This window comes from Protopterus annectens, chromosome 8.part1 (genome assembly GCF_019279795.1).
Source record: "Protopterus annectens isolate FY-2018-M chromosome 8.part1, PAN1.0, whole genome shotgun sequence".
NCBI classification, from domain to species: domain Eukaryota; kingdom Metazoa; phylum Chordata; order Ceratodontiformes; family Protopteridae; genus Protopterus; species Protopterus annectens.
The window spans coordinates 236,067,903-236,139,991 of record NC_056742.1 but is presented as its reverse complement, the minus strand read 5'-3'; positions in this window follow the sequence as shown (position 1 = coordinate 236,139,991).

Genomic DNA, 72,089 nt, shown 5'->3' with positions numbered 1-72,089 from the left:
TGCACTGCCCTTCATTTCTACAAGGTGCTGACCTGATCAAAGTTGCCCCACTCACCTACAGGAGAGTTGGAGTGGTTGTTTCCCAGTCACCCAGGAGTGCTTGCCCACCACCCCATAGCATGGACATTCCTGTCCTTTCTGTTTGGGTCATCAATCACAGAGTTTTTTTTCAAATTCAGGTCACCTGGACTGTATTCAAGGTTCTTCCTTTTAAGCTACTGGTGCTGATGAAAACAGTGAACACATTTTTGGAATGAATATGGAAGGTGTACAATCTCTGAAGGCATTCAAAAAAGTATGGGACAGATCGAATAAACAGAAGGGATGAAGGCATACATAGCTGCAGGGTCTGAATTACAACATCCACATAGACTTCTGCTGGCAAAAACTATGCATGTATTGTCACAATTTGAGTCTGTTGAGTCTATAAATGCTGTATAATATTTTGTGCAGTTGTGATATTGTAACATGTTGGTTATGAAAAATGTATATGTGCCTTTAAATGCATTCCTAATTTATGAGAATGTATAAAGTGTGGGAACTTTATCACACCAATTAAAATATGTAAAAGGAAGATCTGAATGCAGAGACTGAGACTCTGCTCAGATGGAGCTAATCTGTGTGTCATTTTTTTCATTATACCTCAGAGACGTGCCTCTTTTTGAGTTCAAAGTAGGGCCTGGGAGAGGCCTACAGCCTTGAAGCAAACCTGTGGCAGCAGCTGATCTTATTGCTGAAAGGTTGGCCTTGGTGAGCCCTGCAGCCTATTACTTTCTTTTTTGGTTACAAGACAGGCCTGTACCTAAGAAACACTATGTGGACTGGGCATGGTTATGAAAATAGTAATTGCTTTATTTTGAGACTGAAAGCCAAACAGGGTAACATTTAAATTTAATTTACTAAATAAACCTTTGTTTTTTGGAGGTCCTATCTCCTTTGTCTTCTTGGATCATCTAGAGTATATATGAAGTACTTGCCTACTAAGTCTGCCTGAGATAGTCAGTCCTCATGCCTTGCCCTGTCAGTCTAGAAGGACAACATCAGCTTTATGCAACCAACTCTCAATAATGCATCCCTTGAAGCCTTGTCTCCAGATGTCTCTACTTTCATTTTCTTCTCTATGTTTGCCTAACCTCTCCCTGCTCTGCCCGTAATCTTCTCCTGTGTCATAATGTCCCTCTCATTATTGTTTCACTTTTTCATGTATCCATCAATAGTCTTTTTTTAACTCAGACTGCTTGGCTTACAACCAATTGTAAACCATAAGGGATGACACTGTCCTTCATTTAATTCCATTCCAACATCTCTTTTGATTCCGATGCCAGATGATTCCCACATTGTAGCTATCACTGTCACATATGGCTTCCCTGCCAGCCTTCTTCTCAGTAGCTTTTCCATTTTAAAGCAGTCGTTCTCCTTATTCTTCCACTGTTGATATGTCTTCCATACCTCTCTGTGTGATGAACAGCACCATGAAATGGTCAGTCTCTGCCATGGGATCCATTACAATAACATTCTGCTTATGTTTCCCATTACATTGAACATTAGTTCAAATCATCTAATACCAAATGTATAATATTCCACCACTAGTAAGGTCTTACCTTTGTTCTGCATTCCTCTCCATGAACTACTTTCATCACCTGGACACATGCGTCTGGGGCGTTTATCTCTGGGCCTCCTCTGAAATTGGGCTGTCCCAGTCAAACTTTCCCAGTAAACAAATGTTAAATAAAAATAAATAAATAAATTGCTTGATATTCCGTGCAGACCCAGCACTGGTACAGTAGTTGCACCTTTGTTATTTTTTCCCTCCTTCCAAATTCTTGCCATCTACTTCAAGTCCTTACCGCCACAGGTGTTTTCTTTCTTTTACATAAACACTATTCTGTATACCTCATTCAACATCACGTTTTGCTCCATCTGCATCCATTAACATCACATGGTGTTTCGGTTTCCTTCATGGCCTTCTTGCTTCATTTCATAATTCATTTTTTCCTTATACTCCACCTCCTTGGTTCCTTCTGTCATGCACTTTGTTCTGTACCCGCCCTTCTCAGCTTTATTCTACCTTCCTTTGAACCCAGTTTCTCTCTGAACCTTTACTACCCCACTGCCCTCTCTTTTCTAGTTCCTGACCCCTTTTCTCCCCTTAACACCCAGACTCCTTTATGCAATGAGCCAGTTAAATCCCTCTTCCTTGTCATAATTAGCCAAATCATTTTCCTTTCTCTGTTCATTCTTCCACACCAAACTCCACACCAGTGAATGCTCATACCCTCTAAAATCTCTCAGCACCACCCTTTATTTGATTGTACCATGGAAGGCTGCTGGGATGAGCAGAGTAAAAAGGAAAGCATGACATCAGCAAATCAGTATAATGGGCCTGATGGGGAAGGGGCACGTGGGGAAGAGGTTAGGCAATAACGTATGCAGGCTTTGGGCATGCAGAATCATTCAGAGAACTGAGGGGGAAGGGGCTAGAGGGGTTGAATTAAGCTAAATATTTTTGGGACAAAATCAGGTGGCTATGACGAACATTGAAGAATATGTTTAGTGAATGGAAATAGAGCAGTTTAGAAAATGGCAAAATGTTAGTGTTCAGGGATACAGCAGGACTGAAAACTGCTAATGCATGTGGGAAACATGAATATCACAGAGAATCATGGGGGGTAAGGAACCACTGGAAATCGGTTAGATTTAATAATCACCCAAAACTGTAAAATGAGTCTTTAAAACAGAGTGGAAAGGAATGTAAGGGAAATGAATTATAGGTAGAAGGGCACCATGGGAGAGTCGCAGAGACACAGATGACAACAGTGCTTTTGGGGGCAGGAGTGGTTGTTAAGGCAAGTTTGACAGGAAGGAAATTTCAAAAAAAGTGGAATGGGAAGAACATATAAAATAACAGCACTAAATATGATTCCAGAAATGATGGGATACAAAGGACATGGACAGAAGTTCATAATGATAAAGGGAGTGAAGAGTGTGTTGATGGGACAGCTAGTGTACTCCATTAGGAAAACTGCATTAAAGATGTCATTAGGTGAGGGAGAAAGAGTTTCTTTTACTCAGAAAAAAAATACTAAAACCAACGACTAACAGCCGAACTGTGTTCAAAATAATAAAGAATAAACAGCAAATAAAACACAGTGCAGCAACCAGGGCAAACAGCATAAAAACAAAAAGGCTCCTTAAAAAACTCTATTTAATAAAACAGAATTGTAAAACGATAAAAAGCTTTCACATATCATGCTTCATCAGATCCTAACAGACAAAAAACAGAACAATCTATTTAAAAATAGGACAGCCAATCATAAAATTCAAACAATTAATGATGCAATGGTCAAGATTTCAAAGCAGGTTTTAAAGGTATAGTATAGTTTAAACCAGGTAACCCATGAGCCTGGAGTGTTGCTATCCATTGCATTTCTAATAACTCTGTTTTCTTGACGATAACGCCCCCCCCCAGCAGACTCACTAACAATCCCAATAACAGTAAACTCAAAAGAATGGCCTACACTGTCTCTAATGCGTTTATACAAAGCATTCAAAATACTCATTCTCCTAATATCACCCAAATGCTGCAACACGAGGTCTTTCAACCTCTGTTTAGTTTTACCTACATAGAACGAAATACAGTCCATGTAGGTTGCCAAGTAAACTAAATTAACTGACTTACAGTCAGCATGCACCTTAAACTTATATAGCCTAGACATAGATGGGTGAACAAAAGTATTACTGCATGACATAAAATCACATGCCTTGCACGATCTACAGGGAAAAGTACCAAATTTAGTTGAAACCTTACTAGATCTCCTAAAGGGTCTATAACAGAGCTCCCTTTTTAATGTCAGATTGTTCCTAAAAATATAGCTATGGACCTCACCAAGTATCCTCTGAATGCTGTCATCTGAATGTAGAATTGACCAATTATGTTTAACAACTTCACAGACAGAGTTAATATTACTACTATATTTCAGAGAAAAGCCACACCTAGGTCTATTGTAGACATTATTATGGAGGTATGCCGATCTCCTATATAGGAAAGGTCTACCTGCAGTTTGTCTAAGGTCATGGACCTCTTCTAGTTTCAGAGCTACATCAGCTTTATGATATCCCCTACCTGTCAACTCATCTGCTAAATGGCTCGTAGCCTGTAGGAAGTCACTGTCACATGTATGCAATCTGGACATAATGTAAGAACTGTCCCTACATGATGTTACTGAATATCCTAATAGGATGCATACTACTCCTAGCCAACAGGTTATTTTTCCTACATTCCTTTCTGTGTAGCCATGAGTCAATACTGCCATCAGAATTGATGACTATAGTTGGATTTAAAAAATCAATTCTTTCCCTGGACCATTGCATAGTAAATCTGAAACAGGAACTACTATGTTCCAAATAATCAACAAAATCAGACAACAAAGAGTTGTACCCGCCCATAAAATAAAAATATCATCAACAAAATGCCTATAATAAATAAGATTTTGCCTATATGCATGATCAGAAAAAACAACCTGTGATTCCCAGTCAGCTAAAGCCAAATTGGCATTACTATTAGCGCAGGGTGTGCCCATGGCAACACCCTGCAGCTGCAAATAGAAAATGCCATCAAAAACAAAAACATATTTCAAAATCAACTCTATCAAAGTACAAATCAATTCAATGTGCTGATGTGATAAGCCACTAAAACTATTAAGAAAATTCCTAATACACTCAACGCCATAGGTATTAGGTATGACGGTGAATAACATGTTAATGTCTAAGGTCACCAAAATAAAATTCCTTTCTTGAAAGTTCAAACAGCAGGCACTTTCACAAATAGTCCATAGAAATTCCTCTGTATCTTTCAATACTGCTGATGTTCATGCCAAAAAAGGTTTAAGTTCCTGCTCAACAAATATTGATAAGGGCTCTGTCGCTCAGCCCTTACCAGCCACAATCGGCCTTAACGGTGGTCTCTCCCTCCTTTTATGTATTTTAGGAAGACCATTAAAGGTGGGAATAACAAGATGTTCTACAAGCATAAAATCATAATTTTCCTTGGACAACATTTTAGACATTAACAAATCATATAAAAAACATGTAATTCCTGTACAAAACGGTTCATCTAATTTTTGGCCACAGGTAAATATGTATTGCTATCATTCAAGAGTTGCAACATACTTTCAACATATACACTTGTGTCCATCACAGCAATTGCACTGCCCTTATCAGCAGGGTGTATGCAGATGTCCATGTTGGCTTTAAGTTGTTCAAGTGCTATGAACTCATCTCTAGTTAAATTATAAAAAGTTTTACCACTAGGGTTGGTTAGAATGTTATACAAATCACTCCCACAAACACTGACAAATGCTTCAACCACAGCTGGCAACTGTGGCTTGAATAAACTAGGTTTCCTTAGGAGATGAGGCATTTGTCTATGTTTGTGAGAGTGATTTGTATAACATTCTAACCAACCCTAGTGGTAAAACTTTTTGTAATTTAACTAGAGATGGGATGGGAAATAGGAAATTCACCCCAGGAATCACCTCTGTCGTTCTGCTTGACAGGGGCACAGGAAAATAATTTTCTTGGGTGGCAAAAGCCAGGGTTCCTTTTTGGCTAGGCCAAAATATTGGCCCTCGGGCCAATAGCCTATTACCTACCTATGAACCTACAGGCTACGAGCCATTTAGCAGATGAGCTGACAGGTAGGGGATATCATAAAGCTGATGTAGCTCTGAAACTAGAAGAGGTCCATGACCTTAGACAAACTGCAGGTAGACCTTTCCTATATAGGAGATCGGCATACCCCGGTAATAATGTCAACAATAGACCTAGGTGTGTTTTTTCTCTGAAATATAGTAGTAATATTAACTCTATCTGTGAAGTTGTTAAACGTAATTTGTCAATTCTACGTTCAGATGACACCATTCAGGGGATAGTTGGTGAGGTCCCTAGCTTTATTTTTAGGAACAATCTGACATTAAAAAGGGAGCTCTGTTATAGACCTTTTAGTAGATCTAGCAAGGTTTCAACTAAATTTGGTACTTTTCCCTGTAGATCGTGCAAGGCATGTGATTTTATGTCAGGCAGTAATACTATTGTTCACCCATCTACGTCTAGGCTATATAAGTTTAAGGTGCATGCTGACTCTAAGTCAGTTAATTTAGTTTACTTGGCAACCTGCACGGATTGTATTTTGTTCTATGTAGGTAAGATTAACCAGAGGTTGAAAGACCGAGTGTTGCAGCACCTGGGTGATATTAGAAGAATGAGTTGTTTGAATGCTTTGTATAAACACATTAGAGACAATGTGGGCCATTCTTTTAAGTTTACTGTTATTGGCATTGTTAGTGAGTCTGCTGGGGGGGAATATCGTCAACAAAACAGAGGTATTGGAAATGCAATGGATAGCAACACTCCAGGCTCATTGGTTACCTGGTTTAAACTATACTATACCTTTAAAACCTGCTTTGAAATCTAGACCATTGCATCATTAATTGAATTTTATGATTGGCTGCCCTATTTCTAAATAGATTGTTCTATTTTTTTGTCTGTTAGGATCTGATGAAGTATGATATGTGAAAGCTTTTATCGTTTTACAATTCTGTTTTATTAAACAGAGTTTTTTACGGAGCCTCTTTGTTTTTATGCCATTTGCCCTGGTTGCTGCACTGTGTTTTATTTGCAGTTTGTTTTACTAAATTCTTTGCCATGATTCATACCTAGCAGAGTAAATAACTTCTGCTGAAAGTAGTCAGAAAACAGGTGTGGTAAACCTCAGATCACTGTGCATGCGGAGACCAGTTATACAGCTGACATGGCACAGAAGAGAGCAATGGAAAAGGAGAACCTTTACTGGGAAGTAAGCATAAGGATTAAAGGAAATTATTGATTTTGCTGAAAACTTCAGGGAGTGGTACGGTGAGCAGAAATGTAACTGGAAGTGATTGCAGATCTATTTCGGAAGCTCTGAAATATTTATTTATTTATTTTTGTTTTAGTCATTTGTTTATTGGTAAACCCACTAAGCAAAAGGCTGCTCCCAGGGTTGACACAGTAGCACTGCCTGTGTTAAGTGACTTGAAGTTGCACAGTAGGCAAATGGAAGCTGACAGAATGAAACCTTGGGCTACATGGTAAAACCTATTAGAAACTCTTTGCTTTAATCCCTTGCACTGAACTGGCAGAACCAGAGATTTGGGCCACTTTATCTATGTCTAGTTGGGAAGAATGTTCTTCAGTCTGGGCTAGAACAACATTAATTACAACCTAAGTACAGTTTGCAAATGTTTGTAGGGTAATTTTATTTTCTAAATGTAATGACAACAAATGTGTATGCATATATATTCTGCAGGGCCTTTTGTGTTCAATATGATTTTATGAACATAACCTTACCCCTCAAATGTCTAATATTTGCAGAAAATTTCAAGTTTTGCTCTGTAATAACTGAGTGCCACAGTATTCCAACTGGCCTCTTTAAGTCACATTTTTTTTCTGTTTGACCCACTACATTATCAGTCCATTGCCACAAACTCATATAGTCAAGCTGAGACTGCATGAGGCTGCAAACAATAAGTCAAGCTGAGTACTAAGATACAAGGGGGAGGGCTGCTGAAAAAAAAATAGTCTAGTCATTAGACTTTCTTGCTGGCACCCAGACACATACACTGTACACAGAGTGGAGAAAAATAATAGTTCGTTTTTTTTTTTTTTGCTAACCGTCAAGAGTCAAGTTACCAAAGGTCTGGCCAAGACAGAGTGACCCAGCAAAGCAACTGTAATGAGCAGGAAGTTGGGAGGAGGAAGATCATGTGCCCAAGTAAATGATCCAAGACCAAAGAAAAAGCGATTCTCTGTCCACTTGTATTAGTTACAGTCTAATAAACCAAATGTACAGAAAACTGCTTTTTTCTTTTTGTTTTTATAACAGTTTTATTAGGGGTCCAAGACCAAAACTGATGGGATATTTCTTCTTTCATAAGGCACTTTACAGAAAAGAAAAGCTACCAACCAAATAACACTATCTGTCATAAAGTAAGAATGGCAAAAAGCTGTATTACCAAGAAAAAAAACATTTGTTTTACTATATTAAGAGCTTTTACTCATAACAAACTCTTCATACTATTACAGATAAAAGTGCTTATTGTAGTAGAAATAAACACTTATTCTTGTTAATGCAGTGCTTACTGTCATAGACATAAACATTTATTTTTCGTAATACAGTTTTTATTTTATGATAAGACATTTCATATTACGTTTGCACTTACATGATTATTAATCAACATATTTCTACTAGATTAGGTATGCATTGTTTGATTGGTTACTACTTACACAATGTTGCATAATTTTTATCTGGACCATATCCTGGTTCAAAATTATCTTTATATCTTCTAAGTTCACTTAACATTTAATTAATTAGTTAATTAATTAATTGATTGATTAATTAATCAATAAGAAAGGAAATATCGAATAAATAATTAACATATCTATCGTATCCCAGACTTCTTGTTGCAGGGTGTTGCCTTGCTATTTTTTTTTCATTTATCACATTCTTCATGCCTTTTTTTCTTATTTTCTTAACCTGTATTCTAACACTGCTCCACTTCTTTACTTTTCTAAACAGTATGACCATACGATAGTACTTATGGTGCTAAGCCAAGACTACACCCACCTTTTCTGAGCATGTTTAAGTATTGTATTTGGTCCATTTTATTCATTTTGCTTTCATGTATTATTCATTAACCAAATAAGTGTGATGCCATTTGATCCCTTAGGTTCATAGGTTCATAGGTAGGTACTAGGCTATCGGCCCGAGGGCCTACGTAAGCCTAGCCAACAAGGTTCCCTGGCTTACGCCACCCAAGAAAGTTATTTTCCTGTGCCCCTGTTGAGCAGAGACACAGAAGTGATCCTCAGGGTGTATTTCCTATTTCCCATCCACTCATCAAGATTTTTCTTGAAGAGTGCTAATGAAGAACTTTGCTTGACATAGATGGGTAGCCTGTTCCAGAGTATGGGAAGTCTCTGGGACAGGAATCTATCCCTCCAGCATGTCCTGTTTATTGTGGTGACAAGGTTTATGTCCCTAGAGTGTGTAGCTTGGAGGGATTGGGATTTCTTTAGGTGTAGCATGTCCAACAGCTCTGGGTTTGACATAGCTTTATATGTTAGGCAGAGATCACCTCGGAGTAGACGATATGCTACAGAGTAAAGCTGGAGTTTTTTGAGGCGGTCAGTGTAGGGCATTTTTTTGAGGCCAGTAATCCTCTTTGTGAGGTACTTCTGTGGCCTTTCCAGCTGCTGCAGATGTCTTGTGAGGTACATTCCAAAAGGGGCGTTGTACTCTATAATGGGTCTAATGAGTGTTGAGTAGAGGTGAACAATGACCTCTTTTTTCCTGGATGAGAACTCTTTTATGATGAGGTGTGCCACGTAGAAGGACCTCCTGACTACTGTGGCGATGTGACTGTCAAAGGAGAGACTACTGTCCACCTGGGTCCCAAGGTCTCTTATCACACATTCGATGCTAAGTAGATTGTTGCCTATGTGGTAGTTCATGGGTTCAGGCTCAGACCAGAAGCATCAGTGATCGGATTGCTGTATGTACAAGTAAAATACTTACTGATTTGCAGTAGCATGTAAACGTCACCATATATCTATGTATGTATGTAACTGCCTCTCCTTTTCTGTTTCCCAAAACTTTAGTAGTCATTCTCAGGCAGCTAAGATTCTTCTGTTAACATATATTTCAGTATTTCTCCGGATAAAGCATTTTAACCATGCTTTGTCCTTCCAAAATAGTATGTTCTTATAACAGTCTTGAATTGTCCTTATTCCGGTTGTCATCTGTGAAAGCCCATCTTCTATTCATGTGTCTCTTCTCTTGGGCTCCACCCAGCACACTCAGTTTGATAATCCATTGTGTATATCTTATAGCTCTTCCTTCTCATCCATTATCTAGTATATAAATATCAGGGATTCTGCCTCATATCCATTTCTCATATTTTTCAGCATCATTTTGGTAAAACTGTATTACATGTATTGTACCATGGCAGTTACGTCCTTTGACATAGGATCTTTTTGTGATTTCTGCAGTGGAGGTTTAACTTCAAGAGTTCCATCTACCTTTAGGTATGCTGTGAGGCTTTGCAGCTTCCATTTCACATTGAATTGCATGATGCAGTCTAGTCTAGTTACAACACTCAGATTCATTCTCTCCTCTATCTTGTCTGAGATGAGCCTTGCCAGATGGTTTGTTTTCTGTGGTCATCCCAATAATGTATGTAACTTTGTAGTTCTCTTTGTTACAAGTCATCTCCTATGTACCTGTTTAATTTTACAAGTTATACCAAGTCTAGCCGTATAACCTGTTGTAAAATGTTAATATCAGTAAATTATAGTTGCCCTGCTGTTTACCAATGATTACCACATTGTTTTTAAATATTATATCGTGTCACTTTCTGCTTCTGTTCATTTCATTTTACATTTATTCCATTAAATGAAAATTGTTTATGATTTTATTTTTATACCATTTTACTTTTTTACTAATCAATCATATAGTCAAAGCTCAGTCTGAATAATACATGATTATATGGCAGTATTGTTACATCATATTCTTATAGTAAAGAAATTCTGCATTATTTTGGTACTCTCATTTTTAAGCTTGTGTTACTGAGTGGTGGTATCTCATAATCTTATTGGACACTGGAAGAGTTTTGCTATTCGGTATGCAAATTTTATGATAATTAGCTGTGCAGATTTATGGCCAGATCTACCTATTTTCCAAAAGCCAATGTCTAGATTCTTGATGTCAGCAGGTAGAGTTGTATGGCCATGACTGCAAAAACAAACAAGTCAAAAACTTTTTTTCTTCTTTTCTATGTCTAAGGAAGGCAGGCAGCAGTAAATTGAATAGAAAACTAACCACATCAGTTTTAGTAATGGCTAGTGAGGTACTTTTTCAATGAATGTTAGTTTTAAGGAAACGTGAGTTTGTTGTTGCTCAAGCTAAATCTGTTTTCAATATATGAGCTTTTTTGCTTTGCGTAACAAAGGGCATGCAATGTTTTTGCTTAAAATATTAAATAAAATCTTTAAGCTTAATCCAAATCTCTGTGATCATTGTAACTATAAAGAGGAAAACAATATGAACAGAGGAAGATTTGAACACTGATGGTAAGTGAGGAGAGGTGACCATGCAAGGGATATGCGTATGGTTGAGGGGCTCAGGTCCATTTCCCTGCCTATGGCCTCATTTGACCATTTGACCATGATCTAACTATGTCTGTGTGCGAGTGTGTGTGTGTGTGTGTGTGTGTGTGTGTGTGTGTGTGTGTGTGTGTGTGTGTGTGTGTGTGTGTGTGTGTTTTTGTATACATGCCTGAAACTTAGATGTAAGGTTTCATGGTCTGCCATGGGAGAAGTCCCTTCTTGAATGACACATTAGAAACAGTCTTCATTTAGGGGAAAAGAAAATACTCACTATTAATTCACACCATTTATTCTGACAATTATTTTCCAATTAAGCATCAGACTACCACATCTTTTTTTGTCCCCACTGGCTCCCCTTCATTCCCTCCTCTGAACTATCCATTCTTCAGTTATCATGTAAAACAGGCACCTTTCATTCCAGACAAGAGCTTATCCCCCATTTGTTCCTTGGCTGGATAGCCATTTGTTTCAGGAGAAGTCAGAGTTAGGGTCTAGGGAAAAGACCAGTCTGATTGACCCAGCAGACTCCCTTCATAATCTGCACAGCAACTCTATTAAGCACCACAGTTTCTGCCCACCATGGGATGCTTGTGTGTCACATGTCATCTCTAGCCAGTGCAAAATATCACTGGTCAACAAGTGCTCAACTGACCTGTTCTCCATGGGTGCAACATTTATTTTTCCCTGTAGGGGTCACCCAAGAGATGAACCAGTGCCTCCTCCCACCCCCAAGATTGGTGAACTGACAGTGTCTGCTCAATCCCATTCTTCTTAGGGTTACCACCTGTCCCACTTTGCGAGGGACAGTCCCTCTTTGGGCAATTGTGTCCTGACAAAAAAATATTAAAAATGGCAAATGTCCTGAGATTGTAGGACATAATTATGTCATATATTTTATGTATTTGTTACATAAAACAGTTATTCTGTATCTAAAATACCTAAATGTTATAAGAAACAGAATAAGCAACTAAAATGCTACAAGAATAAGCATTATTTAGGCAAAAAGTTAAGTTCTATCCTTTGTACTGACCGTGGGTATGTGTCGGCCTGTAAAATCTGATGTTTGTCCTGAAAATGTCCCAGTTTGGCCATTTGAAAAGGTGGTAACCCTAATTCTTCTTGGCCCAGCCGATCCATCGCCCATGCTGCTCACTGAACATAGCTTGTTTGGGTCACATTCAGGACTTCATCTCTCTGCCTGATCAGAGCAGACTCAAAGCTACTCCATCTTTAAGGATTTTGCAAGTGACAGCTAGGGTGCCCTGAGCAATTACCTTGCATCAGCCAAATGTGACTATATTAGGCCAGCCATAGCAACCTACTGATGAATCATTTGTGACCCTCTACAATACTTTAAAAAAATACATTGCTCAGTTGTCCCCCCATGAATCATAAATGAAACAGAAAATTACTCAACACATTATTAAGCCAAAAGAAATGAGTGTACAAAGTCTTCAAACTTTAATATAACTCACCACAATAAAGTTAATGTCAATTCCATCTAATCAGAACTCACTAGAACATTTATAAAAATCAAAGGTTTATTCAAGGTAAAGCTTGCCATCAGGATGGATGAAAATAATAAGGCCTTCAACAACCACATTTAAAAATGAAGAAACATGAATATAATGTGGTAGAACAAAATGGTCTCAGTATAACAGAATCAAAATATATAGCTAGCACATTAGCCTACAGATTTGGAGAAAATTTCAGCCTAGTTTTATTTGTTAGCTAAATAGACCCACTGGACTTGAGCACCTTTTTATGGGTGACCTGAGAGTACTGTCTGGTGAAGTGACTGGCAAATGGAGACCAAGGTATTCAAACCCTGGACTACAGATGGCAGCTCATTAATGGTTCATAGATTTAAGCCTCTGTGTTTATTCTTAATATTCCATATACAGGAATACAATTCACTGTTCTTCCTTGCAACATACTTCATTAAATGGTCATGTCTGCCCTCAATAATTTCAGAAACTCCAGTCTCATGGAACCAATCAGGAACCAGGAAACCTAATTTGTGTGGTTATAAATAGCCTAGACTCCCTTATGCATGTTCTCAGTACAGTATTAAATTCTGGCTATGTCCCTACTATATGGAAGGAGACTGTTGTAGTCTTAACTCACAAGGGAGGCCCTTCCATTGACCCTATTAATTTCAGACCAACGGCCCTTTTATTGACCCTAACAATTACAGACCAATCAGCTTTACAAGCACATTTTTCAAGGGGCTGGAGAGAATAATCAATAAACTTAGTCAGACACTGGAAACCTACTAATTCAGGCAGATATGGGAAATCTCTATCTCCATGACCTAAAATGATTTCAGTTTTGTTAACGGTAGGTGATGTATGTTTTACTTCATAAAGTTTTTGATATATTGAAGATTATCCTGAAGGAAGTCTTATCTGTCTGCTCAGTTTACTTTGATTTGGTTAAAGCCTGCAGTGCTACACCCTGTGATGGAATCATGCATAAACACATGCATCTAATGGTAAATGAAGCTACAATAAATTGGGTTCACAGCTGGCTACAACATCATGCACAACAAGCAAGAACAGGGAAAATAGAAGGGCTGCCATCTTCACTATCCCATATCACCAGTCCCTCAAGGCTCTCTCTTACAGCTCCACCTTTTAGGCATTTTTTTCCCTCAGATAGCACATCTGACTTCACTCTCTGGCTCACCAAGTATGCAGATGACTGCACACTTGGAGCATTTTTCTTATTTTCTCTGACCTTCACCTCCCTTTAACAGCACTTAACATCACACATGAATGCCTTTAGTTTCTAAAAAAACAAAAACAGTAGTATACTGGCCACTGAGTGATGGAGAAAAGCAACGTCATGCACTGTTAATTAGTAACAACTAGAAGTGGATAACACTGTATAAAACTTTCAAGTTCTTGTAGACAAAGACCTTTCATTTGATGCCCATGTCTGTGGATTATTCAGCATTGCCCAACTTATCCTCTGTTAAGTCAAAAGCTATGTCAGGGAGGTAACTATCCTTCTGTACATAGCTCTTATCAGAACAGTTATAAGATACTGCACTCTATTTTCTACCTTACTCACACTCCATCTTGTGCAACTGGAAAAGATACAAAGATTCCTTACAAAAAAAAGTCAAAGGCTGTCTGTCTTATCTTATTGCCACAGCCCACAGCAGCTCTGTCCTCTATATCTTATGCACTACTTAGAGGAGACTTATTTTTGATGTACAGAACATTAAATGACCCTTACTATTTAAAACTCTTTGCTTAGAGTATTTCTCAGGGGAGTGAATACAGGAGTACAATAGCACTCACTAAAAACTATTAGCAACCATATTGTGAAATGTGTCTGTCCCATCTGAAATATTTCCATACCTATGGCATAAACCCAGGGGCGGCTCGTGCCATAGGACTGCAGGACTGCAGCCCTCCCACCTAAAAAACAGAACAGAACCACAAAATCAATTCCCGGACATGCATGCATGCTCTCAGACTGCTTTCTCAGCAGTCTACATAGGGGGAAAGGCATCTCAGCCCCAAGATGCCCAGAAGTCTGTGCAGCGATGACATCACAAAATGGAGGCACTCCAGACTGCAGCAGTCACAGGCAGGACCAATCGCGGATTTGGACTGCAAGGATGGACCAATCGCACAAGGAATACAGGTAAAGAGGCTGTTCGGATATCGGCAGCAACCAAGCAGTTATTTAGGTCGTCGGTGGGGCTGAGGCTGTTCAGCGACAAGGTAAAAATGCAGAGTGTGTGTGGAAGCCATTATTTAGCTCATCCTGTTCAGCAACAAGGTGTGTGTGTGTGTGTGTGTGTGTGTGTGTAATGCCCCAGTTACTATATACTGGTGGCTAGAGCAAACTCATGGTGGTGTGGTAGGGAATACCTCAGGCTTGAACCCTGTACCTTGTATGCAGGTGTTAAGGGCCTGAATTCCCTACCCACCACCATTTGTAAAAAATTTGCAGATTTTTGCCTCATATTTGATCTGTTCTGTTCCTCATAATATCTGTGGTTTCTAAATATTTAAATGCTTGATGTTTGATGGTGCAGTGGTAGCATTGTTGTTTCACAGCTGTAGGTTCTCAGGTTTGATTCATGGCTGGGGTGTTTTCTGTGTGGGGTCTGCATCTTTTCCCTGTGTTTGTGTGGGTTTGCTTTTGTGTCCTCCCATGTTACAAAGACATGTCTGCATTATTTCTTCCTGGGCCTCTGCTGAAAATTGTTTTTTTGTTCCAAGTCAGACTGTCCTGGTTAACAAATAAGTCAATGTTGTTGTTGGTGGCAGTGGTGGTGGTGGTGTTGTTGGTGGCAGTGGTGGTGGTGGTGTTGTTGGTGGGTACAGAACAACAGGCAAATGAAGCATGTGCAATTCGTTTGTGCAGGAAGAAAAGTTAATTTTCCACCCAGGAGACTGGGAAACACATGACTGCCATTGTGGAAAATACACTTCCCTTTTTCTGTAAAAGTGGATGGGAAATCTGAAATTCATCACTAGTCTGACACAGACGTCTGTGATCGACAGAGGCAGCAGTTAAATCTTGTCCTAAGCAGCATACCTCTTAAAACAATTGCTAAGACAAATTAGCCCATGGGATAAGTTTGGGTTGCATGTAAGTATGCCAGGGGAGGGTGAACTGTGCACAGCTGGTTATGTTTATGGCATTAAACTTACCGAGTGATGGAAACTGGATAAGATGCTATGAACTATGCAGTGAGCAGAGGAATTGGAATTAGATTATGAACCAGAAATCTATATATCTGAGCTGAGGTAGTGGTTTTGGGTTATAGATGGAACTGCAACAGAGAAGGTTGCCCTAAAGGGGCCAAAGAGGATTGGCAAGAAGAAATGTTATTTGAAGGATAAGAAATAAGTGATGGTGCTTTGGGGGTATACTATCTCAGAAGGCGCTAATGACTTCTTATTGACAGTGATTGGTTTGATTATATAATGACATTGCATTTGAAATGTTAAATAAAAGTGACAGGCATTTGAATTTCAGACTTCAGGTTTCTGAATGTTTAATTCTTTACATATTTGATGGTGCAGTGGTAGCATTGTTGCCTCACAGCTATAGGTTTTCTGGTTTGATTCTTGGCTGGGGTGCCTTCTGTGTGGAGTCTGCATCTCCTCCCTGTGTTTGTATGAGTTTGCTCTGGTGTCCTGCCATTTTACAAAGACATGTGTCTGCAGTATTTCTCTCTGGGCCTCTGCTGAAAATTGTTTTTGTTCCATCAGAAGTAAAATTGACAGGCATTTGAATTTCATATTCTTCAGAAAATACATAGTAACACAACCTTTTATTCTAGCAATTTTCTAAGTTTATAAGATGAATATTTGAAATTTGTCCCTATTTTTGGGACTGTATTCCCCCATTATTGGCTTTGTCCAGGTTTTTTGTGCTAAGGTTGACAGCTATGGCAAGAACTGAATTCACTGAATATGTTTGAGGGCTGTATTCCCTCATTACTGGGTTTGTCCAGGTGTTTTGTACTAAGAGGTTGACAGCTATGGTGAGAACTGAATTCACTAAATGATAGCCATTTAAGTTTCAGTCTTCCTCTCTTTCACAAAGCAGCTGATTTGGTGTAGTGGTATGTTGCTCTGACTGTTTTGCACAGGGACCTTGTCAGTAAAATGTATGGTGGTAACACAGCATTTCTCTTTGACAAAGCAGCTGGTTTGGCGTAGTGGTATGTTGCTCTGACTGTTTTGCACAGAGACCTTGGCAGTAAAATGATGGTGGTAACACAGCATTTTATTCTAGCAACTTTCCAAGATTATACAAGCAAAGTTTAATGTGGCCCTGGTTTTTGGGATTTTGACCCCGTCCCAATAAATGTTAGCTTTTTCCAGATTTCTTGTGCTGCGAAGTTGAGATGCAGTTGAGTATTGAGTAGATTTTACAAGGAGCTGAGAGCTGCAGGGGAAGAGAAGTTTAGTGCTGCTTATGCTGAGTCGGCTTGCATTGTTAATAGCACAACAGGTTGTGTACTTGCTGTTGATGCAGAAGGCTGTGGGTTCCACTCTGACAAGGGGTGGATGCTGCTGTACTGAGAATGTCCTCCTTATTGAAGATACTAACTATGAGCCTGTTATCAGTTTGCCATCCATTTCCTCCTGCAATATTACTAGCTTATCATTTTTTTAATGTAATATAGGCAATTTATTCCTCATGGGCAACAGACACTATTTTTCGATGAAACCATGAAATATAAAGGTGTTTGCTAACAGCAACCTCTTCATTAGTTACAAATTCCTTTAATGTGGAATTATTTAGATGACTTTTACTTCAGAGTTTGTGCATATTTACTGATAATGGACTGTAGAATTGTGCATATTTACTGATAATGGTGGACTGTTGAATTGTGCATATTTACTGATAATGGTGGACTGTAGAAATCTGAGTAGACTTTTATGATGGAAATGTTCTGAACTGGGCAGTTTTGTCATTATGGGTGCATGCGTTTTGTTTCATTGCTTACTGGAAAAATGTTCAAAACAAATTTAAAACGCCCTCTAACAACTGTACTGTATTGTACAAGGAATATAATTTAGTACAATCAGGAAGTTGTATCAAAGAGCATATGTATGTTTCATATACAAGGGGCCTATGTTTTGAAAACAGCCCAAAATTAATCTTTATCTGCCACTGGAAAAATGTATTTTCTTTGAATGTGGGTTTCAATGCTATTTCAATGAATGTAAGTTTCAAGGGCAGAGAAGTTTTAATGCTAAGTCTGTTTTCATTGTGAGACTGCATTGCTTTGTTTAGCAGATGTCTTAGTGTTTCTGCTGTAAAATGCAAAATAAAACTTTCAAATGAAGCCCAAATCATCATAGAAGTAAAGCAGTATGCACATTAGTGTTTATGGTAAATGGAGTGAAATAGCCAAGTAATGGATCATTGGAATGGCTGCAGAGGCTCCATTTGATGATGATTTTGTGAGGGGGAAGGGCGGCAAACTCAGAGGCTCAGCTGAACTATACCTCCCAACTGTCCATATTTTCAAAGAATTAATACATTTTTGCTTCTTATTTTTGGTTTGTTCCTCATACAATGTGTAGTTTTCTGGCTAATCATTTAGGAATTAAGTCACTAAATAATGATACACTGAGTTTCAGACTTCATAACCTTCAGAAAAATGCATGCTAAAGTAAGACCTGTTATTCTATCAACTGTCTCAGTTTATACAAGAGCAATTTTTAGTACTGTTTATATGTTCCCCCAATATATTTGGCCTTGTCCAGATTTATTGCATTAACATGTTGAGAGGTACATGCAGATACATTGCTTTATAGAATTAGGCATAGCCAGCCTCTCAAGTGTCCCTGATTTTGGCTCAAAATGTTGCTCTTCCCCCTAATAATCCCTCCGCAAAATAGCAATGTTGGAAGAAAACATGGAGGGTTTACAATTAAGAAATAACTGTAATAATCAAAGTTATAGATTACTTGAAATACATGTAGATTCTTTTATTTTGTCAGCTGCTCAAGTTAGCAGTACTAATATTAAAGTGTCCCTTCTTTGACAGGTTCCCAGGTGAATTGTGTGGCTATTTTATATTTTTGCATCACATTTTTGGTCCATTTTTCATAAAATTGTGTTTTTGGAAAATTAGTGACAAATCATTAAAGACTGAAGTTAGAAAATAATGACAGACATTTGAGTTTCAGATTTCATACCCTTCAGAAAATTCACATTAATGCAAGACCTATTCTATTATCTTTCTAAGTTTATAAGAGCAATATTTAAAAATTGTCCTTATTTTTGGGCCTTTGTCCCACTTCTATGTATGGCTTTGTCCAGATTTCTTGCTCTGAGGTTGAGAGGTAGGACAAATGCGTCAGGGCCATCAGAGTCTGCCAGAGACTTTTCAAATTGTGACATACTTGTTGCACCTCACTCCCCCGTGTAGTGACTCTGGATGTGTCCAAGCAAGGCAAGGAGTAGTTATGCAGTGTAACATGTGCAGAGTGTCCCCCCATCCAGGGTAGACACAAGTACTACAGTGGCTTTTCATCTGTCCTTGATTTTGCAGAATGGTCTGGTTTCTGTCATATTTTTGTACTGTTGATTTATGCTTATTACTCAAAGTGCCTGTTGCTCTGTGTTTAAGTAGCAATGCTTTAATGACCATAAGATAAGCTTGTCTGAGATCGTAAGATGCAAGTAAGCTTTAATAAGCATACTGTTAAAGAATTGCCAACATTGAAAGCCTTTCTGTTGTTGCTATGCAGAGAATACTTAACTAGATAATGTATAAGCCTTGGGTATTGAAGGACAGTATTACATTATTTTAAAAAGCTCATTACACTTGTTGGAGACTTCCAGTCATCTCTACAGGCTTTACTCATAAACTAAACAGAATGCCAATCATGTGTGGTCCATAACCTGTACAGTAATCCTTTAAGCAATGTATCTTGAGCTTGTTTCTTGTTTGCTTTTCATTTTTTTACTTTGATCATGTTTTCCCCCATGAAACAAGTAGATAGTTGTCAGGCAGAAGGTCTTTTTTGGATAAGAAACATTTTTACAAGTGGGGGTATCGCAGAGATTGCTACTCTCAGTATGTTACTTGGTACTTTAATAAAGCTGAATATAAATTATAATTAGAACTGTAGTGCAAGGAGAAGTGGTTTGAATTGAGTGCTGCTTGTTTTTCTTATACTTGATTTTGACTGGAATTCCAGTAATGTATTTAAAAAGTAATTTATTTTTTCATGCCTCACAACCTTTTGTTTCCATCTAGATATTAAGTAAGCTGTCATGCAGCCAATGCATTGAAAGATTTTTATTCTTCTACACTTATTTTTGTCTTGATTGGACTCTCATAATGACGGTTTGGCACCCAGGGCAGCATATTTAATTAAAGTTAGTTTTTGTGGTTTTGAGCATAGCTCCTCCCCTTTCTAGTTGGCCGCACCCCTTCCCATTGACCCCACCCATTCAGCGGTCTCCTGCAGCTCCCCTTTGATTTGAAGTCACCAGCCGCCACTGCATAAACCTTTTTGGGCCGTTGCACTTGCCATACTTGTGAGGGCTCATTCTTTTCATTTTTTCATAAACTTTCCCTCTCCATTAAACTCAGCTCAGTGACCCATACCTTAAAGAAAGAACTGGATGACTACATGGATACCTATAAGTTCCAACATGGGGTTGTAGATATCAAGCTCCTTGGTGACAAATAGGCCTTGAGCTGGTTCATTAGCTCTGTGACCCCATGAACCTGTAAGACAAAGAGCAACACAGCACAATACTATAGATGTCTTATCTTATTAATTTGTTTACTTGATAAATGAACTGGTCCCTGTTAGGCCCTTTCCAGCCATAACCTGGGCCAAAATGGCAAGCATAAGTACTATATGGGCAGTTTGATACAACAAATCAGGTAAATGTTTCTGGGAGATGGGTGGAAACTGGAGTACTTGGAGAAAACCCATGCAGTCATGTCCTCACAGTACTGAAACCTGGACCCTGACATTGTAGGTCAAGGAGAATACAGGATTTCTACATCTGTACCATTGGTGTCATCCTGTCTGCTTCCAGCTAGTTGTGATGTCTACATGCTGTTGTATAGTTTTAATGGGCAGTGTATTATGCCATTAAATTAAATAAGATTCACATGCAATACTTGTTAGTTTAAGTACTGTGACATATACAGAAGACCTCCACAAAAAATATCTTCCATTCCAGAGGATCTTGCAGTGCAATGTAAAATAAACATCAACAGAATGCTGAACTACAAAACAGTGTAATTAAATTTAGGGCTCAGAGGATTTCATAAAGGTTTCCATAAGGTGTATATGAAGTTTACACCTCACTGTTACCTTTTTGAGTTCATAGACAGCCCTAACATAGTGCTTTTGCTTGAAGACTTGCTGTACAATGACAGGCTGTCTTCATGGCCATGCTGTATGCTAATGAAGCAGTGCAGATGGAGGTGCTAATTAGCTCTTTTGGAACCATTTCTTGGAAGGCATTCATGAAGTTGTTCAGCCATGTCAATTAGTGGCGGTCACTCATTGCACCTTGCAATTTTGGCTGTGCATAACCATCATGTTAGAGTTCAGTGCTGGGGAGAGTAATGTAGGTTTTATGTATTTGAGTGTATGTGAGCAGCTGTATGTAAATGTGAGTGTGTGTATCTACGTGGAGGTCACCAGGGAGTGTTAGTGAGGTGATTAGGTGTGTGTGTTTGTATGTGTGACTGCGTTCATGAATACGATCCTGTGGAGATGGGGTGTGTGTGTGTGTTTGTGTGTGTGTGTGTGTGTGTGTGTGTGTGTGTGTGTGTGTGTGTGTGTGTGTGTGTGTGTGTGTGTGTGTGTGTGTGTGTGTGTGTGTGTGTGTGTGTGTGTGTGTCTGTGCAGTGGAGGGTGAGGGTGGGGTTTGTCATACCTGCATATACCCTATGTGAACAAGCGACTACTGCGAGATATGTTAGGTTGGGGTGAACCATTGGCCCCCAGGGAAAACCCTGTACCTATGCCTGAGTGGCACTATACCAGTACAGAGATTGGGGGAGCAAAGAACGCTATAACCAGGGCTAAGGCTACATGATCATGCTTTAACAACACTTTATCAGTATGGGGATTGGGGGGGGGACACTAGACACCTGGGCTAACTCTGTGTGATTGTGTGTTAATGGCATTTTACCAGTATAGGGATCAGGTGTGGGGTAAAACTAAACATCAGGAAGAAATTTGCAGGATATCACATCAGACTCCAATGTCTGTCATAAAAATTGGACTGCATTGTATTGATTTACTAGGGCGGGTAATTGACACATGGGGAATGCATGTATGAGGCATGTGTTGTGTGTGTGCTGAAATGTGTGTAGTGTCTGTAGGAGAAGGCATGGGGGTGCCTCTGCATTTGTAATGCAGGAAACAGTGCAGTTAACTTCTACAGAAGTGTTGCTCTGCACTTAGTGGTAGTTAACTGAGATTCATTACCTGCAAATTAGCCCATAATGAGGTCTGCCCTGATTGTAGCTAATGTGTTTCTAAAGCACAAAATAAAGCATCCTAAATGCAGGGCCTTTTTAATGCAGGACTTACAGCCTGAGCTGGGGATGTTAATGAATGCTCAGGCATATCATTCCATAAAGAGTGAATTTTATAAAAAATAACCAGTTTAAAATGATTTTTCAGTGGTTAAATCAGTGAATTTGTGTAATTTATTATTTTGCATTCTAAAGCATTAAGAATGGGACTTAGCAATAGTTTAGCGAGGAAAGGCCAGTAATTATTAACAATAATATAAAGTATTAACTTATTCACACCTGGCAATTGTGGAATGTTAGATCCAGATAAACAAATTCCTGAATATTTTCTGAAAACTCAAGTTAAATACAATAAGACAAACAAATATAAATATCATTTGAACATTAAACAATATGAAAAATACAAATATGTTAAATTGGTACTGTAGGTGTGAATGAATTATGGCACTAAAAAGGTAGGATGCACTCTCATTAACTGGACAGCTCCTGTGTGACTGAAGATTAAGGCTATGGGCTATTAATCAGCTTCCTGATGTAGTGACAAGTTTGATTTCCTTAGTTCCAGTTTGCTTGATGTATGCTTCTTAACAAGTAACTTAACTAGGCAGTGTTCTTGAATCAGTCCTGAAAGGGGTCGCTTATGCCTAGTGAGTTTGACTGAATAACAAACAAAAACTAAAAAAGCAGTTAGCTCTTGCTAAGCATATGCAAATGAGTTGCCTTGGGAGAGCAGGAGATATGAACCTATAGTTACTGATCTGTAGGCATCTGAGACCTTGATGAGAGCCCCAAGGGCAAGGCTTAGTTAGTTGTTGGAAGTAGGATTGTCCCTGCTATTACCTTTCAGCATTAAGAAACCTGATTATTCTCTCTGCCCTTTTTCAACCCTGGGTTCACACTTTCACAAAATACAGTGTTTGTTATTTGAAATTCAATGAAGGTCCAATAAAATTCTCCTGAATTTGAATAGTTGAGTCACTGTTATATATTTGGGTCAGTTTTCAGTAGTGTAATGGAATCAGATATTTTGGGATTTTGAAGAGAAGAACCTGAGTTATTATAATAATCACTGCCAGTTTCTCATACTTAAATCAGCATCATTTTACTTTTAAAGAGGGAGAAAGTTAGAGGTCCAGAACTGAATCCTGGCGACAACTATTTAGCATAAATTATAGTATTTATATTATTATTATTATTATTATTATTATTATTATTATTATGTATTTTTATTTGTATTTTTATTGATTTAAATAAAACTGGTTATTTGGGTCTCGATACATGCTTTCTGGTTTGCCATTCACGTTCATTTCCTGGCCTGTTGCAGTTCTTAGTTTTATTTTTTATGGAATGGGCATCCATGCACCTGATATAGATCTGTGTATGTTTCTGCTGTTTATTTAGATCTTGTCAAAGCTTTTATCTGCATCCTGTATGCTGTAACATTGCAATGGCTCTTGAGACAAAAAAGTATGTACAAATGTAGATGAACTAAAAACTGGCTATTAGATCATAAACGGTAGTCTATCACAAGATTGAAGCCCACAGTCTTGAAATGCATAATCACAGTAACATAATACAGAAGACCAAAATGCTGAAGACCACAATGTCAATCTTTTGGATTTGCCTCACATCCAGGACCCATGTTAGCACTTGTTTCTGGATTTACACTGGTAGGGATATTCAGTATTCAAGATTTTTAGACATCGCTGTCTTCATTGTTTTGGTCTTCTATATTATGTTGTCATAATTATGTATTTCAAGATTGTGGCCTTCGACTTTGTGATGACAGCCATCATAAACAGTGGGTAATTATATAAGATCAGACTTCAAACTATACCGCAGTCTGTAGGGGGTACCCACAGGGCTCTGTTTTATTTAATATTGTACTTTCCTTTGTATTTGTATGTGATGTATATTTGCTATCAAAATGCGAAGATTATTTAAAATCTGGGTCCATCAGAACTAAGCAGGAAAACATAAAATCTTTGAATCTGAATAGCTGTGTAATGTAACAGCATGGTTAAAGAATAATGGTTTTAATCTTAATATTACCAAGTCTAAGGTAATTTATATTGGAGTTCACAATGTAAATAAATGTATTAAAATAAATAAAATAAATAAAGTGAGGTTAGGGAGACAATCAAAGATCTTAAGGCATACATCAATAACAGGATGTTTTAATGCCTTGGTGTTAAGGTTAAAGGCACTTAGTATCATGGGCTTCCTTTTTAAAACTATCACTGCAAGGTCTCCTGTGATCCTACTAGGAATGTACATTACCTAGATTAGACAGATTATTGAGTATAGCATCATGTCTAGCAGCTACACTAAGACTTAACTATTATCGCTTATGAGTATGCAAAGGAAGTAGACTAAAAGAATGCCATCATGTAAAAAGATTAGTTATTTTAACAAATTAAAAAAACTCTTTGACTCTATCCTGTAATGTACAACTATATTAATATAAATGTAAAGAATTACAGCATTATATCTATGTAGGGTGGCCACGGTGGTGCAGTGGTTAGCGTTGTCGCCTCACAGCAAGAGGTTCTCTGGTTTGATCCTTGGCTGGGGTGCCTTCTGTGCGGAGTCTGCATGTCCTCCCTGTGGTCGCGTGGGTTTCCTCTGGATGCTCCGGTTTCCTCCCACATCCAAAAGACATGCTGTAGGTGGACTGGACAGTCTAAATTGGTCTTAGGTATGAGTGTGTGCATGTGTGTGCCTTCTGTGGAAGGTTGGGCGCCGGGCTGGCAACTCGACACTGTAAAACTCCACTGCCAATCATGAGCGGACAGGTGATCTGCTGTGGCGACCCCTAACCGGGAAAAGCCGAAAGAAGAAGAAGAAGACAGCATTATATTTACGTATCCAAATATTATGCAATTCAGACCAGTCAATGCAATTGAGAAAAATTCATAGTCTTTGCAGAGTGAAACTGAACTTGCTGTTAATAATGTGAAATGATTTGACTGGTTTAAATGATGGCAGTGTAACACTGGATATTGTTTGTTAAGCATGTTACTTATAACATTTGTGCTGTGACATTGAAAAATATATGCTGTTATAATGTGGTCCAGCATGGAGAATTTACCTGTAATAAAAACTGGTCAAAGTAAAGCCCAAGATATTGTTTGAGGTTTATGAAGCTGCCTCAAAACCAATTTTAAATTTAGGTTGTCACACAAAATAAAGTTTGAACCTAAGGTTGTAGCTTATTAAATAGGTCTAATAGTAGTTGGTGGGGTTATATAAGCTGCATAAATAATTGGCTTATGCTGTTCACAACTCTAGATAAGCAGCGCTGTATTTTTAAGAAGCAATGCAACATCATAAACATGCAGTCCCAGCTTGCCACACCTAAAGGAGCTGCACCTAGAATACCTTTAATTTTGGAGTAGAGTCAGGCTTATATCACGACTCTGATGCTGCAAGGATATCTAGAATTTTCAGTTTTAAAGAGGCTTCAAGGCTATTAATCTTGTCCATTATGTTTTATACATAAATGTGGCAAGGTACTCATAGGGCAGTATGTTTTTTTTTTTTTTTTGGTTAAGGATAAGATTTCGTCTTCATATAGCACCAGCAATAATATTAGCAAGTGCATGTCTGAGTTAATAAATGAGTTTACCAGTTTTACTAAACAAAAAAATCCCCTAAAATGGTAATAACAGATTTTATGGCATAAAATATACTATGAAATTCATGATGTCAGGACTGTGTTGATGTACAGAAGCAAAAGGTCTTCTATTGTATAAAAATGCCAACATGCCTATAACCAGAATTTATATTTATGTTACAAAAGCCATTACACAAGTGGAGGTGATAATGAGATTTTTTTCTTATTTTGCTTTTGTTTTACTGAGTTTATCTGACTGGATTAGTTAAAACCCATTTTCAGTAGTTAATAGTGGGAATGGGAGGTGGGACTGAAAAAAACAGCAACTTCGAGCAGCAGCTGGTAAAAACACAATAGGCCTAAAGCATGTGCAGAACAGTGGCTGTCCTGTTTTGTAAAAAAAGAACATTGCATTTATAATTAGTCCAACAGGTTAGCAATAAACATTGAAGTTATATGTTTTCAGTTTAATTATAAAATGATTTTGATAGCTGTAGAAAATGCTTTTAAATTTAGATGCTAGTCTGCACTATAGATAAAAACCTTTTGTTTCATTTATAGGTCAGCAGGCAATTCACATATACTTCATAATAGTTGGCAAAAGAAACTGCTTTAACATAGATTCCAATTGAGTAGCAGTATTTCACAGTAATCAAAGTAAACAAAATGGATATTTCTGAGAAGTGACTCAAAGAGTTGGCTACACAGCATTTCAGTACTTGGGACTCAAACTGTGTCATAGTGGTACCCCTGTACTTAGAGCATACTGTGTTCTAGTGGTGCTTCATATGCAGAGCATACTGTGTCATAGTGGTACACCTATACTCAGAGCACACGGTGTCGTAGTGGTACCCCCATACACACAGCAAACTGTGTCATAGTAGTACCCCAGAAGTCATAGCATAGTGTGTCATAGTGGTGTCCCCATACACAGAGCAAACTGTGTCATAGTGGTACCCCTTTACTCAGAGCATACATTGTCATAGTGGTGCCCCCATACACATGGCATACTGTGTCATAGTGGTACCCCTTATGCAGAGCATACTGTGTTGTAGTGGTACCTCCATATGGAGAGCATACTGTGTCATAATGGTATCCCCGTACTCAGAGCATACTGTTTCCTAGTGGTGCTTCCATAAGCATAGCAATACATTGTCATAGTAGTGGTCCCATGCACAGAGCATAGTGTGTCATAGTGGTGACCCCATATGCAGAGCATACTGTGTTATAGCGGTGTCTCTATACTTAGAGCATACAGTGTCTTAGTGGTATCTCCATACGGAGAACAAACTGTTTCATAATGGTGCCCCATACACAGAGCATACTGTGTCATAATGGTGCTCCATAAGCAGAGCATACTGTGTCATAGTGGTGCTCCATAAGTATAACATACTGTGTCATAAGGGTGCCCCCATATGCAGAGCATACTGTGCCACAGTAGTGCCCCCATAAGCAAAACATATTGTGTATGACTGCCATCATGCATATTGAGCTTGTGTGGACACATGCCCAGACAAATTTTTCTTATGTATTCATTTATTTTGCTGACTGTTATAAGGTAAGCTGTACAAGCCTGTATGACTCCATTGCAATCCCCCCATACACAGATCATACTGTGTCACTGTAGTGCCCCTATACTTAGAGCATACTGTGTCATAGTGGTGTACCCATAAGCAGAGCATACTGTGTCATAGTGATGCTCCCATACTCAGAGCATACTGTGTCATGGTGGTACCCCTATACTCAGAGCATACTGTGTCATAGTGGTGCCCCCATAAGCAGAGCATATTGTGTATGACAGCGAACATGCATATTGCACTCAGGTGGACACATGCTCACACAAACTGTTATTATATATTCACTTATTGTACTGATTCCTATAAGGTATGCTGTACCAGCCTGTATGACTGCATCTTCTTCAATGTTTTCATAGTCAGAACGAATCAGTGACTTTTTCATGCACTGCCAGTGCCACTGTAAGTATCATGTTGAATCATTGTTGTTTTCATGCACTGCCAGTGACACTGTAAGTATTGTGTTGAATCAGTGTCGTTTTCATGCACTGCCAGTGTCACTGTAAGTATTGTGTTGAATCAGTGCTATTTTCATGCACTGTCATTGCCCCTGTAAGTATCGTGTTCTGTATGCTGCATCAGGCAGTGCACACCCTCAAAATGGGAAGCACCTAACCTAGTGGGCTATGCTGTTCCATCAGTGAAAGGACACTTATCTCATTTTTCAGATCTGGCACTAACTTCAAATGATGTATTAGAATAAGGAAGTCATTTGTGATGCAGCAATCTGCAAGAGAGGTTGCTGTTGTCACCATTTTACCACTCTGAAATGAGATATTTAGCAGGGTTAAGCTGCGGTGGTGCAGCGGTAGCATTGTCACCTCACAGCAAGAGGTACTCCCGTTTGATTCTCGGCTGGAGCGCCTTCTATGTGGAGTCTGCATGTCCTCCCCACGGTCGAGTAGCATTCAAAAGACATATGAATGGGCATGCCTTCGTTGAAGGTTGGGCATCGGGCTGGCAACTCGACACCATAAAAATCTGCTGCCAATCATTAGTGGACCGGAGTTCTGCTGTGGCAACCCCTAACTGGGAAAAGCCGAAAGAAGAACAGCAGGGAAAAATCAAATGACTGAAAGTCACACTGACTAACCTTCAGTCCCAGACAACCCCAAATAAAATGGGGGAGTGAGACTGGTTATTCCTTGTGTAAATTGGAAATTGAAAAAGCACGACTCTTTCTGACATCTAACTTCTTTTTTCCTTTGCTTTTCATTTCCTCAGTCGTTGAGATAGTATGGATGTAACAAAGTGGCATATATATAAACCTCAGGACTTAAACGTTTTAAGACAAGACTTGAATGTAAAATTTTTAGTATTATGTATCTGATGACCACACAAGACTAATTGGTGACAGTGAGTTTTCCTTCTTTAGTTGCATAGTTTGCCAGCTCTACTATCCTGCAAGAAGTAAATCTTAATGCTGGGTATTTGGGTGAGAAACAGAGATGTGATGCAGGATTGATATCATATCAGGGAATATGTATTAGATATTTGAAACAAAAGTACATAAATGATGAGCTGATTTACTGTACAGTAAGTGAGGTGGGGGGTGTATGAGTGCCTCTATGCTGGATTCTTGTGGGAAGTATTATACCATCACAGATGCTCATTAGAGACTCTTTTCTTCTGGCAGTTGGTGCTGTTCAGTTGTCTAACCATTGTGACTAGCAACGATTTTAGGACACATTAAAAATACACATCTATAATACTGATTTTTAACATTATGTCCAGATAATCCCTAGTTAATGCTTTGTGGTGTTATCTTAATGTTAATCATCTAAACAACATCTAATATTTTGTTAGAACTTCAAGTTCAGGTTTGTTTGTGTGCTTATTTCCTAAACATGTCTGCAAGCAAAACTCAAACATAATAATAATTTAATGACCAAATTCAAATAATGTTGAATAAAGAAGTATTATTTAATCCACGGTACTTGTTGGGAAAATTAATAATGAATAAAGCTGGGGCAAACATGGCATTTAGAGACTGAAAAGTTCATGAAATCAGACCATAACATTTGAGAATACAACACCAATTAATTTATGCTTCGTGGGCTTCAGAATAGTATAGTATATTCTTCAAAGAACCATCCATAATACAGGTGGAACACAGCCACAGCTCAGGAAACCAGGTAGTGACCACACCAGTTCTGACCATCCCAGCAACATTCAGCTCATACACTGCTGAAGTCCATCGGTTAACCCAAACCACTGCACAAACTCCAATCTACCTGCATAACAGTCAGATACAAAACACTGCCACCAACAACATGAAAAAAAATTACACAGGCCCAGTTAGTTCTTGCATTATCATCACCAAAATCCAAATGGAACAATTATACAATTACAAGCAATTACAAAATCAATAAACATGAAAATGTAATAACTTAGACAGAGAAGCCAACATAGCATCCATACACACAAACAACTTCTGTCATCTTCAGACATGAAGAATTATTTGTTGACAATATAATATTTTAAAATATTTTATAGCATTGCCTAAATTACAGTGATTATGCTACTACTGTACCATTTAATGAGACTTTTCAGAAAAGTAAAATAAGATGGATTGCTTCAGTTAGTTTCCATTCTACTGAATCAGTGAAATAAATATTCTGATTTCATCTGGCCCATAACTTATGCTATGAATTTCAGGTGATTCAAATAATGGTTGGATAACAGACAAACTTAATTTATATATATTTTGAGATAGTGACAAGAATTTTTGGCTTATGGCTTTATAACATTTAAAGACAGTATAAAGCATGCCTGTATATTCAAAGTATCAAAAGTGCATCAAGGCGTGAGATTACAGAACATTTGTAGGTAGGAATCTTCTTGGAAGTATGCATACTGGAGTATCAATTACTGAGGAAGAAATGGAAATTAAGTTTGTCATGTCTGACTTAAATGAAATGCTGATTTAATTTGAATATTGCTAGTTCAGCTTTTATCATCTGAAATTATGTGAACCTCAGTAAAAGAATCTATCACAAACTGAGAGTTATAACTTAAGTAACCACTGTAGATATTTCCACATGTTCTACTTTGTAGTAAGCAAATCATTTTATCCATGGTATGAGCTTCTACTTTGAAGCTACCAGTAAATGTTCACATTTTGAGATGCAATGCTAATGTTTGGGTAGTCTAAATTCTCACGGCAAATATTTTCACATTTTATTAAATTATTTTGTATTTTATGAAAGAAGATATTTTGATTGTGCTAAGAGTTTGTTGTTTAATACTATTGTCAAATGTTTCACATTTTGACACGCACTACTTATGCTCAGAAGAATAACATCTAACTTGTATTTTAGTAGTAGTCATCTAAATAAGACAATAAATGTGTGTGTTTTTTGTTTCACCCTCAGAAACATATTTATAGGATATCATTGGCAGTGTAATGTGGAGATTTTTATATTGGTAACCCCTCCCCATTTGTCCCCCTAGCAAATTATTTATTTCACTTCTGTGCTAGGAGGCAGCCCCTTCATTCCCTGAGCAGTGCAAAACAGCACAATGGCTCATTTGTTCCTTGTTTGGTGTAAGAGCTCATCACTGATTTTTATTCAATCGAGGTGAGTGTCGGGGGTTCATATATGATCATTTATGTAAGAAGATTCCTCATTCTCACACTCCATTGTGGCTAGTTGCTTTTGCTATAGCGCCACCACTATAGAGAAGTGCCTCATGCAAGTCCTTGCTAGTTGGGATGGTCTTCTCTTACCCAATGGCTTCTACCTGCAATTCTCCAGCACTCATGTTGGGGGTCAGTGGTGCACTGAACTGTACTGCTTCCACCCCCCCAATTGGTGAACTGACATCAGCTGCTCACCCCTATACTCCCTGCCATGTTTCTTCTAGTGCAGGTTCTGCCAGTTGAACCTAAGTCATTTTTGGCATAGTCAAAGCTTTATCCCTTTATACCACAGGTCTGCAACAAGAAAAAGGTGACTTTTAGATGTCTGAAGATATGCTGTTGGTCTAGGAGAAAAGTCATTGTGAAATGGCTGGTATTATGGAGTGTCATTCATTACTCGTCTAATTTACTCGTAAAGTGTAAAAGTACATTCATCACTGAAAGTTACAGTGTGCAAAAGTCAAAGCATTAGTACTGAGTGTTGCGCTGACCAGTGGTATACTCTTCTGTACATTATTATGTTACAGTGGCTAGTGGTTCTCACCTGTCACTGCCTCCTAGCAGCTGTACTGGATAGATATGTATAGTGACTCACTGATTGCTACATTCGTCTGCCCTCCCACTGATGACAAAGGCAATGCACAGCTGTCTAAATCACAAATGAAATACAGTGAAATCCTTGGGATGGAATGACATTATTGACTGTATTGTATACCCAATTAACTTATTATAATTCCCTGAAATTTGTGTTATAAACTGTTGTAAGGGAACTGTAATATAGATTCATATACAGGTAACAAATGTAGTGCTCCAGAGGACTTTTGATGGTAATGTCTGACAACATAGCAGGGAGAAGCCATTTAACCTCTTCTCAAAAGATAGGGTGAAACTAATGTCAACTGAAATCCAGAATACATATTAACTAAGTTCTCATTATGTCAGAAGTAACGGTCATACATTCCTCCATTTTTTTTCTTTCATCTGTAACATGTCATGGCTAAAAATGTCATGGTCAGAAGCAACTAAAGTAGAGAAGTCAAATCTAGAGCTGAGCTACACTAACATCCCTAAGAGTAGACTAGCAGTTTTATGTATATTCTATAACTGAACACCTTGTTACACCCCAAGAGTTCCATAATGAAATCTAAAAGTGAGGCTAAGATATAGCCTTCTATACAAAATGCATGGATTTATAAGTATTCACTGTTGCAGTATGATCATTGTATTATAGTTTGATTCCTTTGGAGACTTTATATTAAATTCTGTTTGTTCAATATACAGACACCATAATGGTCTACAACACATATAGTGTGGGTTGTCATTACATAACAAAGAAAACATAAAAATCCTAAGTATTTCTGCATACACACACACACACACACATTTTTGTAATGTGTGTTGACTAAAATGTAATAGTTTGAAGCAAGCAACTGGTGGGGTCAAATTCAGTATTCAGCTGCAGTGAAATTCTCTATGGCTCTTTGATAATCCAGAACTTGGGTGGACTGCAGAAATTAGTATTTGAGCTGGTTACTCAGCATGTTCTCCTAACTCTCAAAACTGATGATTTGTTATTATTATGCATATTGATTATTCTAGTGAGGCATAAGTTGCTTGTTGGTAAAAAGGTGCTAACTATAACCATAACTGATTTCTAAGATATATACGTAGCATGCATATTGATTTTTGTTAGTGAAAATCTCATAGATAGACTTTTAAAAAGCATTTAAAGTAACAGTGACTAATGTTCTCATTTTTACAAAGGAAATGTCACACCCTTGACAGAGACAGACAGAACGAAAGACTCAAATATGGGTGCAGATAACAGCTATAGTAAAAAAAGAATCAGCCTCTATGCACGTGTGCAAATAAAAAACACATTAAAAAACAGAAAAAATGCACCGAGAATTGTCACAGAAACTGTTTAAAATAAGATTAGATATAAGGCCCACAGTTTTAAATTATTAGCTGCAGGATGCTCAAGGAAAAGGAAAAGAAAACACCATCATATTATCTGGCATTTTAGACAGAGTAGGCATTGGCTATAAAATAAAATTATATCAAAATGGTTTTCTGTATCTCAGCATTCTGGAGTGGTATATACTGTCAAGCAGTGATTAATGCCAATTAGTAATCAATAAAAAATATATCTAGAAATTTTTTTTCCAGATTTTTTTCCAGCTTTAGTTATATTAAAAAAGTGTTTCACAAGTACAATTAGTTTTAAAAGAAGCAGCTCATCTTACACACAAAAATATAGCCTATGATTTGTTATGGTTTTTAGTAGGATCAAGAAAATCAATAAGAACAACAAAGCAAAGTAAAATTCTAAGGTTTATTTCAAATACTGCTAAAATAGCTGACATAAACAGTCTAGATAGGAGCAGCAGTACTCAAGTATACTCAATCTCCTGATGTCAGGATGATAGCAGCGGTACTCAGCCTCATGGTCTCAAAATAATATCAACAGTACTTAGCCTCCTGGTCATAGGATGATAGCAGCAGTACTCAGTATCCTGGTATCAGGATGATAGCAGCATTACTCAGCCTCTTGGTCTAGAATGGTATCAGCAATACTCAACCCTCCTGGTGTCAGGTTGATAGCTGCAGTACTCAGACTCCTGGTCTCAGAATAATATCAGCAGTACTCAGCCTCCTGGTCTCTGGATGATACCAGCAGTACTCAACCTCCTGCTCTCAGGATAATTTCAGCAGTACTCAGCTTCCTGGTCTCAGGATGATATCAGCAGTACTCAGCCTCCTGGTCTCAGAATGATATCAGAAGTATTCATCCTCCCAGTCTCAGAATGATATCAGAAGTGCTCAGCCTCCTGGTCTCAGGATGATATCAACAGTACTCAGCTTCTTCGTCTCAGGAAGATATCAGCAGTACTCAGCCTACTGGCCTCAGAATGATATCAGCAGTACTCAACCTCCTAGTGTCAGGATGATAGCAGCAGTGCTCTGCCTAATGCTGTCAGGATGATGTGAGCAGTACTCAGCCTCCTGATGTCAGGATGACAGCAACAGTACTCAGCCTCTTAGTCTCAGAATGATATCAGCAGTACTCATCCTCTTGGTCTCAGAATGATACCAGAAGTCCTAAGCCTTCTGGTCTGGGATGATATCAACAGTATTCAGCCTTTGGTCTTAGGATGACATCAAAAATACTCCATCTCATGGTCTCAGAAAGCTTTCAACAGTACTCAGCCTCCTGGTCTCAGGATGATGTCAGCAGTACTCAGCCTTCTGGTCTCAGGAGGATATCAGCAGTATTCAGCTTCCTGTTATCAGATGATAGTAGCAGTACTCAGCCTCCTGGTCTAGAATGATATCAGCAGTACTCACACTACTGGTCTCTGGATAATATCATTAGTACTCAGCTTCCTGGAGTAACGATGATATCAGCAGTACTCACCCTACTGGTCTTAGAATGCTATAAGAAGTACTCAGCCTCCTGGTGCCAGGATGATAGCAACAGAACTCTTCCTGTTGGTGTCAGGATGACAACAGCATTACAGAGCCTCCTGGTCTCAGGATGATATAAGCAGTACCTGGCCTGTTGGTCTCAGAATATCAGAAGTAGTCAGCTTCCTGGTCTCAGGATGATATCAGCAGTACTCAGCTTTCGTGTCTCAGAATGATATCAGCAGTACTCACCCTATTGGCCTCTGAATTATATAAGCAGTACTCAGCCTGCTGGTGTTAAATGATAGTATCAGTACTCTGCCTCCTGATGCCAGGATAATAGCAGCAGTACTCTGCCTAATGCTGTCAGGATGATAGGAGCTGTATTCAGCCTCCTGGTGTCAGGAGGATAGCAGGAGTACTGAGCCTCCTGGTGTCAGAATGTTAGATGCAGTACTCAGCTTCCTGGTGTTAGGTTATTAGCAGCAGTACTCAGCCTCCTGAAACAAGAATGCTAGCGGCAGTACTCAGCCTCCTGGTGTCAGGATGATAGCACCACTACTCAGCCTCTTAGTCTCAGAATGATAGCAGTACTTAGCCTCTTGGTTTCAAAATGGTATCAGAAGTACTCAGCCTCCTGTTTTAGGAGTACTCACCCTACTGGTGTCAGGATGATATCAAAAGTACTCAATTACTGGTCTCAGTTTGATATCACCAGTACTCGGCCTCCTGATGCAGGATGATATCAGCAGTACTCAGCCTCCTGGTCTCAGGATATTAGCAGTACTCAACTTCTCCTGGTGTCAACATGATAGCATCAGTATTAATCAACATCCTGGTCTCATAACAATATCAGCAGAATTCAGCCTCCTTTTCTCAGGATGAAATCAGCAGTACTCAGCCTGTTGGTCTCAGAATGATATTAGAAGTACTCAGCCTCCTGGTCTCAGGATGATAGCAGTACTCTGTTTCCTTGTCTCAGAATGATATCAGCAGTACTCACCCTATTGGCCTCTAAATGATATAAGCAGTACTCAGCCTACTGATGTCAGGATGATAGTATCAGTACTCTGCCTCCTGATGTCAGGATGATAGCAGCAGTACTCTGCCTGATGCTGTCAGGATGATAGAAGCTGTACTTAGCCTCCTGGTGTCAGGATGATAGCAGGAGTACTCAGCCTCCTGGTGTCAGAATGCTAGATGCAGTACTCAACTTCCTGGTGTCAGGTTATTAGCAGCAGTACTCAGCCTCCTGGTGCAAGAATGCTAGCAGCTGTACTCAGCCTCCTGGTGTCAGGATGATAGCACCATTACTCAGCCTCTTAGTCTCAGGATATCAGCAGTACTCATCCTCTTGATTTCAAAATGGTATCAGAAGTACTCCACCTCCTGTTTTAGGAGTACTTAGCCTGCTGGTCTCAGTATGATATCAAAAGTACTCAGCCTACTGGTGTCAGGATGATAGTAGGAGTACTCATCCTCCTGATCTAGGATGATATCAGCAGTACTCAGCCTCCTGGTCTCAGGATGATATCAGCAGTACTCAACCCCCCCCCCAATTGTCAAGATGATAGCAGCAGTATTACTCAGCATCTTGGTCTCAGAATAATATCAGCAGAATTCAGCCTTCTTTTCTCAGGATGATATAAGCAATGCTCAGCCTCTTGGTCTCAGAATGATAGCAGCAGTTCTCAGTGTCCTGGTCTCCAGATCATATTAGAAGTACTCAGCTTCTTGGTATCAGGAAGATATCAGAAGTACTCAGCTCACTGGTCTTAGAATTATATAAGCAGTACGCAACCTCCTGGTGCCAGGATGCTGGCAGCAGTACTCTGCCTGCTGGCCTCAGGATGATAGCAGTTTCAGACCCCTGTTCTTAGGATGATATAAGCAGTACTCACTCACTAGGTCAGAGATTGATACCAGCAGTACTAAGTCTCCTGGTCTCCGAATACTATCAGCAATACTCAGCCTCCTGCTTCCTGGATGACATTAGTAGAATTCAACCTCCTTTTCTCTGGATAATATCAGCAGTACTCAGCCTTCTGGTGCCAGGTAGACAGCAGCAGTACTCAGCCTCCTGGTCTCAAGAGGATATCAGCAGTACCCAGCTTCATGGTTTCAGGATATTAGCGGTACTCAGCCTACTGGACTTAGAATGGTATAAGCAATACTCAGCCTTCTGGTGACAGGATGATAGTATCAGTACTCTGCCTTCTTATGCCAGAATGATGGCAGCAGTACTCTTCCTGTTGCTGCCATGATGATAGGAGCAGTACTTATCCTCTTGGTGTCAGGACGATAACAGGAGTACTCAGCCTCCTGTTGTCAGAATGATAGCCACAGTACTCAGCTTCCTGGTGTCAGGTTATTATCAGCAGTACTCGGCCTTCCAGTACCAGAGTGGTAGCAACAATATTCAGCATCCTGGTGTCAGGATGATAGCAGAAGTACTCAGCCTGTTAGTCTCAGAATATCACCAGTACTTAGCCTCTTGGTCTCAGAACAATATCAGAAGTACTCAGCCTCCTGGTCTAGGATGTTATCAAAAGTACTCAGCCTTCTGGTCTAGGATGATATCAAAATAACTCAATCTTTTGTTCTCAGGATAATAGCAGCAGTACTCAGCTTCCTGGTCGCAGGATGATGTGAGCAGTACTAGGCTTTCTGGTCTCAGTATGATATCAGAAGTACTCAGACTCCTGGTCTCAGGATGATAGTTGCAGCACTCAGCTTCCTGGTCTAGTATGATATCAGCAGTACTCAACTCACCCAGTGTCAGAATGATAGCAGCAGTACTCAGCCTCCTGGTCTCAGAATAATATCAGCAGTAGTCATCTTTCTGGTCTGGATGATACTAGCAGTACTGAGCTTCCTGGTGCCACTTAGTCTTCTGGTCTTTGGATGATATCAGCAGTACTCAGCCTCCTTGTTTCAGGGTGATAACACCAGTAATCAGCCTCCTGGTTTCAGGATAATATAAGCAGTACTCAGCCTCTTGATCTCAGAACGATATCTGCAGCATTCAGCCTCCCAGTTTTTGGATGATATCAGCAGTATGCAGCTTCCTGGTCTCTGGGTGATATCAGCAGTACTCAGCCTACTGGTCTTAGAATGGTGTAAGTAGTACTCACCCTCCTAGTGCCAGGATGATAGCAGCAGTATTCTGCCTGCTACTGTCAGGATGATAGCAGCAGTATTCACCTTCCTGGTGTCAAGTTATAAGCAGCAGTACTTGGCCTCCTGGTGCCAGGCTAACAGCAACAGTACTCAGCATCCTAGTGTCAGGATGATAGCAACAGTACTCATACTCTTAGTCTCAGAATGAATCAGCAGTATTCAGCCTCTTGGTCTCAGATTCATATCAACAGTATTCAGCCACCTGGTCTCAGAATGATAACAGCAGTACTCAGCCTCCTAGTCTCAAGATGATATAAGCAGTACTCAGCCTTTTATTTTCAGAATGACAGCAGCAGTTCTCAGTGTCCTGGTCTCTGGATGATATTAGCAGTACTCAGCCTCCTGGTCCCAGAATGATAGCAGCAGTACTCAGCCTCCTGGTGACAGCATGACATCAGCAGTACTCAGCCTCCTGGTCTCAGGATGATATCAGCAGTACTCAGCCCCCTTGTCTCTGGATGATATCAGCAAGACTTGGCCTACTGGTGCCAGGCTTCCAGCTGCAGTACTCAGCCTCCTGATCTCTGGATGATATCAGCAGTACTCAGCCTCCTGGTCTAAAGATGATAACAGCAGTACTCAGCCTTCTGGTCTCAGGATGATATGAGCAGTATTCAGCCTACTGGTGTTAGAATGATATAAGCAGTACTCAACCTCCTGATACCAGGAAGAAGCAGTAGTACTTTAGCTGCTGGTCTCGGGATGATATAAGCAGTAGTTCAGAACAATATCAACAGTACTTAGCCTTCTGGTTTCAGGCTGATATAAGTAGTATTCAGCCTCTTGGTCTGAGAATAATATCAACAGTACTCAGCTTCCAGGTCTCAGAATATTATCAGCAGTAGTCAGCCCCCTGTTCTCAGGGTGATATCAGCAGTACTCAGCTTCCTGGTCTCAGGATGATAACAGCAGTACTCATCCTCCTAGTCTCAGGATGATACAAGCAGTACTCAGACTCTTGGTCTTAGAATGATATCAGCAGTATTCAGCCTCATGGTCTTAGAATGATATCAGAAGTACTGAGCTTCCTGGTCTCAGGGTCATATCAGCAGTACTCAGCCTACTTGCCTCAGAATGATATAAGCAGTACTCAGCCTCCTGATGTCATGATGATAGTATAAGTACTCTGCCTCCTGGTGCCAGGATGATAGCAGTAGTACTCTGCCTAATGCTGTCAGGATGACAGGAGCAGTACTCAGCCTTCTGATGTCCAGATGATAGCAGGAGTACTCAGCCTCCTGGTGTCAGAATGATAGCCACAGTACTCAGCTTCCTGGTGTCAGGTTATTAGCAGCAGTACTCAGCCTTCTAGTATCAGAATGCTAGCAGCAGAACTCAGCCTCCTAGTGTCAGGATGATAGCAGCAGTACTCAGCCTCCTGGTGTCAGGATGATAGAATCAGTACTTAGCCTGTTAGTCTCAGAATATCAAATCTAGAGCTGAGCTACACTAACATCCCTAAGAGCAGACTAGCATTTTTATGTATATTCTATAACTGAACACCTTGTTACACCCCAAGAGTTCCATAATGAAATCTCAAAGTGAGGTGAGATATAGCCTTCTATACAAAATGCAGGGATTCATAAGTATTTACTGTTGCAGTATGATCATTGTATTATAGTTTGATTCCTTTGGAGACTTTATATTAAATTATGTTTGTTCAATATGCAGAACACCATAATGGTCTACAACACATAGAGTGTGGGTTGTCATTACATAACAAGGAAAACATAAAAATCCTGGGTATTTCTGCACACACACATACACACACACACACACACACACACACACACACACACACACACACACACACACACACACACACACACACACACACACACACACACACACATATTTTTGTAATGTGTGTTGACTAAAATGTAATAGTTTGAAGCAAGCAACTGGTGGGGTCAAATTCAGTATTCAGCTGCAATGAAATTCTGTATGACTCTTTGATAATCCAGAACTTGGGTGGATTGCAGAAATTAGTATTTGAGTTGGTTACTCAACATGTTCTCCTAACTCTCAAAACTGATGATTTGTTATTATTATGCATATTGATTATTCTAGTGAGGCGTAAGTTGCTTGCTGGTAAGAAGGTGCTAACTATAACCATAACTGATTTCTAAGATATATATGTAGCATGCATATTGATTTTTGTTAGTGAAAATCTCATAGATAGACTTTTAAAAAGCATTTAAAGTAACAGTGACTAATGTTCTCATTTTTATAAAGAAAATGCCACACCCTTGAGACAGAGCGAAACACTCAAATATGGGTGCAGATAACAGCTATAGAAAAAGAAGAATCAGCCAATATGCACGTGTGCAAAAAAAAAACACCTTAAAAAACAGAAAAATGTACCGAGAATTGTCTCAGAAACTGTTTAAAATAAGATTAGATACAAGGCCCACAGTTTTAAATTATTAGCTGCAGGATGCTCAAGGAAAAGGAAAGGAAAACACCATCATATTATCTGGCATTTTAGGCAGAGTAGGCCTTGGCTATAAAATAAAATTATATCAAAATGGTTTTCTGTATCTCAGCATTCTGGAGTGGTATATACTGTCAAGCAGTGATTAATGCCCATTAGTAATCAATAAAAAATATATCTAGAAATCAGATTTTTCTCCAGCTTTAGTTATATTAAAAAAAGTGTTTCACAAGTACAATTAGTTTTAAAAGAAACAGCTCATCTTACGCACAAAAATATAGCCTATGATTTGTTATGGTTTTTAGTAGGATCAAGAAAATCAGTAAGAACAACAAAGCAAAGTAAAATTCTAAGGTTTATTTCAAATACTTCTAAAATGGCTGATATAAAAAATCTAGATGAGAGCAGCAGTACTCAAGTATACTCAATATCCTGATGTCAGGATGATAGCAGCAGTACTCAGCCTCATGGTCTCAAGATAATATCAGCAGTACTTAGCCTCCTGGTCTTAGGATGATAGCAGCAGTACTCAGCATCCTGGTATCAGGATGATAGCAGCATTACTCAGCCTCTTGGTCTAGAATGGTATCAGCAATACTCAACCCTCCTGGTGTCAGGATGATAGCTGCAGTACTCAGCCTCCTGGTCTCAGAATAATATCAGCAGCACTCAGCCTCCTGGTCTCTGGATGATATCAGCAGTACTCAACCTCCTGGTCTTAGGATGATTTCAGCAGTACTCAGCTTCCTGGTCTCAGGATGATATTAGCAGTACTCAGCCTCCTGGTCTCAGATTGATATCAGAAGTACTCATCCTCCCAGTCTCAGAATGATATCAGAAGTGCTCAGTCTCCTGGTCTCAGGATGATATCAACAGTACTCAGCTTCTTTGTCTCAGGATGATATCAGCAGTACTCAGCCTACTGGCTTCAGAATGATATCAGCAGTACTCAACCTCCTAGTGTCAGGATGATAGCAGCAGTACTCTGCCTAATGCTGTCAGGATGATGTGAGCAGTACTCAGCCTCCTGATGTCAGGATGATAGCAACAATACTCAGCCTCTTAGTCTCAGAATGATATCAGCAGTACTCATCCTCTTGGTCTCAGAATGATACCAGAAGTCCTTAGCCTTCTGGTCTGGGATGATATCAACAGTGTTCAGCCTTTGGTCTTAGGATGACATCAAAAATACTCCATCGCATGGTCTCAGGAAGCTTTCAGCAGTACTCAGCCTCCTGGTCTCAGGATGATGTCAGGAGTACTCAGCCTTCTGGTCTCAGGAGGATATCAGCAGTATTCAGCTTCCTGGTATCAGGATGATAGTAGCAGTATTCAGCCTCCCGGTCTAGAATGATATCAGCAGTACTCAGCCTCTTGGTCTCAGGATGATATCAGCAGTATTCAACTGCCCTGGTGTGAGGATGATTGTAGCAGTACTCACACTACCGGTCTCTGGATAATATCATTAATACTCAGCTTCCTGGAGTAAGGATGATATCAGCAGTACTCATCCTACTGGTCTTAGAATGCTATAAGAAGTACTCAGCCTCCTGGTGCCAGGATGATAGCAACAGTACTCTTCCTGTTGGTGTCAGGATGACAACAGCATTACTCAGCCTCCTGGTCTCAGGATGATATAAGCAGTACCCAGCCTGTTGGTCTCAGAATATCAGAAGTACTCAGCTTCCTGGTCTCATGATGATATCAGCAGTACTCAGCTTTCTTGTCTCAGAATGATATCAGCAGTACTCACCCTATTGGCCTCCAAATTATAGAAGCAGTACTCAGCCTGCTGGTGTTAAATGATAGTATCAGTACTCTGCCACCTGATGCCAGGATAATAGCAGCAGTACTCTGCCTAATGCTGTCAGGATGATAGGAGCTGTACTCAGCCTCCTGGTGTCAAGAGGATAGCAGGAGTACTCAGCCTCCTGGTGTCAGAATGTTAGATGCAGTACTCAGCTTCCTGGTGTCAGGTTATTAGCAGCAGTACTCAGCGTCCTGAAACAAGAATGTTAGCAGCAGTACTCAGCCTCCTGGTGTCAAGATGATAGCACCACTACTTAGCCTCTTAGTGTCAGAATGATAGCAGTACTTAGCCTCTTGGTTTCAAAATGGTATCAGAATTACTCAGCCTCCTGTTTTAGGAGTACTCAGCCTACTGGTGTCAGGATGATATCAAAAGTACTCAATTACTGGTCTAAGTTTGATATCACCAGTACTCGGCCTCCTGATTCAGGATGATATCAGCTGTACTCAGCCTCCTGGTCTCAGGATATTAGCAGTACTCAACTTCCCCTGGTGTCAAGATGATAGCATCAGTATTAATCAACATCCTGGTCTCATAATAATATCAGCAGAATTCAGCCTCCTTTTCTCTGGATGAAATCAGCAGTACTCAGCCTGTTGGTCTCAGAATGATATTAGAAGTACTCAGCCTCCTGGTCTCAGGATGATAGCAGTACTCCGTTTCCTTGTCTCAAAATGATATCAGCAGTACTCACTCTATTGGCCTCTAAATGATATAAGCAGTACTCAGCCTGCTGATGTCAGGATGATAGTATCAGTACTCTGCCTCCTGATGCCAGGATGATAGCAGCAGTACTCTGCCTGATGCTGCCAGGATGATAGGAGCTGCACTTAGCCTCCTGGTGTCAGGATGATAGCAAGAGTACTGAGCCTCCTGGTGTCAGAATGCTAGATGCAGTACTCAACTTCTGGTGTCAGGTTATTAGCAGCAGTACTCAGCCTCCTGGTGCAAGAATGCTAGCAGCAGTACTCAGCCTCCTGATGTCAGGATGATAGCACCATTACTCAGCCATTTAGTCTCAGGATATCAGCAGTACTCATCCTCTTGATTTCAAAATGGTATCAGAAGTACTCCACCTCCTGTTTTAGGAGTACTTAGCCTGCTGGACTCAGGATGATATCAAAAGTACTCAGCCTACTGGTGTCAGGATGATAGTAGGAGTACTCTCCCTCCTGATCTAGGATGATATCAGCAGTACTCAGCCTCCTGGTCTCAGGATGATATCAGCAGTACTCAACCCCCCTGTTGTCAAGATGATAACTCCAGTATTACTCAGCATCCTGGTCTCAGAATAATATCAGCAGAATTCAGCCTCCTTTTCTCAGGATGATATAAGCAATACTCAGCCTCTTGTTCTCAGAATGATAGCAGCAGTTCTCAGTGTCCTGGTCTCCAAATGATATTAGCAGTACTCAGCTTCTTGGCCCCGGGAAGATATCAGAAGTACTCAGCACACTGGTCTTAGAATGATATAAGCAGTACGCAACCTCCTGGCACCAGGATGCTAGCAGCAGTACTCTGCCTGCTGGCCACAGGATGATAGCAGTTCTCAGACCCCTGTTCTTAGGATAATATAAGCAGTACTCACTCACTTGGTCAGTGATTGATATCAGCAGTATTCAGTCTCCTGGTCTCTGAATACTATCAGCAATACTCAGCCTCCTGCTTCCTAGATGATATTAGTAGAATTCAGCCTCCTTTTCTCTGGATAATATCAGTAGTACTCAGCCTTCTGGTGCCAGGTAGACAGCAGCAGTACTCAGCCTCCTGTTCTCTGGATGATATCATTAGTACTCAGCCTCCTGGTCTCAGGATGATAACAGAAGTACTCAGCCTCCTAGACTCAGGATGATATAAGTAGTACTCAGCCTCTTGGTCTCAGAATGATATCTGTAGTACTCACCCTCCTGGTCTCAGAATCAGCAGTACTCAGCCTCCTGGTCTCAAGAGGATATCAGCGGTACCCAGCTTCCTGGTTTCAGGATATCAGCAGTGCTCAGCCTACTGGACTTAGAATGGTATAAGCAATACTCAGCCTTCTGGTGGCAGGATGATAGTATCAGTACTCTGCCTTCTTATGCCAGAATGATGGCAGCAGTACTCTTCCTGTTGCTGCCATGATGATAGGAGCAGTACTTATCCTCTTGGTGTCAGGACGATAACAGGAGTACTCAGCTCCTGTTGTCAGAATGATAGCCACAGTGCTCAGCTTCCTGGTGTCAGGTTATTATCAGCAGTACTCAGCCTTCCAGTACCAGAGTGGTAGCAACAATATTCAGCATCCTGGTGTCAGGATGATAGCAGAAGTACTCAGCCTGTTAGTCTCAGAATGATATCACCAGTACTTAGCCTCTTGGTCTCAGAACAATATCAGAAGTACTCAGCCTCCTGGTCTAGGATGCTATCAAAAGTACTCAGTCTTCTGGTTTAGGATGATATCAAAATAACTCAATCTTTTGTTCTCAGGATAATAGCAGCAGTACTCAGCTTCCTGGTCTCAGGATGATGTGAGGAGGACTAGGCCTTCTGGTCTCAGTATGATTTCAGAAGTACTCAGACCCCTGATGTCAGGATGATAGTTGCAGCACTCAGCTTCCTGGTCTAGTATGATATCAGCAGTACTCAACTCACCCAGTGTCAGAATGATAGCAGCAGTATTCAGCTTCCTGGTCTCAGAATAATATCAGCAGTACTCATCTTTCTGGTCTCTGGATGATACCAGCAGTACTGAGCTTCCTGGTGCCACTGAGCCTTCTGGTCTCTGGATGATATCAGCAGTACTCAGCCTCCTGGTTTCAGGGTGATAACACCAGTAATCAGCCTCCTGGTTTCAGGGTGATATAAGCAGTTTTCAGCCTCTTGGTCTCAGAATGATATCTGCAGCATTCAGCCTCTTAGTTTTTGGATGACATCAGCAGTATGCAGCTTCCTGGTCTCTGGATGATATTAACAGTACTCAGCCTACTGGTCTTAGAATGGTGTAAGTAGTACTCAGCTTCCTGGTGCCAGGCTGATAGCAGCAGAATTCTGCCTGCTACTGTCAGGACAATAGTAGCAGTATTCACCTTCCTAGTGTCAAATTATTAACAGCAGTACTTGGTCTCCTGGTGCCAGGCTAACAGCAACAGTACCCAGTGTCCTAGTGTCAGGATGATAGCAACAGTACTCATACTCTTAGTCTCAGAATGAATCAGCAGTACTCAGCCTCTTGGTCTCAGAATGATATCAACAGTACTCAGCTGTCTGGTCTCAGAATGATAACAGCAGTACTCAGCCTCCCAGTGTCAAGATGATATAAGCAGTACTCAGCCTCTTGGTCTCAAAATGACAGCAGCAGTTCTCAGTGTCGTGGTCTCTGGATGATTTTAGCAGTACTCAGCCTCCTGGTCCCAGAATGATAGCAGCAGTACTCAACCTCCTGGTGTCAGCATGACATCAGCAGTACTCAGCCTCCTGGTCTCAGGATGATATTAGCAAGACTCGGCCTACTGGTGCCAGGCTGACAGCTGCAGTACTCAGCCTCCTGATCTCTGGATAATATCAGCAGTACTCAACCTCCTGGTCTAAAGATGATAACAGCAGTACTCAGCCTCCTGGTCTCAGGATGATATGAGCAGTATTCAGCCAACTGGTGTCAGAATGTTATAAGGAGTACTCAACTTCCTGGTACCAGGAAGAAGCAGTAGTACTTTAGCTGCTGGTCTCAGGATGATATAAGCAGTAGTTCAGAACAATATTAACAGTACTTAGCCTTCTGGTCTCAGGCTGATATAAGCCGTACTCAGCCTCTTGGTCTGAGAATAATATCAGCAGTACTCAGCCTTCAGGTCTCAGAATATTATCAGCAGTAGTCAGCCTCCTGGTCTCAGTGTGATATCAGCAGTACTCAGACTACTTGTCTCAGAATGATATAAGCAGTACTCAGCCTCCTGATGTCATGATGATAGTATAAGTACTCTGCCTCCTGGTGCCAGGATGATAGCAGCAGTACTCTGCCTAATGCTGTCAGGATGATAGGAGCAGTACTCAGCCTTCTGATGTCCGGATGATAGCAGGAATACTCAGCCTCCTGGTGTCAGAATGATAGCCACAGTACTCAGCTTCCTGTTGTCAGGTTATTAGCAGCAGTACTCAGCCTTCTAGTACCAGAATGTTAGCAGCAGAACTCAGTCTCCTAGTGTCAGGATGATAGCAGCAGTACTCAGCCTCCTAGTGTCAGGATGACAGAATCAGTACTTAGCCTGTTAGTCTCAGAATATCAGCAGTACTTAGCCTCTTGGTCTCAGAATGATATCAGAAGTACTTAGCCTCCTGGTCTAAGATGATATCAGCCATACTCAGCCTTCTAGTCTCAGCATGATATCAAAAGTACTCAATCTTCTGGTTTCAGGATGATATCAACAGTATTCAGTCTTCTGGTCTCAGCATGATATCAAACGTATTCAATCTCCTGGTCTCAGGATGATATCAGCAGTACTCAGCCTCCTGGTGTCAGGATGATATCAGCAGTACCCTGCCTCCTGGTCTACGATGATATCAGAAGTACTCAGCTCCCCTGTTCTCAGGATGATAGCAGTTGTATTTAGCCTCCTGGTCTCAAAATAATAGCAGTACTCAGGCTTTTGGTCTCTTTAGGATGTCAACAGTACTGAGCCTACTGGTGCCAGACTGACAGCAGCAGTGCTCAACCTCCTGGTCTCTGAATGATGTAAGCAGTACTAAGCCTCTTGGTCTCAGAATGATATCAGCAGTATTCAGCCTCCTGTTCTCTGGCTGATATCAGCAGTATTCAGCTTCCTATCTCTGGCTGATATCAGCAGTACTCAGGCCTTAGAATGATACAAGCAGTATTCAGCTTCCTGGTGCTAGGATAGGAGCAGCTTGACTCTGCTTCCTGGTCTCAAGTTATTAGCAGCAGTACTCAGCCTTCTGGTTCCAGGCTTACAACAGCAGTACTTGGCTTCCTGATGTCAGAATGATAGCAACAGTACTCAGCCTCTTATTCTCAGAATGATATCAGCAGCACTTAGTCTGTTGGTCTGAGAATGATGTTAGAAGTAATCAGCCTTCTGGTCTCAGGATGATATCAGCAGTACTTACTCAGCATCCTGGTCTCAGGATGATATCAGCAGTACTCAGCTTCCTGGTCTCAGGATGATATAAGCAGTACTCAGCCTCCTGATGTCAGGATGATAGTATCAGTGCTCTGCCTGGTGGTGCCAGGATGATACCAGCAATACTCTGCCTGCTGCTATCAGGATGGTAACAGTAGTACTCAACCTCCTGATGCCAGGATGACAGCAGCAGTACTCAGCCTCCTGATGTCAGGATGATAGCGGCAGTACTCAGACTCCTGGTCTCAGACTGCTAGCAGTAGTACTCAGCTTCTTGGTCTCAGAATGATATTATCAGTGCTCAGCCTTATGGTCTCAGGATGATATCAAAAGTACTCAATCTCCTTGACTCAGGATGATGTCAGCAGCACTGAGCATCCTGGTAACAGGATGATAGCAACAACACTCATTTTCCTGGTGTCAGAATGATAACAGCAGTATTCAGCCTTCAGGTGCCAGGATGATAGCAGCAGTACTCAGTCTCCTGGTGTCATGTTGATAGCAGCAGTATTTAGCCAGTTGGTGTCAGGACGATAGCAAAACTGCTCAGCCTCCTGGTCAGAATGATAGCAGCAGTCCTTAGCCCCCTGGTATCAGGATGATAGCTGCAGTACCCAGCCTTCTGGTGTCAGTGCAAACAGTAAAAGCAGTGCCAGGGTATCAGGAACATTACAGCAGAAGTGAGACACAGAACAAGGTATGTCAGTATTTACCAATAACAACTAAGCTTTGCAATAATTTGCCAGTACTCTCTATTTGTAATGCAATATCTTTAGAAATAACTGAGTATCTGAATCAATTAATTTATGCAGTATATTTATCTTTTCAGCAAAGCAAGTTTAAGCATGTTTGAAGTAGAAACCTAATTTATTGTAACCAATGATTGCCTTGCTAGACATTTACATAGAGAAAGTCCATTGAAAACTGTTTATAAAGCATAACCAGAAACAGTATTTGGGAAAAAAAGAAGAGGTATTTCAATGAAGCTTGATTTGCAGAACACAGTGGGTTAGTAGAATACAACAGTGTATTAGATGCAGCTTTCTGATTATCCTGTCATGTTTTTATCAGGGTGATGGTTAAATATGACAGACCATTCTCTACTAAGTCAAAGACTAGAAAATAGCAGGTTACAGAAGACCCACATCTCCAATATAGAAAATGTTGAAAAATGGAAACTGTATTTTATTACTAAGCCTTTAGTGAGCCGTTATTTGCAGAAAGGGGAAATACTTTTGAAGTACACAGACAGATAGGTATCAAGTTGACATTTGACTTGTTGATGTTGCATCTACATTAACAAGAACTCTGAAGTGAGCTAGCATTAAGCAATACTAAAGAATCCACAAACAACAGTCTCATAAGTTGCAACATATAGGATATTATTTAGTGCTTAGAGAGCACTTAAGTTTGTCATTAAAATTCCCAAAATGATGCTCAATTTACTTTTCGAATCAGATTCAAATGACATTACAAAGTCTAGTACAACATATGTGCATAGCACAATAACTGCAGCAGCCAAGCAGTCTGTATATGTCTAATGTTTACCTAGATATAACTTCAGATGTTCATCGGTTAGCTTTAGCTGTATATTATGTTTCAGCATATGGTACTATGCTACAAGAATCCCTAATTTATGTTGTTTACACAGGAAGTGTAATGTACAAGCTTGGCAGACTATCTTTATACAACATTGTGTCAGTGTGATCTTATTATTTCAGCTTTATGCAAGCAAAGTTACCATGGCCGCAGTGCAATGGCTGGGGCCTATACAGGAGCTCAGATTATAATTAGGGAATCTTGAATGTCTGTTATGTTCGACGTTGTGCACATTATGCAAATAATATATATGTTCATGTGCAGCAGGATGACACAGAATATTAAATGGGTTGGCTTTCATGATCAGTTGTACACACTTATTGAACTATTTGAAGAAGTCTGGCTGAAAGTAGAGGAAACTAGTCTCTAACATCTGGTGAGTGTTGAATCTGGAGTCAGAAAAAGTATCCAGATGACTAGAGCCCATGTGGCAGACTGAAACACACACACAATAAAGAAAAAGACATCACTGATTTCTACTTTTCAGCAATAGAATTTTGTATTCTAGGAATAACTGAAAAATTTAGCATGGAAACACTTGCCAGTTTAAAGATTAAATTATGATCAATGCACATGCTGTATGTATGTAAAAATGATATAGCTAGTTTATGTAATAGAACTAAGTATTAATTCAAGGTCATACAATTTAATGCTACAAAGTTATATAATATAATATAATGATGGCTTATGTAATGTAACTCAGTATTAATTCAAGACCATGTAATTTAATGCTATGTTACAAACCACATTAATGAACAAAAAATCACCTTTAGCTTACATAAAAGCTAATTTAAAAATATGTCTACTTTTGTTAATTTGGTTTATTATGATTGCTTACAATGACAGATATACATTTATGATGGACAAGATTATATAACTAACTATTGCTGCATAAGGTTTTATTAATGTAAAATAATTTACTCTAAGTTATTTGCTTTGCCATCTTATATTTAAAAATACTTTACATGGTGGTTTACAATCATGGCAACTTTAAACAAACGTATATAAGAAGTAAATAACCTCAGCAGCAGTTTATTTTAGTGAATGTACATTTGTTAATGTAAACAAAACTGGACTTTCATCAGTTTAAAACTTGTTGAATAACCGGTTGTATTAGTGTAAAAGGAAATTTGACTATTATGTTAATGAAGACTTAGTGAATGCCTAAAATCTGAATAAGCATTTAATAATGTAAAGCAGTCTACTACTGACTATTACAGTAATAAAAACTGTAACAGCAGTCAGTATTGTTTCTACATTGCGTCAAGCCTTTTCTCTATATCACTCATTCATCTTTTTTAAAATAAAACATCTGAATACCAGACATAGAATTAAAAATAACTACAATGTCACAAATCTCTACTTTGTATTTTTTGCTAAAACTTTGCGGGGTCATCCAGCCCACTCCAGAGCTTCATAGTGCATCTCTTAACAACCTCCCTATTATCCACACCTAACATCTCCTTTAATAATAAACCACCAGCAAATACCACAAATCTACATCTCTACACAGCCAGGCTACTAAGTATCCATAACAGAACTGCAGAAACACACTATTCTCCTGACAAACTGATAGACACAGAAACCTGGCTAAAAAAAGAAATAAAAGATGAGGAAGTTCTACCAACAGACTTTAACATACAAAGGCAAAAGAGAATACCTAAAAAAGTGTGGTAGACATCCTCTCCAAAAGCTTTCTTAATCTTCATAGGTGTATACTAGGCTAATAACCACTAGGCCCCTTTTAAGTCTAGCCATGCAATCCAAATGTGACCCACAAATTTGATTTATATAGGGGATGATTTAGTGACTGCATCTGTCTATCAGAGACATAGGAGCCAGACCAAGGGTGAATTTCCTATTAACCATCTACTGGTCCAAGTTGTAGTTAAATTGGGATATGGAGGAACTTTGTTTCACGTGGATGGGAAGCCTGTTCCAGAGAATGGGAATTTTCTGAGAGGCATATCTGTCTCTCCAACATGTTCTATTTTGTGCTGCAAGCAAAATTTAGGTCTTTTAATCAAACATTCCTGATAGTGTTTGTTTTGCAGATGTGAAAAAGTTTAATCAAAACATAGACCAGGGATGCCTTGTATGTCATGCAAAGATCACTTTTCAGAAGTCTGTATGATACCGAGTAGAGAGACAGGGCTTCAAGACGATCAGCATAGGACATTGTGTTTAGTCCCTGTATTCTTTATATAAAGAACCTTTGTGGACATTCCAGTTGCTGCACGTCTGGTCGGGTACATACCAAAGGGGGCATTACACTCTATGCTGGGTCTGATTAGGGCCAAGTACATTGGTATCATGACTTCTCTGGACCTAGATGCCATGTCCTTGCTTATAAGTTAAACAACATAGAAGGATTTTCTTGCTACCTTTGACACATGTTGGTTGAAAGCTAAGTTACAATCTACATGAGTTCCCAGATCCTTGACTAGTGAATCAGCTTTTAAGAGTGTTTTATTGATGGTATAGTTACCTGGAGTGGCAGAGTTCCCAAAAGATACTATAATGCATTCCTTGGTAATGAGTTTTAAGCCATGGCTTTGGCACCAAGAGGTTGTTTCTATTAGACCTTCCTGAAAGGTGTTCTCATCTTGGGGGAAATTAAATGCCTGCTATCAGTCTGCAATCATCTGTGAACTTGGTGAGCCAGAGGCCTTTGAAATTGCCTTTGACATCTGAGAAGTAGAGTCCAAAGAGGAGTGGGCCTAGCACAGAGCCCTGGGGGACCCCACTAGTGCCTGGCCTCTTTGTGGAGGTGGCCTAACCAATATCAGACCCAGAGAGATATCCAGCACATTATAAAGGGGTTTATATCTAGTTCCATAAGTTTGTTATCAATGCCTAAGTGATGTATTGTATCAAATGCTTTAGCTAGATCTAGGTAGGCAATATACACTGTTTTCTCCCCATCCATTGTCTTAGTGACCTTTCCAAAGAAGTCCACCAGATTCAGTAAGCATGATCTTCCTTTGACAAAAACAAACTGGGATAGATTCAGTATCTGGAGGTCTCTTATGTCTTTGTTGATAATTTTCAAGATAATGTTTTCCGTGGCTTTGCAAATACGATTAGTCAGACTAATGGGTCTATAGTTAACAGGCTCTGTTGAAGGTCTTCCCTTATGAATGGGGAGGTGACCATTGCAGACCTCTAGTCATGTGGTACAAATCCGTTTTAAGACTATAGTTAAATAATACTCCACGGGTCCTGATAAGTTGTATTTGAAACTAGTCAGGAGGCATCCTGGAATGTTATTGGGGCCCACTGAGGCCATGTTCTTGGCTTTAGTGAGTGCAGCCAGTACATACTCCCTAATTACAGATGGAGGGATTATGTTTGAGGTTATTTTGGGGGGAATCATTGGTGATGAGAGGGGGTAAAGTTGGAACTGAATTTGTCCGCTAACAAGTTCACTATATTGGCAGGCTCAGTGAATGTGGCGCCATTAACCACCAGTTCAGCAGATTGCTGTGTACTGTCCTTGAAGGAACGGCTATTTTTTCTTTCTCTTCAATGGAAGAGTCGGGGTGGGGTGGGCATGTATGTAACTGTAATAAGCCAATAGCTATATTATAGTAAAGTGCTTTTTCTTTTGCTCTTGCTTAAAGAACTGACAGGGTTTGCAGTACTGGAGCAGTGCACTGCTTGATCCAGCTATATTTCTGTGAATTAATGAAACAAAAAATATGTTTGCAACAGAGTGTTGTTCAGATTCTTTAAGTGACCACTTTCCCAGTTAGAAACCACCAATATGCCATCAACAACACCATTACAACCTTGTTCATAACCTATCCTCCTTTCATGTAGAAACCTTAATTGAAAACCTCAAACTAATAAACTGAAAAGTTCAAGAATCCCTGCAACTAGATGAAACTGTAGCAGTATTCAACAAAATATTCCTAAATATATTAAATAGGCATGCCCCACTCAGAGGCAAAAGAATGAAAGCTAATCAAGACCCATGGCTAAACAAAGAATCCAAGAAACTCACGTCCTATATAGAATGAAATCATACCTTACCGACAATGCCAGAAAATCTGTTGCCTCAGCCTATCCAATCCCTACAAAACAGAACACATTAGAAAGCTATAAATAATGCAGAGACCTTAGGAATCACTTAAAACCAATATATATATATATATATATATATATATATATGATAAAAAAATACTACACTAACCTACAGACATCTAATCTCACAAATCCCAAAGCATTCTTGACTTCTGTCAATCAGCTACTAAACTGCGGCCAAACCACACAACCTACTCTATCCACCACTCCTGATACTAACTGCCCAGTTAGTCAATTCAATACTAACTTTGTATAACCAGTAACCTCTCCTGTCACAATCCTGTCACTAACTTATACCACTCTGATGACATGTCATCCCTGAATCTAATGTGCCAACAAATACTCTGTCTCTCCACCCAGTTCCCATGTCAACAATCAGAAATCTTCTCTCTAAGCTAAGCAATATTACTCTAGCCACAGATGAGCTCACAGATGATTATTTTAAAATAGCAGCAGAAGCATTATCCCACCCTGTCCCCATTTTAATAAACCACTCCATCAAAGAAGGCTATGTCTCCCAATCTGTGGAAAAATCTTATATACTGCCCCTGCACAAAGGAGACAACTCCACACAGTGATCTAATTATAGACTCATAACTATTCTGTCACCATTATCCAAAATACATGAAAAGTGTTTCCAGACCTGACTATTCAATTTCATTTCTAATAATAATCTGCTATCTCCTATCTCCTGTACAGCATGGTTTACACCCCATCACAGTGCTACCACAAACCTACTTAAATTCGTCTGTACTGTAAATGAAAGTAGAAACAAAGATAACTTTATCTCAGCTGTGTTCCTAGACTTATCTAAAGCCTTTGACACAATCTCACATCCAAAACTACTACAAATACTATCCTCTCTAAGCTTAACATCATCTTCCATCGACTGGTTCTCCAGCTCAATGCTATAACAAAATAGCCACATCTTCCAGATTGCTGTTGACCACCAATACCACACCTAACTCTGTCTAGTCCTAAAACAGCTCAACTGGCTAGAACTTCAACACTACCTTACTCTATCCCAACTAAGTATAATCTGTAAACTTATATGCAAGCCAGATAATTTCCCTAGCTTAAAAAATCCATTACAACACTATACTCCAACCTATACTGCCAGGTCAATTGATAAAATGATGCTGTTCCTAAATAAAACTGTAGGGTTGTCTCTTTATTCAAACTATATATCCAAACAATGGAATGCCACCCAGCTAACATTTCACACACACACACACACACACACACACACACACACACACACACACACACACACACACACACACACACACAAAAAAAATACTTCAAGACCCAACTTAGAGAATTCCTGACAGACTCTTGGACCTACTCTTGTACTGCTCCTGGCTAGCCTCTTGGACCTGCTCCTGGATAGCCTCTTGTGCACACTCCTGACTAGCCTCTTGGAAGTGCTCCTGGTTAGCCTCTTGGATGTGCTCCTGACTAGCCCACACTTCCTAATATTAATTTGTCTACTTTATAATCCCTAAAATAGATACTTTATTTTCCTCCATTTAATGCATTACTACTACTTCTCACTTGGAAAGCCACTCTCCTCCAGAATTAAAAATACTCTTATTGAATTATTCCACCGTCCTCCTCTGTCTCTCCTGTCTATCCCACCCCCTCCACATCTCATCTTAAAAATCCCTTAATCATATAGTCCTCACTCCCCACCTTTAACCTACCCTAACACCTTCCACACTTACCATTCTCGCTCGCTCTCTCTTACACTCATATCCTCACCTGCTATTACTACCTTCTCCTTTTCCCTTTTCTTATAACTATAAACAGCTTTGTATACACTATCCCTTCTTTCAGGCTTCACACAAAATAAAATGACTACACTCTGTTCTCTATCCTTCTAGACAAAACCTTACTGTATACTATCACACCCCTATGTGTTTCTTTTTTATACTTTCTCTACCTCTGTGGTCTCTTGTATTAAACTTACTTGCACTTACTAATGTTCATTCTGCTGCCTGTTACACATGAGTAATCAATACTTAATTACCGCTCTAGTTTTACTCACACTTGTACCTAGTTCTTTTTTCATGCTATTTCTCATTCTAAGGCAGAATTATTTTGTAACACATACGAGATGTATTTCCACAAAGCAAATGTAAAACTTTACGTATTGTCCTCAACTATGTTTTAAAGGTACTCTCAGTTTGTACCTACTCAGTATGGTTTATGTAATCATTCATAGTATTTGACGTAACTAATATGTGATGCATCCCACAATGCAAATGTAATTATTTTGCTATCTAAACTGGAGCTTTTCTCCCCAGCCCTCTGCTAAAAGGGGATTGTTGTCCTGTTGGTCCATCCTGGTAACCAAATGCTAATAATAAATAGATAAATAAATGAATACAAAGTAATTGACAGCAGCAATGCACTTGTTATGGCTGTGGTGACCTGTTACAACATCTGCCTAGCGTGTGTTTTCTGTACTGCTAAGCAGCCTCATGTGTGACATGTGTGTCAGAATAAATGTATTTCATTAATCCTGATTATTTAGTTGTACAGCATAGTGCACATCATACACATGATACTGCTTGATACAACATTATTTCCGTATGTTTAGAACTCATGATGCCTCATGTATATCCATGGCATCATATGATGTATATGTACAATCCATGTACCTGCCATGCAGTTTGACAATCAGTTCATCTGTAGGTGTTGCAAAAAAGGCTACTTCTGGTGTCTAAACAGTTATTACATATAACCATAAATAAACTAGTCGCTCTTCATAGTTGCTGATTTAATGAATATCATTGCATGCCACTCAACAACATCATTTATCTACCAGTTCCTGAAATGGCTATAATTTTTTTCTTTTACTGCTACCATAAAACACTACATAGCAGTTTCCACCCTGCTTTACCCCTTAAATTACTGCTACTTTCCATTACCCTGTTATAGCCAACAATGAAGGTGCACACACTCTTAAAAGACTACCCACTGCAATTACATTTACTGAAACGGCATCTTCAGAAATGGTAACTGCAGTATGGAATGTAGTCAATTAAATTTAACTTAAGCCCTTCATAGCCACACTCTTGGGTAAGGCTCATGTCCAAATACAAATGTTTTAATACTGGTTGATTTTAATGTTAATACAAGAAGCCTTTCCAGTAACTGTACTTCCAGAAAATTTATCTTGCTGACTATATACAACCTTGTATTTAATGTAAATGTGTGTATGCTAACACCTCTCTTGTAAAAATGTAATTTATTGATCATTGCTAAACATTAGTACTAGGTTTAATTAAAGATGAGTTATGAAACTGACTACAACTCAAATAACATAGGATGGACTAGTGACTCAGGAGCTGGATGACCTGGCAGGGGAAGTGGCAGCAAGTGGCTGATACTGATCTGCTCGTCTCAATGACAGGAGTGCAGTCTGGTTTGCTGCTGCACTGACTTCTAGCCTAGGCAGAGGAAAGTACAGAGGTAGGTAGCTCACCAAGCAGTATCTGTGTAGTGTAGACAGAGTCTGACGTAAGCACATAAGCACACAAGCATCTTCAGGATGAGTACTGCTGTCCCTGCCTAAAAGCATAGCATACATATCTGCACAGGAGTGGGATTAGGCCAGTCAAAGTAAAAACACTCTCTATGCCTACCTGGATAATGATCTTCTACCATTCAGCTCTCACCTTCCAACACCATTCTCATTAGTACAACATTGAGAAATAAATTCTTGTAAATAATGGGAATCATTCCTAAGGGCTGAAATGGACTGCAGGAAACAATGCAGTGGGAATTATGAAGAGACTGTAGAGAGTGGGACAGGATGGTACTGATGGCTGGCAAGCAAAGAGAAAAAATGAAATAGAAATACTAGGGAATGGTTCAAATAAATGTCACATAATGAATACTGTTTTTGCATACATTGTTTAAAAGAAAATTATTGTAACTGTAAAATGTACCTCTTGTGTGGGATATGGCTGAAAAGGGTCCTTTGATGGGCCATCCTACCTTTCTTGGTTAACAAGCATTGCATGAAAATAAAAATAACTACTTTGTATTTTCTGTATGGAGTTCAGCTGTTGCCACTTCCTACAATTATGGTCCTGTTTCTAATGTAGATTGAATTCTTAACTTTGTATGTCTTTGTGTGTTCTTACCTCAGCATGGCTGTTAAGAGAAGTTCACCGTTGTGTCTGTTCTGTATTCTGGTACAGTGACCGACAATACTTTCCAAAATGAGCTTCACAGTATGCTTGTAATACTGCAAATGTACCATAATAGCAGGCACCATAAAACAGCATACAAACAAAGCATTTGCCAAAACATGCATCACAGTACATAGGCCTGACACACATGAAAGAGCAGCATTACCTGGCAAAGCATGGTCTATAAGAGGTACACGGGGTTGTACAGTCTGAGGGAGGCAGGTACACATTGGATTGCCTTTACAGCCTAATCATATAGCAACAGACTGTTTAGAGATGACATACATTGCTATGCAGCTGATGAGACATGCAGTTTTGTATTCAGAGTTATACCATCTACACTTATAGCACATCACTTGTGAGTTAAGCATGCACTGCTAACAAACTATTCAGGGCAGGCTGTATATGTAACTCAAGGGCAGATAAAGCAACATTGTTTGCTTCATATCCATTCATGTGGCGAATTCCACATATTACATGTTTATGGCCATGTGCAACAGGCTTTTAGCATGGTGCATGATGAAACAGCTAAGGGATGGCCCTATACCAAGTGTATAATGCATGCCACTTCTATGTACAGGCTGTGCTATGGCAGCAACTAACGTGCAATGTAACTGGCTAAACAATTTCCCTGTGGAGGAAACATCTGTGCTGGTACTGAATGTATGTGAATATGGCCTGCAGCTATTTGGATGGGACAGGCAATATAGATGCAGAAACTGTAGAAGAAGATTGCTGGGGATCTTGATTACATTTTTGGTCATACTTGAATTATAGTTCTCCGGTGGCAAAGCATGACTGACCTCCTTAACATGCTGCAAGGAAGACACATAGAATTGTCATGTATAGGAGGACAAAAGGAAGGAGCTGGTAGCAGAAACATCCATGATAGAGAAAAAGGAATTCCTGCATCCCTTGCAGATGACCCAGCTAGAGATCATAGCTGGGCATGGTTATGGTGTTGGCCTCTTGCAGACAGAGTTTTTTTTATTACGTAGATAGAGATATACTGATCTATACCTCTATGTGTTAAATGTGTGGGCTGTATTGCATATGCATGTCAGACTATGATGTATGTTAAAACAGCAACCACTTTTTGCTCCTCAGAGGGATAATATCTCTAGTTCTGCACATCTGGTACTATGTTTCTAGAAATATAGACAGATGAATCTCAATTTATTAAGTGTTATATAGTACTTCAGTAGGGTTGTTTAAACTACATGTTTTTCTTTGCCCTCACAGATGTAGCTGATTTGCAGACAGTCAGAAAAGCAGGTGCTTACCAGGTTGTGTAAACTACACTTTCCTTCTAAACCTATGTGTACTGACACTGCCTCTGGTGTGGATTACACACTCATATACACATGTGCTTCCACATTTGCTTGACGTGTATATCTACATTCGCAACATTAGTCACATCACCTTTGGTAAAAAATGCCAAAGAGTTGTACTCACAACCGTTTATTAATGTTAGCGCTTTCATCCACTTTAATAAATGAACTTCATCAGACAATAAGTCAATGAGCTTTACATATTTAAGTAATAAAATGATGAATGATGTCACGTCATTCATTCAACAATTTAAAGCTACACTTTGCACTAAATCTCACTCAACCATAAAATTTATATCAGAAAATCTCAAATGTTGCTAAATCATCATAATAATTGTTACTATACAGTACCCTCCTAAACATAAACCCATATAAACCAAATTTCCTAAAAGAAGTAACTTGTCACCTTTCAAGCGTTTTTAATTTGCTCCATTGTAAGCATGTTCTATTAGTTGTCTGTAACTACACTATAACATTATTAAAGGACTGTAATTCTCATTATTTTGTCATAAAATAAGAAGTTTAATGAGGGGCAGTCCAATATTTGTGGGTAGAATCAGGGACATTTGAGTGAAGTGCATACCTGTCAACTGTCCAGATTTTGCAGAATGTCCAGATTTTTGCCTCATATTTTTGTTCTGTTCTTCATAAAAGGTAGGTTTTCTAGCAAATCACTGGCAAATCCTTGAGGATTCAAGTCAGAAAATAATGATAGGCATTTCAGTTTGAAACTTCATACCCTTCAGAAAATCAGAGTTAATGTAAAGGCCATTATTTTATCAGCTTTCTAAGTTTGTAACAGCAATACTTAAAAATTGTCCCTTTTTTTAGGGCTTTGCTCCCCCTATTATCTGTGGCTTTATCCAAATTCATTGCGCTAAGAGATTGAGAGGTATGGTGAAGTGCCATGTACTTTTATGAAAACAGTATATTTTCTGTTGGTATGGAGGGCCTGACAGTGGGATATGTTCCTATATCCCATCTACCGTCAGCTCAGTGGCATCATGAGCGGTACTAGCAGATGTCAAGTTGGGGCCAGTCTACGTATCACCCTATTGCTGATACCCCACCTAAGCAACCTTTTAGTTCATGCTGCAAACTGAACGACCTGTAGCTACAATGCTCTTAATTACAACAGACCTGTGTACCACACTATGTTGGCCCATCTCACAAAGGGATATTATTTACAGATACTGAAATTTAGTTGCACCAGTGATGCATTGCAGGAACTCTATGTACAGGTCTGGACTTAGGTGAAATGGAGTTCTAGGCCTACTGTTTCAGCCACCCAACACACGCACACTGTATCCTCCACTCATCCCCTGATCACCCCCCACCTTGAGCTTCCCATGCTATGCACATTACTTTGTTCTTCCTTTTCTCAAATTTTGCTTTACTCTTCAGCTTTGTCAATAAGCCACATCTCCCTATATGCTCTGAAGTGCATTTTAAAGTTTTTTTTCTTTTTACACAACCTTTTCATCTAATGATGGCTTGAATAGAAATTTTGATTAAGGAAAGAAATTGTATTGCTGTTCAGCTTTAATTTGCCTTGCATCCTTTCAACACACCTTTCCTGACCAAGTAAGCACAGTAATAACCATTTAGGAAATAACTCTGTTAAGCCAGAGCCACCAGAAGCACTGGGTTATGCATGTTCTGAAATACATTTAGAGCATTTTCCCAACTTTTTAATCCAGGTTGTACCAAAGGGCTTAATGTTCAAAATTGACAAAATAGTGACTCATAATAAACCAACAAGCCAATTGTCTGGATATACAGGTCCTATATTGGAACTGACTTCCTCTCTAAGCCCCCAAAAAAGACTGCCTGTGCATCCTTCTGGTGTTAGACTGGGATGAAAGTAGAGGTTCAAATTTCTACAGTCATGTATTTCAAGTGAATACTGACACATATGTATAGCACGCCTCCTCATTCCTCAAGCTACCTGCATACATGCCTGGTGTGATTGTGAGTAAAGTGAAAAAAGTAACTTTGTTGCTCCTAGACAGTACACTGCCCCTGCACAAACTATAGTAACCTTCTCTGTACACCTCTGAGGTTTGTCTGAAAAGTAAAAGAAAAGAATGAACACACTGTCCTCAGCCCAAACACAAGGTATAATAATCTCATGTGCACACCTCTAAGGTTTGACTGTGATGGCAGTTAAAGAAGTAATAACCACAAAATCCACCCCCCCTCCACACAAATAACCTACAGCAGTTTTCTGTACACACACATGTCATCAGAGCTGGTTTTAGAATGGGTGTAGTAGAGAGCAGAGACCATTATCAGATTTATCCTAACAGGGTCATATCACCCTGTTCAGGTTAAAGAGCATAATTAGAAAATTAATAAATTTTTCCTCCTCATTTTCCTCAACCAGCTACAGCTTTTGTGGGGCCCCCCACACAGTCAAGGATGATTAAGAGAGCCCTGTGTTTCCATTTTTAGTCTGTGGAGTATAGGCTCCCAGACTCTTAGAAGATCTAAGTGTCTGAATGTTCTGTGGTATATTTTATTCATTACTTTTGAAATATAATTACTTGTTAGCTACATTTTTAACTGATACCCAGAAGAATAATGTCTGTGTCCTGGCATTACTGGGTGTGTGCACAGATAAAAGTCACTGTTATTTTACACATATACACACACACACACACACACACACACACACACACACACACACACACACACACACACACACACACACGCACACACATGCATAAGCCATAGCAATACTAGTTTTGCACTTATTTCAACAAATAGCAATACACTGTATTGTCACACCAGATCAGTGACTGCCATTTAGCAGTTGTCAAACAGCAGCAGGGGTAAGTCACTTTTATTTACCTTCCCTGCTTTTTCTCATGGCTTTGCTGTATCCTTTGTAAAAAGTTTGATTTGCTTGTAAATCATCCAGGATTACAGATAGTCAATAAATCCAGACATCAGAGTTTTATACTTTTTTGACCAAAAAATGAAAGCTGATGAAAAAGGTGTTATACTATTACATTTTAAATTGAATTAGTGTAATATTTGGAACATGCTCATTATTTTGAGCCTTTATTCTGCTATTATAGGTATTGCAATTAATTCTTCTGCAAAGAAGTTGAAAGTTGCAGTAGTTGGTGTTCTGCCAGTGTTTATAAAACTCTCTGAAAAAAGAAAACCATCCATGAAGATCAGAAGCATCAGCTTTTCTTAAAATCCAAGGTTTGCATGGAGAACAGTCACTCTGGGCTGCTGATCTCTCTAGTGCTTACATTGCTTATGTTCATCTAAGGGGGTCATATCACAGACCTGTTCAGGTTAAAGAGCATAATCAGGAAATTAATACATTTTTTCTCCACATTTTTCCTCAACCAGCAGCAGCTTTTGTGGGCCCCCCACACACAGTCAAGGGTGACGAAGGGGGCCCCCTTGCAGCCATGGGTATTGCAAGTACCTAAAGTTGGCTATGTTGTTCATTTTCGAGGGCTGAATGTTCACTAGCAGAGTTTAACTAAGCCAGAGGTACTATATCAGTGGTAAAATATTTAATGGAATTGTGAAGCCTGTTGCTTGATAAAACACTGTTACTATAACCAGAGATATCTTGGAATTTTATTAAGTACAGAAGACTGTTGTACTAGCTTTTGTTGATTTGACAGACCTGTTGCAAAATATCAGGGTAAAGCAACCTGTTGTGGTTGGGGGCCCCCCAGGAACAGGGGGCCCCCAGTGACCCTATGGGTACTGTGCTGCAGCAACAGCACCTGAAGGTATGGCTGGCTAGCACTTGACGACACACTTTGCCTGTTAATGATGTTGTCACTACTTGCATGGCTTTGCAGCAGTGCCTCACTGTGGGACTGACCAGTACAGTTAGTATGCCATAGCCAGTGCGGTGTTCACCAGCAGATTGGGCATGGGGCATTGTATGTGCATGGCCTTCGTGCACATACAATGTATGTGCATGGCCTTCATGAGATAGTGTGATAATGTTATATAGCAGCACAGTTTAATTTCCCTGTCTGAGGTGCAATAAGCATAGTATACGGATTGTTCAATATACACAGGGGGCCTCATACACTATAGGAGTTGTCTCTTTCTTCATTACTTTACTTTCATAAATTTGGGCCAGGTCTAGATAGGATTTGTGTCTAGAGCCTTCCAAGCTATTGCTCTTGTGACATCTTTGAATAATCAAAAGGTTCAGAAGTCACAAATATGGACATAGAATCCATAAAGCAAGGCACATGGCAATAAAGGGATTTATGAAGTTGGAGGGGGAAACTGTTGCAGAGAGAAATATAGAAACCTCATATAAGAGGAAAAGATGATGTGAGCTTGCAGAGAAAGATGGAATGAGGATATTCCTCATATGGAAAAATACAGAAGTCTGTAATCTGTGGTTCTTCCCACAGACCATACAAACAGTATATGTGAAAACAAAATGGCAGTGTGAGATAAAACAATGCATACATAAATATACACAGATGTGTGTGTGTGTGTGTGTGTGTGTGTGTGTGTGTGTGTGTGTGTGTGTGTGTGTCTGTATGATTGATCATGCTGTTGAGTCACATTGGACTTCTGTAGTAACCTCATGATCTGCCGTTGCCAGTCACAGAATTTACTATTCAAATAATGAAATGGAAGTAAATTGCCAGGCCTTTCTTACATATTTCTCTCTTTTACACACACACACACACACACACACACACACACACACACACACACACACACACACACACACACACACACACACACACACACACACACACACACACACACACACACACACACACACACACACACACACACACACACACACACACACTGCATACAAACCACTAGACAATCTGGAGTTTCCAGTCTACCTGTCCCTTGTCTGTGAGAGGAAATCACAGTACACTGAGAAAACCCAAACAAACATTGGGAGGGCATGCCAGCTCCACATGGAAGGTGCTACAAACAAGAACCAAACCTACTAAGTGCTGCTATGAGGTGACAATGATACACCCTCACCACTGTTTTGCCCATCAGTTGATTACACACATTAAAATCCCTGGTGAATGAATCACCTGAATGTTAACTTGCACAGCAAATCATCCTCTGACTTGGCTACCACAAAGATTGCCCAAAACAGTACAACAAAGACACACATGTAAACAAACATGTTTGCATAGTGCAGGCTTCCCTGCACCATCCCTGCAGGGAAGGTCTGTTTGTTATATCCACTTTAACTTGTACATAGTAATTCTGAGAGCATACAAATAGGAAGGGAAAAAGATAAATAGTTGTATGCAATACCTACTGCTTCCTCTTCTCTCTTCTTGCACGATCTTCAAGTCAGAGACTTTATGATAAAATAGTATCTCTCAGTAATCAAGACTTGTGATCACCAACAGCACACAATAAGTATGGTGATCACCCACAATATACAGTAAGCATGGTGATCGCCAACAACATACAGTAAGCATGGTGATCGCCAACAACATACAGTAAGCATGGTGATCGCCAACAACATACAGTAAGCATGGTGACTGCCAACAACATACAGTAAGCATGGTGACTGCCAACAACATACAGTAAGCATGGTGATCGCCAACAACATACAGTAAGCATGGTGATTGCCACCAACATACAGTAAGCATGGTGGCTGCCAACAACATACAGTAAGCATGGTGACCGCCAACAACATACATTAAGCATGGTGGCTGCCAACAACATACAGTAAGCATGGTGACCGCCAACAACATACAGTAAGCATGGTGATTGCCACCAACATACAGTAAGTATGGTGGCTGCCAACAACATACAGTAAGCATGGTGATTGCCAACAACATACAGTAAGCATGGTGATCACCAACAACATACAGTAAGCATGACAGCTGATGAACGAGAGCCAAACAGTAAATCTTTAGTTGTCATAAGATGACTTCTGGGACATAGCTCTCCTAATAATATTCATGACCGTTCTTATACCTCCCATTAAAGCACTAAATCATTTAACCTGTTTATCCTTTTTTAATACCTCACTTTATTGTACTTCTCAAACTCTTATACCTACTTCTAATTAGCACAACTAACTTTTTACTCCATTACTATTTCTCTATTAGCACTTAAACTTATGTAACCCCTTTGATACCTCATTCTATTGTATTTTTTAAATTACTCCTATCTGTCTTATACACCACTCTTCTATCTGTAAATTATCAATACAATACTTGTTTTCATATGTAATCACTGTAAATATTGTATTTGCAATATGTAATGTTGTATCTGTAATCTTAACTACTTACCTTGTAGCTTTTCTCCCCAGGCCTTTGCTGAAAATGGACATGTATCCAGTCGGACTATCCCGGTCAACAAATGTAAAATAAAATAAAATAAAGCAATGTTTGTGAATATCAATGCAAATTTTATTATACTGTATTTGATGAAACTGCACTATAAAATTTGTTATTGTAAATATTGATTGCATTAAATAGGACACCTTGCAACTATTCTCCACAGGCCTCTGCTGAAAAAGGGCACCTGTGCCGAGTCAGACTTCCCCAGGAAACAAATGTCAAAAAATAAATAAGTAAATAACAATAGAACTTGTGTTTTTGCACTTTTGACCACTTTGCCATTTGACATCCATCCTATCCCAATTAGCCCATGCAATTCTAGAAGAAGAAGGGTCCAGTGAAATTCCACCATAACTCAGGACACAAGCGTACCCTTACTCTTCAAGTACAGAATGACTTTACTTGGCTTTCATAAGGTTACATCACCATCTCTCATTTAAGGTCAGTAAGAATCAGGAGGCAGGCACCATGCATAAAGTCAAGGGTAGGGAATGTTGAATGAGGGGGGACATTAGGACATAAGGCAGAGTATGCATGTGATATCAGTGTGTCACTGAGCTGACTGATACACCCACTCAGGCATCCTCTGCTACCATACAAATGGTAGCCTGCTCTGTCATCAGGAAATGCTCAAAGACATCCATGAGGAAGCTCCCAGCTGTGGGTAGAAAACCTTCCCCCTTCCCCCAAGATGGGCAAGCTGAGAGCCACTCATTTCTCATACCCTTACCAGCCTTTGTCACTATTCAACCTCAGGTCATATGGACTGCAGTCACATCTCCATCCTTCTACATCGTAGAACTGGTGCAGAGCTTATTTTCAGGAGTAATCTTAAGCCTATTATTATTAAACCATTTTTTATTATTATCTGGCTTAGTCTGAAAACATTTGATATTGTTTTACTTAAAAAGTTACAGATCCAAGTATTGCAGTTGTTTGAAACCTTGGAAACCTTGTAAAGCCACCAGTTTTCCACAAAAAAGTTTAGAAAATATATCAAATAGTAAAGGGCCAGAACAAATCCCTATGTTACTCCACTGATTACAGACATCCAACGTGGTAGAAGGCATCTAATGAAGACCTTGAGCATTCAGTTAGATAACCACGTCTTAATCTGGACTGTTGACATGTGTGATAATTGGGAGTGATGTGAGTCTATCTATAAGTTTTTCATTAGGGTATAAAATGTGGAATGCTGCAATGCTTGTAAACAAACTAAAGATTGAAACTCACTGATGCCTCCTTAGGTCTACTGATTAAGGCACACTTTCTCTCACTAGACTGTTTTTATTTATTTATTTATTTTAAATTAGCTACTGCAGAAATAAACTTTTGAGAAATTGTATCAGCATTATGGGACTCACTTCTACAAGGCATAAGAAATAACCAAAATTGTTAATAGTTTATTTTCAGATCTTTACCAGTACTTATCCAAAACATACCACCAGAGAACAGCAGGATATATGATTCAAAAACCTAGAGTACAGGCTACTATATAATTTATAATTTATATCTATACATTCCATATGCATTCCTTCATTGGTTTCCAATCCATAGATTACCTGTTTATTACAATAATTATTCTCTATATCTTTATGATGTCAAACATTGTTTACATAACTTGATACAAGTATTTTTGTACATAAATGTAAGAGTCTTTGCTGTCATTAGGAATGTGATGTTGAATATGTTTAAATGAATTGCCATACTTCATACAGTTATTTTTTTTCAGTCTTTATTGTATTATCTTTCTGTCCTAGGTTATGGTTGAAAAGTTTTTTTTTACAGTGAAATTACCTAGCAAACAAATAAATACCTTTGCTAAACCCACATAGGCTACAGTTACATGGGAACCAGTATCATTAACCACAGTGGCATACTCATAAATATCAATCAGGTTGGCCATCTAATGCAGAGGTAAGGTGTCCATCTGAGATGAATTCAGGAACAGACAAGCTTGCTGGAGATCTGGCAGGATGACATAGGATGACATAACTGGCTGTCCCACTGATGGGGGTAAGGGGTAGGAATATAGGTCTAACATCATATTTGTGACCTCTGGAAGACAATAGGAGTTGCACAAAATATGTTTGTTGGCTGGCAATAATAGTAAGGGGAACAAGCATGACATCCAGCTCTGGGGGTACAGTTGTGATCACCTCTACTCTGTATCTCTCTCCAGTTAGGGATTCTGACAGCCCCTACCAAGTGATGGCTCCCAGCTTCCTGCCACTTCATTTCATGGGTTCTTCACTCCCTCTGACCTACCAGTGGGAGAACTACCAAGTCATCCTTCTAAGGATTTGGAGAGGGCCAACTGGTGGAGGATTACATTTTGGATCAGCAATGAGAAGTCATGCTGGAAAAGTCACATAAGTAGCATAAGCAGACACATCTGCCTTTAGGGCCTTCATCTCATGCGGTGGGCCTGAATGTGAGGTAGGCATGTAATACCTGCACTGATGGAGTACTTTCATTGGCCTTGACCAAAAGGTCCCTGTGAAGATACACTAGGAAGTCCTGAAGCAAGTCCAGTGTTTAGTAACAGATTTGAGGGAAATTTGTCGAGCATTTTAATTAGAATATCAACAGTACCAGCACTAAGTTTTTTAACTTTAGATTCTGAAAACGTAGGGTTCAGTTTTTAAAAATGCCTACACTATTTAATGATTCATTAGTGGGCACCATCTTGGCTTGGAATACACTTGCTGATATATGTAAGATGGTGTCAGTTGTCCCATTGCAGTTGCCAGTATATAATAGACTGTTAATTCACTTAGTGAGCTTGTTTTTATTAATATATTTTTCTTAACCTCTTTTGTCATATGCATAGCAATACTGTCATATGACTATACTACATATTTTAATTATTTGTGAAACATTAATTTTTGTAACTATTATAATCTTGTTTTCATTTGTAACACATTTAAGCATATTTATAAATACTTCAATAACATTGCAGGTCTTAGAATCTTGCTTTGTGTAGTTGTAACTTCCTTTGGTTTGGGTCATGGGTCATGGTTAAAAAGGGCCAATCAGCTAACTTACCCATTTAACAAATAAGATACCCATACTATTTGGTACAGAAGCTGCCCTGAGCATGGCAAACTATCAGAAGTTTGAAACTCAATAATGTGAGTCCTAGATCTCTGAAAAATTAAAAGTGAGACTTGTAACATAACAGAGAAGTGTAAAATTCATTGTTACACATTAAAAGAGATTTTTAAGGGACTGATCTCTCCTTGCACCCCCCAGTGTGGTTTTCTGCAGCCCCTTCATGACTTAGATAAACTAACTCTGAGATTGTTATGCCTCAGAATGCAGGGACGTTTCAGATGGTATATATTTCAGTCATATCACACTTAATTTTTCACATTTCTGAAGAGTTTATTTATAGTCCTTGAACATATGATGGAAATTCCCAAAAAAGCATCTTTAGGAAGTTCCAATGCACAGCTGCCAGTACTTGATTTAATTTAATTCAATGAAATTTAATTTAGTTTCATTTAATTTAATGGAAAAAGTATCTTTCCATATGCTGAGTTTTTCTTATGATTGTACCTGCAGACTGTTGCCCTTGATTGTTCAGGTTGTTAACTGTTCCAGGGCTGTACTGTGAAAAGTTGCCTTATGGGACCTTCTGTCTGAATATCAGTTTCTGATGAACTGGAGAAAATGTAGCAGTGTAAATTAATACTAAACTGTTTTTTTTTTTCAGTTTTGTAATGCACACCATTCTTTTCTGATACACTTGTAAATTAGTTCAGAAAAGCATCATAAAATAAAATGTTGGAATTATTTTTTCTGTTTGACCTTTATTCACTACATAAGGCTAAATGGACACAATTATGTTTATTTCAAGGAAGAAACTCTGAAGTTTTGGTCTACTACCTGGAGTGCAAATGGTAGTGTAGAAGGTGGAACTTTGGTTAGTTGGATATAGTGGGATTATAGCTTGTTGCCTTACTCTATAAAGCTGAAGTACCTGCTTTCAAAATTAAAATATGTCCACTCAGAATTTTTAAAGACTTGTTCTGTATGGTGTCTTTGAACATGCTTTTGGAAACCACCTTACATAAACATTTTAAGGACATTTTAAGACTTCAAGGGCTGCCATCTTAGCAAGAATTCTCTACTTCTGTGGAATTATCAAAATGCATATTAAAAATACTTATATCTGCTTTAAAGTCAGAAAATATCCTTTTTACAAAGAAAGTCACTGATTTCTCAACCTTTTTGCTAAATAGCAATCTTTCTATAGTGTTCACAGATTCTATAAGATTTATTGGAGCAAATTGCTAGAACAGTCTGTTCTGATAGAGTACAACAATAAAAAATACTTGCAGGTGCATTTATACTCAAGCAGCATATACAAATCATTAATAAGTGAGCATCACAACATGCTTACAGACACTGAGTGAATAGTAACTAGTGTGGGGGCAACCTCATTATGGTTTCTTAGTACTGTCTTGTGGAAGGATGAAAATAAATCTATTACTTACATTAGACTGAGTTCAATCCTTCAAAGCTTGTATTAGTATTTCTTTTCGAGGAGGGTGTCATTCATGATTTTTCTCATGAAGTGATTAATTTGGGCATGTGACTTACCTGCTCACTGCTACTTGCCTGACTTCCTACTAACTTGATCCTACTAACTACATACATACATAGCCCAGCCAGAATCCTAACTCTAAAAGTTCTACACAGTTCCTAACCCTTAACCTAAACCTCAATCCGTAACCCTAAACCTAATAGTCCTAGTCACTCCCCCACATAATCAAAAACCATGTGCCCTAAACCTAAACCCCCCAGTTTTTCCATAAACGTAAACCACTGAGTCACTCCCTAACTCCAATCCCAAGCCCTTCACCCTAACCTTGACCCTGAAACTCCTAGTCATGCCCTAAACCTAATCTTAAATCATGTTTCATAAAACTAATATCTCCAATTATTCCCTAAAACTAAACTTCCCAATTGTTCCCTCAGCCTAAAACTCATCACTCCCTAACCTTAGTCCTGAACCCTACTCCCTGGCCCTATCCTTAAGACTGCATCACTCTCTAACCAAATCACAAACCCACTCCCTAACTCTTACCCTAAAATCTCCAGTCACCCTCCAAACATAACTGCTAAACTGCCACTGACTTCCATTCCCTTCCCATGGCTGTCAAACATATGTTGCTCGAACTTATCTATGCATTTGAGCTGATGTGAGCTGCTTAAGAAATGAATGTCCAACTGCAAAACTGTGGCCTGCAAACATCAGGAATTCAAACACTTAGAGTAGACCTAATTCATCCTTGTTCATTTTTTTCATGAATTAAAATTCCATTAGGAATATGTTGGCAGGGTTTATGAGCACTGTCAAATAACTGCATACTCTTTTGAATGACTCCAGGCTCCTGTGTTTTTCTCTGAAGAATCTTTTGATTGTCTACACTTACCGTTTTCTCTGTTTTTATGCTGCTCTTTCCCTGTTCACTCTTTGTGAAACGTGGAAATATGCAAGGATTGCTTTTTCATCATGAGTTTATTGCTTATTTGTTGCATGTCCTAAGTTTGAAGTAAAGGAGAGACAAAACAAATAGTGTTAAAATAATTCTGGAAAAAAAGACAAACAGAATAGTTTCCATCAAGCTTACATGCACTCTGCAGGAACTTTATAATAAATAAAAAAACTCCCACCCAGTTGATTGCCTCGTTTGCCTTTCTGTGGTCCCGTCATATTACCGCTGTACTGCATACTGAGTCAGTGAAAGGAACATAACTAAACAGAGAATGATGCCACAGAACAGCAAACAGATTCTTCTTTGTGATGTTCTCAGCCAAAATATAGCAACCCAACAGTATGATGACTAGGAAAGGAAACAAACGTCCCTCTGTTATAGCATTCTGCTGTATTCATGACAATGCCTGAAGGGAGATTTGGATTTCCCATCAGCACTCTTGGAATGGTATAATGTAATATTCCCTGCAGAAGTGATCCGGTGTTTCTGACTGCAAGAGTTACAGAAATCAACATTTGGTGTTACTGCAGTGACATTAATAATGCTAAGGAAGCAAACAGTGAGGCGAGACATATCCAAAGGCCACGATACTCCCTAGCTATCTTTGAAAAGCTTTCCCTAAGATTCCTGCTACATATTGGAGTAGCTTTCCTCACAATCTCTAAGCTGAATTCCCTAAATTCAAGAAAAGCTACTTAAATGTCTTCAAAACAACTGCATAAGAGATAAAAGATAAACTGTAGTAAAGACTTGCTCTATATCACCTCACAATTGTACGTAACAAATTCCACTGGGTGAGGAGCTATGGTTGTATACTACAGTCACCCAAAACATAATTCATATGACAATGTAAAATATAAATTACTGCTACTAAAAATTATTAATTATAATAGATGTACCAGTTAGTCTAGGCTCACTCCTCATATACATGTATATACTTACAGGGTTTAAAATTGCCTTGTAGTTTTTTTTTTACTTTATGTTATTTGCATATTCTGTTTTACTTCCTGCTATATATTTGATGATACAAATGGTGTTATATATTTTATTTGTTGCTTTTTTTTTCATTTTTTTACATCCTTATATATATTCCATAGTGCAAATTGCATTATACATTTTGCTTGTTGCTTTTGCATTTCACCTTCTACAGTTACTAATTGCATTTTAGCTTTTATATGTTTTGGATTGCATTCTGTCTTTATAACTGTCAAGATGAGCACCTTTGGTTACCCAGTAATGATGACCAGTAGTGTCACTGAGCACCTTTGGTTACCCAGTAATGATGACCTGTAGTGTCACTGAGCACCTTTGGTTACCCAGTAATGATGACCAGCAGTGTCACTGAGCACCTTTGGTTGCCCAGTAATGATGACCAGTAGTGTCACTGAGCACCTTTGGTTACCCAGTAATGATGACCCGTAGTGTCACTGAGCACCTTTGGTTACCCAGTAATGATGACCAGCAGTGTCACTGAGCACCTTTGGTTACCCAGTAATGATGACCAGTAGTGTCACTGAGCACCTTTGGTTACCCAGTAATGATGACCCGTAGTGTCACTGAGCACCTTTGGTTACCCAGTAATGATGATCAGCAGTGTCACTGAGCACCTTTGGTTACCCAGTAATGATGACCAGCAGTGTCACTGAGCACCTTTGGTTACCCAGTAATGATAACCCATAGTGTCACTGAGCACCTTTAGTTACCCAGTAATGATGACCAGCAGTGTCACTGAGCACGTTTGGTTGCCCAGTAATGATGACCCGTAGTGTCACTGAGCACCTTTGGTTACCCAGTAATGATGACCAGCAGTGTCACTGAGCACCTTTGGTTACCCAGTAATGATGACCCGTAGTGTCACTGAGCACCTTTGGTTACCCAGTAATGATGACCAGCTGTGTCACTGAGCACCTTTGGTTACCCAGTAATGATGACCAGTAGTGTCACTGAGCACCTCTGGTTACCCAGTAATGATGACCAATAGTGTCACTGGCATCAGGATACAACAGCATTTTAATCCAACAGGCAGCTTTTATT